The following is a 72,089-nucleotide window of genomic DNA, read 5'->3' as shown; positions in this document are numbered from 1 at the left end:
CCCAATTTCTCTTGGCTGTCTTCCTTTTTAAGCCCAACTTCACTATCAATTGCCTGAATATCTGCCTCTTTTTCTCCAGACTCTTGAGTAACTGAATCTATTGTTTGAATAACAGTATCTTTAATTTCTTCAGATTTTATAAGCCTACTTTCAAATGTCTGTTTCTCTTCCTGATCCCTTCATTCCTCAGATTTTAGATTATCTTCAATATTTGTTTCTAAAGTTATCACTGCATCATTCTCTTTTCCTTCACTGAGTGAATTAGTGTTCACAGTTTCTTGGTTTTCTGTATCAGGTAGATTTTCAGACTCAGGTCTCTTCTCTCTCCCATTCTCTTTGATTACTGTTGTTCTATTATGGAGTTCAGCCATAGCTTCTAAATGAGCATCATCAACAAGTTCATTAATTCTATCCATAGCCTGTCCAGGTTCATCAGTGGTAGGTTTTTCAATGAGAACTTTGTTGTTGAATTTATCTTCAGAAGTATTACGTTCTGTCTTTTCTGAGACAGATTCCAAAATACAAGCATTTTGTGAAAGTTTGTCTTCTTCAGAGCTGGCAATACTAAGGTCAGAGGAGGCACGCTTGTTTGAAGGTATTGGCAGGGAATTTTCTGTTTCCTCATCATCATCTTCCTCTTTACCATGTTCAACTTCTTCTGTTACTTCAGCCTTTGCCTCTGCACTCAATTCTCGGATTGGTTTATTGGAACCAGCAGTAACAAAGGGATGTTGCAGTAGCTGCGATGTATTCCAGCTAGCATCCACATTCTTTTCCAAGCATTTCTTTAGAACGTCCTTAAAATTTGAAGACCATTTTAATGGCTGTGCTAATGTAGGGGGCTCAGATTTTGCTATTTTTAGCCGCACTTGCATTGGATTTAATTCATGATGAGGTGGTTTGATCTCAGCCATTTCTATTAAAATGATACCCAGGGACCAAACATCAGCTTTGTAGTCACAGGGTCTGTCCTTAGATGTTTCACACATGACTACTTCAGGAGCCATCCAATATGGTGTGCCAATAAAGGAATCTCTTCTTTGAATTGTCCTCGTGTTTTTAGCTGATACTCCAAAATCTGCCAATTTAATATCTCCATCTAAAGTAAAAAGAATGTTGCCAGCCTTTAGATCTCTGTGGATGATTTTATTATCATGTAAGTGGTTCAATGCCTCTAGAGTCTGCTTGCAAACTACTTGTATTTGGGACTCAGTTAATGGTCTCTCAAGTTCAAGCATCACAGCATCTACTGCTCCACCTGCACCAAATTCAATAAGGATCCAAAGATTATTCTCATAATAGAAGGCATCTAGAAGCTTGACTGTATTTGGGTGATCACAAGATGCTAATATATCAATCTCAACCATGTAGTCTTCAAGTTCTTCTTCAGATTTGGTGTCAAGCACCTTTGCAGCAGCTAAAACACTGGTCTCTTTATTCTGGGCCTTGTGCACTTTCCCAAAGGCTCCCTCACCCAATTCTCCTATAAACTCCCAAAACTCCTCGGGGTGCAGGTCCCTCTTCACAGGTTCGTACTGCCTCTTCGTCTTCTCACTCCCCAACTTGAAGATCTTACGGAAATTGAAGAAGGACATTTTTCCTTCCAACCCAGAGTTCCTTGCACTTAACCGCTAAAAACAATAAAAGGCAGACTCGGCACCTGCCCACGGTGGGGGGCCGCGCAGGTGGGAGCCTTGGCCCCAGCCCACTCTCTGAGGGGCAGCACCTGCCTGGCTGACGGGTCCGAGCTGTCCAGACGCCGGTGTCTGTGGCTTAGGCCCATGTCACGGCGAGTCTCCCTGAAGCATTTCTTAATTCTCAAAGAGCTGGTAAAGAAAAAGATGGTACAAAAATAAAATCTTTATCTGACAGTGACTCTGATGCTAGCAAATCAAAGAAAAAAAAAAGATGGTGCTGACAAACCAAGAGGCTTTGCCAGAGGTCTTGATCCTGAAAGAATAATTGGTGCCACGGATAGCAGTGGAGAATTAATATTTCTTATGAAATGGAAAGATGCAGATGAGGCAGATTTGGTGCTGGCAAAAGAAGCAAAAATGAAGTGTCCTCAAATTGTAATTGCTTTTTATGAAGAGAGATGAACTTGGCATTCTTGTCCAGAAGATGAAGCTCAATAATTGTTTGCATTGTTTTTTATATATATTTATACACAATCTGGGTGTTGGTTTTTGATTTACTAGTGTGAAGAAATAACTACATCTAATAAATCAAGTTTGATACATTTGTTTTGAAAGTAGTATTGAGAGAATTGTTGGGGGGGTGCATCAATAGCACTGGTTACTTTGAACAAATAAAAGCTTTCAGTAGTTGCTTCCTTTATTAGAAAAGAACATATGATACCATGGTATAGTATTACCTCTGCACTAGAGAACAGCTTTTCTAAATGCTAGGAGAAATTTCCATAGCCATTATTCAGTCAGAACTTGTGTTTAACTCATGCCTAAGGACCATTCTGGGTTTTTTAAACTTGTTTTGTGTGTGTATACGTAAAATGCATATGTAAATGATTCTCTTTATTTTTAAACATTCACCCAAACAAAAATCATGGGTAAGCCCATGTGTCTGTGATGCTATCATTCTGAGCAACCTAAGAATTGAAAATTTTCCTGAAGCTGTAACATTTCAAACTAAATAGTTGGTTCATAATTAATTGGATAATTTAAAGGCAGCCATATTAGATTCTGTATCTACATATATATTCATATAAATGCAACATTGTGTTTGTAAAGTTCCTAAAAGGAAAAGCTTTATTGCTACCAAAAGCTTTATCCCCACCCAGATGAAGAAACTAGACAAATTCTGGTGTGTTCTAATACAGTAAACAAGACTTAGTTAAATGAACATTAAAGATTCCCCTAGTGAGAAATTCTTTTACAAAAACTTGAAATTGGCCGGGCGCGGTGGCTCACGCCTGTAATCCTAGCACTCTGGGAGGCCGAGGTGGGCGGATCGTTTGAGCTCAGGAGTTCGAGACCAGCCTGAGCAAGAGCGAGACCCCATCTCTACTAAAAATAGAAAGAAATTATATAGGCAGCTAAAAATATATATAGAAAAAATTACCCGGGCATGGTGGTGCATGCCTGTAGTCCCAGCTACTCGGGAGGCTGAGACAGGAGGATCCTTTGAGCTCAGGAGTTTGAGGTTGCTGTGAGCTAGGCTGACGCCACGGCACTCACTCTAGCCTGGGCAACAGAGTGAGACTCTGTCTCAAAAAAAAAAAAAAAAAAAAACCAAAAAAAAAAAAAAAAACAAAAACTTGAAATCCCTGTGCTGCATTGACTAAAAGTTCATGATTAATGGAATATCTGAGGCTTGGCCCATGGAAACTTACTCAGATGTTTAGAAACATTGGCAGTTTCAGAGCTGCTGCCATAAATGAGTAAACAAACTTTTTGTAATCTAAACTATTGACCTGCATGTTTTTTTCTTACCCCAACTCATTTCTTACATGTAGGCTCAATCTTTTCAGTATTTGGATTACTGGTTCTGTAGAAGCCAGGAAAAACAGCCTTGTAGTAATCAGAATGGTATCCAACTGTATGTTGTTTATTGTAAATACTGGTGAACAGTGGTCAATAAATAGTTTTATATTCCTTAAAAAACAACAACAACAAAAAAGATGTTTCTTAACTGTAAACCTCTGGACAGCTGTAATAACCTAAAACTGACACTAGCTCAGTTTCTCTCCCTGAAAGTCGGGAGAGGTATAGAGACTCAAATAAACTGTGGCTCTCTCAGAGGGCATAATTCAGTCAGGAAATAAGAGTTTAGTATGAGAGTAGACATTTCACCTGTTTTCAGAAACCTAAAACCTCAACAAGGAGATGAGACTCAACTAGAGGAAAGAATTTCTCAGAATGCTCAAAACGTGCACAGAGCGGAAGAGCAAGACCACCGCACACCCAGGGGGAGGGATGTCTGGAACCTCGTGGTCAGAGCCCACCTGAAGGAGGCAGCACCGGAAATGGCCCTTGAAGAATGGAACTGAAGTGCCTAGGGGACCCCACTTCCTTTAACTCTTTATGTTGGGAATAAGAGTGGATGCTGTTTTTAACTGAAATCTTGAGTCAAAGCCCAAAATATAAAACCACAAACCGATATTTCATTGGCGCAAATTTATGCTACTTCAAATTTATAACATTAATTACAGATTCAATCAACAAATATCACAAGGCTTATTTTATTTAATAAAAAAATTCTGAAGTACTAATAACAGCCCTACAACCAGTCTATTTCCATGTATTGGTTTTAGCTGCAGAGCTTTGAGAAAGGTCTGGCTCGCTCAGATAAGTAGCTGTGCATGCTAATGGTTTTTAAGGAATTCACTTTGCAACCTCAAGATGTTCTTTCATCAAATTAATCTAGACCAGAGGTGAGTAAAACGTTCTGTAAAGGATCAATCAGTAAATATTTTAGGTTTTGTGGGCCATATGGTCTCTGTTATAACTACTTCACTCTGCTCTTCTGTCTCAAAAGCAGCCGCAGACCATGTGCAAACAAATACACTGGGCCATGCTCCAAGAAAACTTTACATATGGACACAGACATTTTCATTTCATATAATTATCACACTTCACAAAATGTTATTCATCTTTTTATTACTTTTCAGCTATTTAAAAATGGAAAAACCAGCTAGGCACGGTGGCTCATGCCTGTAATCCTAGAACTCTGGGAGACTGAGGCGGGAGGATTGCTTGAAGTCAGGAGTTCGAGACCAGCCTGAGCAAGAGCGACACTTCATGTCTACAAAAAATAGAAAAATTAGCCGGGCATAGTGGCACGAGCCTGTCATCCCAGCTACACTATTGGCTGAGGTGGGAGGATTTCCTGGGCCCAGAAGTTTGAGGTTGCAGTGAGCTATGATCATGCCATTGCACTCTAGCTGGGGCAACAGAGCAAGATCTTGTCTCAAAACACAAAACAAAACAAAAAAAGTAAAAACCACTCACAGCTGATGGGCCATACAAGAATAGGCAGTGAATTAGATCTGGCCTTCGGTTACAGTGAAAGTAGAATATTTTTGTTTCAAAGTTGAATCACTAAGCCAAAAAAGCTCTAGGTAATAATTTCAAATCATTAATTAGTAACTATTCATTCTAGAAGAAATCAAAGAATATTTTTCCGTTCCTAGCAAAAATATTCTCCTAATATATTTTTGAAACATTTTGAATATTAAACAATGTCATTGAAATAAAAATCTTAGATACTCTAATGCCCATCTCTGAAAAATATTTAAGCAGTTTTAAAAGTCAAATTTGCTTAATTTTCCAGGTTGAGTTCAAACTTTTCGTTTTTCATTGCCAACAATTTTTTTTGCTGTTGTAATCATTGTAACATTGTAACTAAGCCTCATGGCCTGAATTGAATTTGTTTCATTCATTCATAATATCACCAAAACATGCAAACTAGAACAACCCTGTTATAACTGATGGTGTTTAGCTGGGTAGAGTTTCTACATCAGTAAAAGAAAAAAAAATACATATATTGGGTTTGTTTCAGGTGGGAACCCAAAAAGTATGTGCAGGATGGAATGCGGTTAATGGAAAACTTAGGGAGTCCGGGACATTGTAAACCAACAGACAGCGCAGCCGGCACTCGCATCCACCCTGGTAAGGACGAAGCTGCCCCTCCCTTATCTCTGTGCATGAGACTGGTGCGGGGGTCCCAGAAATTGGATGTTTAAAAAAATTATTGCAGCGGCTGCTCTGGCCCAGGTGTTCACTCACCTCTGAGAACCCCTCCAGAAAACCCAAGGCTCCCCCCTCCCTCAGTGTGGACGCTGTTTGGCCTCCACCCATCTGCACCCAGATGGTCAAAATAAACAGCATTTTGCTACACAAGAGGTTTCATGTGTCTCTCTCAGCTCTGGACCTAACAGCATATGTATGTATACGTGTGTGTTTGCGCAGTCATGCACCACACAGCAACGCTTTGGTCCACACAGGGCTACGGTGAAATGATGGCCCTGTAAGATTATAATGGAGCTGAAAATTTCTGTCACCTAGTAACATTGTAGTTGTCCCAATATTATAGTACAATTACTTTATTTTTTAATAAATTTAGTGTAGCCTTAGGATACAGTGGGTTTATAAAGTCTGTAAGGAGCGTACAGCAATGTCCTGAGCCTCGACATTCACTGACCACTCGCTCACTCGCCCAGACAAACTTCCAGTCCTGCCAGCTCCACTCATGGTAAGTGCCATATACAGGTGCACCATTTAAAAAAAAATTATACCATATATTTACTGTGCCTTTTCTATGTTTAGATACACAAGTACTTACCATTTTGTTACAGTCACCTACAGAGCTCAGTGCAGCAGAATCCTGTGCAGGTGTGTAGCCGCGGGGCGTCCCCTGTAGCCTGGGGGCAGCAGGCCACACCATCGAGGTTTGTGCAAGCGACTCTGTGATGTTTGCACAGTGATGAAATCACCTGATGCATTTTTCAGAACACGTCCCCATACATCACGCGAGACTGTATGTGTGTGTGTGCATGTGTATAAATATATATAGTGATTTTGTGTCACCATATAGTGTCATTTAAATATATCCACCAGTATTATCATCTTCCCTAGAGACAGACATCAAGCTTTATTATGAAAAGACAAGTTCTTGCACACCATTACAAATAATTGTTAATCCAAATGACAATTTCTATAGCAATATCCAATGCCGGATGGAAAGATTCTAGCACAATGCTTATGTATGCAACTTACTGTTGTAAGAAAACACCATTATCTTCAGTGCCATTGAGACCAGAAAAAGGTAGAATGTTTTCCTACATCTTAGAATTTTAGTTTTATAACTGTTAGAAGCATTCTTTTAAACTTATTCAAACAATCACAGAGTGCTCTTTCATAACATGAAAAATGTAGGTGGAAAAGCATCAGTTAAGATATTTATGAAGCTTCTTCACGCTGTCCTGCTCTTCTGAATCACTGACAGTGTAGACCTATTACTGTGCTTCCCAGAGAGCATCTCCCAGGCTGCCTGGACGTGGGTGACGCCTGTGTGTGGGTGACACAGCAGATCCTGAAAGAAGCTTCTCTCTTGTCCTTAGGCCTTTCTCCCAGGCCTTTGACACCAAGTCTCAGAGTGCAAGGGCACACGATGGCAGATGCCACCCAGACTCGACCTGGCCTGCGGCAGTCCTCAAGCGTAAGCCCGTTTCACAGGCCTTAACGTGGGAAACCACAGGGAGCCCAGGGCCCGTGCAATGCAAGAAAACCACTCGGTTCCTCCTCCCAGGCTGCTACTCGGGGGCTACAGACACCTGCAGATTCTGCTGCATTTTTGCCAATTTACTAAATAGTGTGTTTAACATCTATGTTTGCTTTTTGTCCCTTGTGAATGTGTCAGGCTTTACCTTAAGATAAATCTTGCTCACCCGCGTGAACATATCTTGCAAAATTCAGTAAAAATGAGGAAACTCAGCACAAGGGCACTCCTGCCCAGCAGAACTGCAGAATGTCCCCATCTCACTCTTTGGCCTCAGCCATCAGGTCAGGGCGGAGCTTTCTGGATCCTCCCTGGGCTCTGTCATCAGATGGCGCTCACTGTGCACTTGTCAAAGCCGCCTTATTTTACATGCTTATGCCGAGGTTCCCCAACACAGTATGTTTTCCTCTCCTATTTTATAACTTTTACTTATGTGTGCAATAGAGAATTTAATGTGTGTGCATGTTCTGATATGATTCATTTTCTATGTTTTTCAGTAACATCCCGTGTACAGTGAAATAAGATGACAGCCCTGTGCTCATGTTTTGTCTCTTCTGTTTTCAAAAGCCATCCAGATCCCACAGGAAAAGCACAGCATACTACGGGAATGAGAAGACGTTTGTCACAGTAAGTGATGAGCATAGACAACAGGCAGAGATGACGTCACTCTCTGGACTTCGAGGGGCCGTTTTCAATCCTTTGCTTTCCTGCCCTACAGTTTGTCACTGTGGGTGGTGCTGGGGGAAGAATTGATCAAAAACATTGGCATGATGTCATTGGATTGTGAGCCTAGCCAACCTCTTTGCATGTATCATAAAGTCCTTTATTTAATTTTTCATTCTTTTTTTTTTTTGTTTGTTCCAGCTGTTCTTTATTTATTTTTTAATTTTTTTATTTTTATTTCAGTTTATCATCATGGGGGGTACAAAAGTTCAGGCCACATACACTGCCCATGTCCTGCCCATCCCCCTGAGTCAGAGCCTCAAGCGTGTCCATTCCCCAGACAGTGCGCATTGCACTCATCATGTAGGTATACCCCCATCCCCTGCCCCCGCCCCCCATCCCCCCGAGTCAGAACATTCAAGCGTGACCATTCCCCAGACGGTGCATTCTTAACAAGCAACCAAGTTTCAGCTTTAATCATTGTTCTACTTTCCCTGAATAAAAAACATTTCACAAATACAAAAGTAAAACAAAAAGCACGCAGAGGCCGGGCGCGGTGGCTCACGCCTGTAATCGTAGCACTCTGGGAGGCTAGGCGGGTGGATTGTTTAAGCTCAGGAGTTTGAGACCAGCCTGAGCAAGAGCGAGACCCCGTCTCTACTAAAAAAATAGAAAGAAATTATCTGGACAACTAAAAACATACATAGAAAAAATTAGCTGGGCATGGTGGCACATGCCTGTAGTCCCAGCTACTCCAGAGGCTGAGGCAGGAGGATCGCTTGAGTCCAGGAGTTTGAGGTTGCAGTGAGCTAGGTGATGCCACAGTACTCTAGCCCGGGCAGCAGAGTGAGACTCTGTCTCAAAAAAAAAAAAAAAAGAAGCATGCAGAATTCACAAGAATCATGAAAGTCACAGTCACACCTTAACAAGACCCTGTGGCAAGCAGACTCAATGACAAAAATAACAATAGTTAACAGTAATTATAACCAGTGCTTATGAGGCCGTACCAAAGGCCAGGCACTGTTTTAAGCTCTTGGCATGAATTGCCTCGTTTAACCCTCACAACTGTTCTATGTGGTGGTGTAATTAGTATCCATTTTACAAATGAAGAAACTGAGGCACAGAGAGGTTAACTGAGGTTGCACAGACAGGGAATAACAGCGCTTGCAGCCACACTGAAGTCCAGGCTCTGCCTGCTGTTCTCTACTGCTGCTTCAGCCACCTTGCCATTGTCACCTGGACAAATTGACGTAAGGGGTCATATAGAGCTACAGATTTCCTAACCATTGGCTCCTGTAAAGGAAGTCTAAATAAGTGCATAAAAGAGCCAGAGAGGTTTTACTTTGAGGTTGGCAGAAAACCAGTCCAGTGAGTATGTCTAAAGTTTGCATAGAGCCCATCTGGGCGTGTGCTAGGGTATGAAGGAATTAATGTCGTTATCTCTGCAGTGGGTTCATTGTCGGGAGAGTGGGTTTGTTGGAGCTGATGTATATGCTAGTTACCCTGACTTGACTATTGCATATTGCATACGTGTATCAAAATATCACTATATCCCATAAATATGCAGAATTGTTGCTTGTCAACTAGAAATAAAAGAGAGAAACCTGAATCAGCTCCTTTTGCTCACTCATGGTCTCACGCAATCCCACATTTGCCGTGGGACGACACCGCAAGAAAGGCCTTGCCAGATGCCAGCCCCTTGATCTGGGACTTCCCAGCTTCTGTTTTATAAATTACCCAGACTGCAGTATTCTGTTACAGCAGCACCCAATACATGTTGAATAGGCTCCTGTGTGTGTGTGTGTGTGTGTGTGTGTGTATAAATGAAAAGGAACAAATAGGTGTAAATTTCAGATTGAGAGATCTATCTGGATCTATAAATTCATATCTTTAAAATTTCCTGAAATTAACATTTATCAAATCTGTTAGAAGAATACACTGGTCTTAGCTGTGTTATTCTCTGCACTTTTCTGTCTGATTAAAATATTTTATAATTAAAAAAGAAAATAAAGAAATGCAAGCCAAATATTTGCAGAACTCTGAAACACCACCAGAAGAGCCAAGGTCTCTTGCCAGGAGCCTGAGCTTTGAAAACCAAATAGCACCTACCAAATGGTTGGACCCCAGGGGGATGCAGAGGCAACAGGGACAGACACTGCCTTGTGGTCTCCCTGGCTTCAGCCTATGTGGCCCCTCCGCCCAGGCCTTCTTCCCCACGTCACCATCTGCAAATGCCTCCCCCTGGGGGCTCCCCGTCCTGCAGGGCCGCACCCACTGTTTCTGACACACTCTTGTGTTCCTCCTGGCCAGCACCCCCGAACCGTGCCGTGGCTGTTCCTTTGCTCAGCGTGCAGTCCTGCAACAGGCCTCTGTGAGTTCATGTCTGGCCTCATGACGTGAACTGTAGGGACCCATGACAAACAGCTCAGTGAACAAACCAGTACATGTCAACATCTCCGTCCCACTTCTTGGAGGGCTCCTTTTGACTCAGAGAAGGCATTTGTGATTTCCCTTGACCGCCCTGGCCGTGGGGAAGTGCAGCCAATCTCGTTTTCTACCTCCTGCTAAGCCAGGCCGAGTGGAAGAGCTGCCTGCAGAGTTGCAGGTTGTGGTCTGGCCCTCACGTTTGACTTGGGAGCTGCGCCCAGCCAGGCTTGGCACCAGGAGGAAGAGCAAGATGTCCCGGCCAAACCATCCAAGGGTCCATGACCTCAGCCCCAGGCAATGACAGGGTCACTGGGGTACTTAGAAAAGATGACAGATACATGAGTAGAAGCTTGTCACTTTAGGGACAAATAGGGGATGAATGCACACATCCGAGAATAGGGAAGTTACAAGAATAGCATTGTGGCCAAATCTACTCAAGATGCTGTGAGAGTAGGGGGTGGGCGGGGCTGAGGGAAGGCCGGGCCAGGTAGCTCATGGTGCCCTGTGCCAGGTGAGGGAGATCTGTTCTAGATGTCCCATAGACTATAGCACCTAATGTTCAAAAAGCACGAAGCATTTCCATGTTACCTTATTTAATCCTTGAATCATGCTTTTGGGAGGAGTCACTGTTCCCATTTTACAGTTGGGTATACTGGGGTCTAGAGAAGCCAAGGACTTGATCAAATTTACACAGAAAATAAGTGATGAATCAGACAGGAAATGAGTATTTTATCTCTAAGAGTACTATAGAGCCAGTCCTTCTCCTCTTGGTTTCAAAACAAAATTTTGGGATTGATTCCTTCAGACCAATCCTTTCTTCTCCAAAGAGAGAATTCACTTTTGGACCCTGGTTTTGCACAGTATTAATTCAACAAAGTGACAAACTGTGACCCGAGGTTTGAGGACATCCTCATATCAGAGGCTAAGAGTTGGCCCTGGGTGTGGGACAGCCGGAGACACCAGCCGGGCCCCCATCTGGACTGAAGCTGCAGTTATGGGACACGTGGGCAGGTCACGGTCGGTGGCCTCTGATGGCAGGCAAACCGCAGGTGCGAGCCGGGACTGAAGCGTGTGCCCCTCACACGCTCCCGGCCCTCTGCCCTCCGGGACTGCGCTGGCCCCCACGGACCACCCTCAGGGCAGCCTGAGCACGTCTACACACAAATGGTCACTGCATTGAAGAAAATAAGCAACTGTCTCGCTCTTCTGGGCTTCATGCATATTCCCTACATTAATCTTGCTTTTGAGGGGTTGCTTATTGTCCAGAGAGGTGCCGGGGTGTCAATAATGTACAGTCCGGGGCTAAGGGTCCCACTAATTGGCTTCAGCTCCATTTTGCAAACTCCGTGGCTTGAACAAAATGATGATGGGAGGAGTCTAAACGCACGTCGGCTTCCTTCTGGCTGTGAACCGCAAACCCATCTGTGCTGGCAACGTGGGAGCAACCCGGAGGGCCCCCCCGCACCCACTCTGGGCCCAGGACACTGCACCAGCAAGGAACCTACAGGAACGGGGCCGCGAGTAGCCAGCAGCCACTGGGCCAGCCCAGTCGGGTTTGGCGGTGGCTCTTCTGCTTCCAGGTTGGGGGACCCTCAAGGTGGTACAAGAGGCTAAAGAAGACAATATGCGAGTCCCACCCAGGCAGTCAGAGGGGCTCTGTTCCTGCAGACTCTGAAGGGGCAGGTGCAGAGAAACAGGCATGGGAACAATCTCAGAACACTTGAGATCAGGCATGACTCAAAAATTCTTTTGGTCCTGGACTCCACACGCACTTTACGAATTTTCTATGAGACCCCAGCCAAAGTGGACATCCTTCAGCTAGAAAAGTGAGCAGCAGAACTGGGCTCAACTTCCTTCTTGCCTTGCAGCCTTTGGAATATCATTGCTATGGTCTGAATGTTTGTGTCCCCTCTAATTCGTATGTTGAAATTCTCACCCCCACATGATAACATTAGGAGGTGGGGCCTTTGGGAAGTGACGAGGTCCTGAAGGCACAGCCATCATGAATGGGACCAGTGCCCTGATATCAGAGACCCTGGAGCGCTTGGTCCTCCCTTACACCGTGGAAGACACTGCAGGAGTGTGCCACCAGAAGGGGCCATCTGTGAACAGGGTGCGGGCCCTCACCAGACAGTGTGTCTCCTGGCACCTTGACCTTGCACTTCCAGCCTCCGCGCTGTAAGAAATAAATTTCCATTGTTTATAAGCTACTCAGTCTATGGTATGTTGTCATAGCAGCCCAAAAAGACTAAGACAGTCACTTAATGTCTTTCTCTATTTATAAGAAGGCAATGGCCTCATCATCTCCCACTCCCCAGCTCCCCTCCTGCCCACCGCCCTCATGGGAGACGCGGTGGAGGCGGAGGCGGAGGCCGTCACAGAACCCTGCAGGGCTGGAGCAGGTGGTGGGAGGGGACCCACCGCCCAGGTCAGGAAGATTGGGGCGTGGAGGCTCCTAAACCCCAGAGCACCTGGGTCTCTAATGCTGTCTGAGTGTCCAGGATTAATTAAGCACATTGGAGGTTCCTTTCACCCAAGTACGCCATTTCCTTAAGGTGCTCTTAATACCTCCACCCTCATTCTCAACGCCTGTACCTCCTAAAATCTGGCTTTCCAAATCTTAATCTTGTGTGAAAAATGTAAGATGTTAAGGTTTTTTAAATCGTCCTCTTTTATGCCTTATGATAGAACTACCTTCCTAACTATCCACCAAGGTGCTTCTGGGTGGATAATGCCAGCTATTAGTGTATTTGTACAAACCGTTTGCAAGTATTTCTCAACATTCAGTTTCTAGAAACCTCTCCGCACTTTTTTCTTTAGTTTCCTACCGGACCCCTTTTGTTTTCATACCCCCAGGTGAAAGTTCCAAGGACTTTTGCACACTGACTTTTAAATGCCTTTTCCCTTTTCCTGTTTATCTCAAGGAGGATTCAGATAACATGTGGCTATGTGGACACAGAGGCTAGGAGAGAAGGAAGGGGGAGGGGGGAGGGGAGGCGACAGGCAGGGACAGCGTGAGAAAGGAGGAGGCTGCCGTGGCCCCCGCAGTCCCCCCAGGTGCGATGTGCTGCGACTGCCCGTGTCTACCGGGACGAGACAGCCCTGGCCTCGCAGGAGGAGGCGGACCCGACCTCTGCATCGTGTGGGATCTCTCTGCGCCAGGCTGTCTGCTGCCTTTCGTCTTGTACATTCTGTGAAGAGAACATATTTTTAAAAATAAAATCAATCTTTTAAGGTGGTAGTGAGTGATTTGTGGGGCTCTCAGAAACTAACTTCTCCTTATGAGCATGGAATAAAGCTGAAAGAAATAAACTTTTGCTCTCCAGAAGCTGTCATCCTTTGTTCTAGCTGGCCACCTTTCTATGTTTGGGGCTCCTGACAGGGTCTCCAGGAGGTGACCCAAGACGAGAAGGGTCCGAGGAGCTAGTGGTTCCCGAGGGTTTGCTCGAGTGATGCGTGGTGATAGGTGGGGCTTTGTTGAAGACTAACCCACATTCTGGGGTGAGCTCAAAGCCCCCCTCTTCCAGAAAGTCTTCCTCCTCTGGTTCTCCTCATCAGAATTCATTCCTCCTTCTAAAGAAGCCCACAGACCTTATTTTTAAACTTTTTTTTTTTTTGAGACAGGGTCTCACTCTGTCACCCAGGCTAAGTAAGGTGCAGTGGCGACAACATAGCTCACTGCAGCCTCTAACTCCTGGGCTCGGGCGATCCTCCTGCCTCAGCCTCCCAACAGCTGGGACCGCTACCTTTCCACGTCTCTTCCTCCCCTGACTGCCTGTTCGTTCTCCCCACTGCACTCGGCACTCCCAGGGCCTGGCTCAGACCTTGCACAGGGCAGACACCTCACGCATGCTTGTGGCATCAGTGGATCTATTTCTAAAGTCTTCCATGTCACACAAATCTGAACTGAGAGTTGCCGCTGTGTGAGTTCCCTTCTAGCTCCTGAGGGGAGCTCAGCGTGGGGTCCCTGTCCACCTCCCTGCTCTCAGGCTGCAGCCTCACGTGTGTCACCAGCATTTCCCCCAGTGGGGGCTGCCATCCCCCCGGGCCACCATGGAAAGGCCCCAAGCCAGATGTGTCGCTCTGCCGTTGCTGTCTTGAAACTTCTATCAATTTTTTGAACAAGTGCCCACGTTTTCATTTCACGTTTCTGCCTGCAGGTGACATAGTCCGCCCTGATCTCTCCACTGACAAATGAGCGTGCGCTGGCTCCGCTCGTGCTGCTGGTGGAAAAGAACACGTTCCAGCACAGGACGCTTTTCAGTAAAAATGTGGCCATGTTCACTAGAATATAATTCTGCGCTGTTAAGGAACTGATTCCAAATAGAGGTAACAATAGAAGGCTGGCGATTAGCATATCAATTGTAAGAAGATAAAATGCTTATAGAGCTTTAAAATATTATCTTAAATATTTTTTTCTGTTTGTGCTGAATATGCACTGTTGATAAACGATGGCTATTTCCATCTGCATAGCCTTGCAGTTTACAAAGGTTGTTTACTTCCATAATTTTGGTGAATCCTTACAACTTGATGAAGTATGTATTTCTACTACTATCCCCTCTTTATAGACAGTGAACTAGGTTAACAGACAAGCAGCCTCTCCGGGAAAGCTTCTGGTGTAACTGGGGGCGAACCCGCGTATCCCAGCATGGGACTGGGGTTCTGCGTTCTGGACTCTTCCCTGTGTCCTGGGTACTCACCAGCACGTGGCTGGTCGAGGACCAGTAGCCTTGTGTGAATTACAAAATTTCAAATTAGGTAAAAATGAATAAGATTTGACTTGGCAAACTCACTAGGGTGTGACAAGCAGCGTCTCTCACCTAGAGTCCTCCTGTCTGCGGGGTGGGGAGGAAAAAAGAATTAGAGTTTTCGCAGTCGCTCTGAATTTTGCACCTCAGAAAAGCTGAAAGAGCAAACAAAGGCCTGAACCCGTCTGACCGATCTCAGGCGTTTCCAGTGTGCGAGGCCTGCGCGGGCGAGCTGGCCGCCTGTGCCCGCGATGACCCGCCGCGCAGTAAGGGACGGCCCGTGCCCGTCGGTGCAGCCTGGACTCTCACACCCGCGCTGCTGTCCAGGGAGAATGCGAGAGAACGCCGCGTCAGGGACCCAAAACCCCGCTTCTGCCTGTGAGAAGGCTGGGTCTGTGTGGAACGTTCCAGCAGTGGCCACTGACACCTGGGCGAGTCCTGTGGGCCATCTGAGGACAAATCGGGGTCCTGGTGGTGGAAGTGTGGGGCGTGGTCGGGGCTGGTCTGAGGCTGACGCCCAGGCATTGACACGGCAGGATCCCAGTTTAGTTTTTCACTGCACGAGCAGTTACAAAGTGCCGCCGCCTCCGGGCAGGGCTCCAAGCGCTGCACTGATGCAGCTTCCTTTGATCTCCACCGCAGCCTGTTCCGGGCCACCATCATCACTGCAGCTCACAGAGGACGGACCGTGCCACCATTATCACTGCAGCTCGCAGAGGACGGAACTGAGGCCACAGCGGTAAGCGACCTGCCCAGGTGTCTGATCAGGACCCTAACCCAGGCGGCCTGGGGCTTCCCCGTGAGCACCCACCCCGCCGGGAGGAGTGCTGGGACTGCCCACGCCTGCTCTCCCCTGCAGGGGAGACTGACAAGCCAGCCAGGCTCCCCCGGCCTTTCCTCCTGCGCACACAGAACATTCTCTTCACTTTTGCCCCCTCCTGGCTGTACACGTAAGGGAGAAGTATGGAGCTAGAGAGACCACCCATTTTAAAAATATCTTCTCCTCTGGCCTATTGGGCCATCTTTTAAATCCCACCAACAGAGATTACATCTTTAAACCAGTATCTCCAAGGCTGTGTTCTCTAGAACACTCACTCAGTGATGTGTTAAAAGGAATAAGGAAAACCTTCAGTGGTCAGGTGAGCTTGGAAAACATAAAATTTTGAAATACTGGTATCATTCCTATGTGTGCTTTTCATTCTGTAAATGCATACTTTGTATGTATGAAGTCATTAATATAATATTATTATTCAGCAATGTTTTAAATTTAAAATAACAGGCTCATACTTCATCTATCACTTTATAACTGGCTTTTCTATGTAAAATTATGTTTTGCCATTTATCCTTGTTAAGGCAGTTCGTTTGAGTTCATGTGAATGCCACATATTTCATTTATAATTTTCTAGTAATTAAAAAAGAAACAGGTAACATTAATAACATTTTATTTAACCCAATGTATCCAAAATATTATCATTTCAACATGTAATCAATATAAAAATTGGTTTTCATTGTATATATTTAAGGTGTACAACCTGATGTTTCGATATACTTATATTGATATCCATATACGTAGTGAAGTGATGACTACAGTCAAGCAAATGAGCACACCCATCTTCCCATAGACTTAGTTGTGCGTGTGTGTGTGTGTGTGTGTGTGTGCGCGTCTGGGGTAAGGATACCTCAAATCTACTCTCTTGGCAAATTCCCAGTACACAATACATCATTAACTATAGTCTGCGTGTACATTAGACCTCTTAGACTTATTCAACCTACATAACTGCAATTTTGTACCCTTTGTCCTACATCTTCCCATTCCCCCTCCCTAAATATTGTTAATGAGATGTTTTATGTTCTTCTTTTTACACTAAGTCCCCCTAACTTGGTATGGATATTATAGCACATTTCAGTTTGGATCAGCCCAAGTTCAAGTTCACATTGGACTCCGCAGCTATCAAGTATTCTAGTGCATAAATCCACCAGAATTTGTATCAAGGTAAAAAGATGATGAGGTAGAGTGAAAGAGGCTGTTTGTTTTTAGTGCAGGACTTCTCAGAGCGCTCAGTAGCAGAAGTACATTGTGGATCTCTAGGATGATGTAGCAGGCACTCAGCATTTGTCAAAAGAGAAATAAATGATTAAATGAATATTGTTTATGCAAATGGATAAGAATTGGAAAAAGTATGACAAAATAAAATAGTTGGATTAAGTAATTTGCTTTGAAAAAATTTAATGGCATGCCATATAGCTGTGAAATAAACAAAAACTATTTTCTAATTTGTCCACCTCTGAGAAGGGCAAGAAATTAAATGCTCTTAGTCATTAATATAATAACTTGGTAAAATGCACTCAGCAGGAAGTTTCCTGCACCACAGCTGGTGGACAGCCAGCTGTATGCAGCAGCAGAGTAGAGGTTGTGGGGTGCTGGTGCGGGGGCTAGGGAGAGGGTGGGGGCACCCGCGTGTGGAGAGCCTGGCCGCAGGAGGCGCGGCCGTTTCCCGCCTGTGATGGGTGGAGCTGAGCCTCCCGGGTCGCTCCTTTTTCAGCTCTCGTTTGCCACTGGGCCAGGCCCTGCCTCAGTTTACTCACAGCCAGGTCACCCACTGCTACTGTGTGGGACATTGCTGCTCCCCTCCAGGGCCAGAGGGCAAGTCCTCTGGCGTCTCCCGGGAAACACACATGCCACGTGCCACAGCTCCCCGGGGAAGGCGCCTTGTGAGTCCGCAGTTCCAGGTCGCCATTTAGGGCTCCTACCCACGATAGCAAGCTGCCTCCTTCTGAAAGATGTCACATTTGGTCATATAAGAGCACATTCTTTTGTGGACCTCAAAGTGGCTTCACATCTAGGTCTTCCTGCAGCAGATTATCTTTTAGCAGAGAGACAGGGGCCCAGAGCAGAGACAGCCAGGCCTACAGCTGGTCCCGCCTCTGGCTCCCAGCTCCACCCACCAGGTGGTGGCCATACTTTGTCTCGCCAGGCTCTGGTGGAATCTATGTGAGTAAAGCCACAGACTGAGGGCAAATCTCGAACCGAAGCCTGTACCCATCACCAGAAAGAGTCTCAGGGGCTGACAGCCTCTCCCTGCAGTGAAAGGAGATGAAGAGATGCCTTTTCTATTGTTTTCTGTGGTTTAATGTGACTTATTTACTCACTGAAAATAAATAAATGTTACTTTCAAAAACCTTTGTTGCTATGGTGGATACCGACATTTCAGCACAGAAAGCAATGGGCCCTGTCTTAGTCCATTCCGGCTGCTGAAACAAGGTATCTTAGACTGACGTCAGAAAGTTATTCCTCACAGTTCTGGAGGCTGGGAAGTCCAAGATCAAGGTGCTGAAAATTCTGTGTCTGGTGAAGGCCTTTTTCCTGGCTCACAGATGGTGCCTTTTTGCTGTGTCCTCATGGTGGAAGGGGCAAGGGAGCTCTCTGGGCTCCCTTTCCTAAGGCCACTAATCCCATTCATGAGGGCTCCAGCCTCATTGACCTAACCACCACCCAATGGCCCTAACTTTTAATACCATCACATTGGAGATTAGTTTGGGGTGAGGGGGACACAAACATTCAGACCATAGAAGTCCTCGTAACTTACTTGTTTCTCTCAACTTGCCTTCTTTGAAAGAAAGTTGCAATACACCGAGTGCCCTCCAAGAGCTTTCGTATATATTATCTCATTAAACTTTACATCCTCTCTCCCAAGTATTACTGGGTATTACTGCTTTTCCTTACAATAGTGATGAGGATGAGAAGCTGGATTATAGAAGAAACTTTGCTTGTTTGTTTAGAAAATACAAAAGAAAATAGCATCTATTTTTGAGCAAGGGGAAAATCTGAAGTTCCAGGAATCTTATCCAAGTGCTAGCGGTTGGCAAGAGGGGGAACCGGGGCTTTATCTCTCCTCTCTTCTGTCAGTCCCTGGAGCCCATGTTCTGTCCCCTGCGCTTCTCTGCCTCCTGCTCATTCTCCCTCCCAAACCCCTTCCTGCAAACTTGCAGCAACGCTCTCTATTATTGTAGCCACGCAGAGAGGCATCCCTGTTTTACAGACGAGGGAAATGAATGATTTGTCCAAGGACACAGGCCAATAGGCAGCAAGCTGGGATGCAAACCTGAGCCCTAAGTGCTTGACATCAGCCCAGTGTGACCGGGACAGGCCAAAGCCCTTGCCTGGAGCCACCACCGGCCTGCCTGGATGGCCACATGTGAAGTGCCCCATAGCAGCTCCACCACTGGGGGGTCCTTACCCCTTCCCACCCTTCCCTCCTGGGATGTCTGAGAGCCAGAGGTAGCTCCAGGGGCAAGAGCCAGCAGCAACAAGAGGAAAGGCCTCAGGGCCTGGCTGAACACTGCCCACCCAGCGCACACTGCCTGTCCGGGAGCCGGCCCCCAGGCTAAGGCTCCTGCCACTCTGACCTTGACAGGAGATCTCTGCCCCTGTTGGCCATTCCAGTTTCCTTGGCAATTTGGTTTTGCCAGGGGGCAGCACTTTGCTAAGACTCCCAGGCAATCTCAATCCTTGAGCCTTTCTCATGAAGAGCTTGCCCTACCAGCCAGGTTGCCAGGCCGGGGCAGGGGCAGCCCCACACGATGCCTCCTGAGCCCATACAGCCGGGGATCAGTGGGGTCCAGGCATGTTTTGGAGTCATTCCTCAGCTTCCTGCTCGTTACCCATGATCTCTCTCTTGCATCCTGTGTCTCTGCATGGTTCTCTTATTATTTTGCCTAAATTCCTGTGGAAGAGGATTTGTGAATGTCGCTATTGCCTAGTTCTAAGAATACATGAATTGCAGCTAGAAAGCATTAAATCCTAATTTGTGAAGTGCTTTTCATAGATTGCCATTGTGCTGGCAATTCCTTTCCATTACTCTCCTCTTTGCCCTCAAACTGTGCCGGCTCTTTCTCCCTCTGACCAGTCCTTAGTGAGCTGGGGCCGCATCAGGCTGGCGGCTCCAGCCGGAAGAGCTCCTGGCGGGCAATGCGGGGCAGGGAAGCTGGCCTTGCCTGGCTGGACCCAAAGTCGAGGCCCTCCCCCCTCCACTGGGACCACCCACTGGGGATGGGGCACAGCGGAGCATGCGTTTATCTTCTTTTCTTTTCTTTTTTTTTTTTTTTTTGAGACAGAGTCTCACTCTGTTGCCCAGGCTAGAGTGAGTGCCGTGGCGTCAGCCTAGCTCACAGCAACCTCAAACTCCTGAGCTCAAGTGATCCTCCTGTCTCAGCCTCCCGAGTAGCTGGGACTACAGGCATGCGCCACCATGCCCGGCTAATTTTTTCTATATATATTTTTAGCTGTCCATATAATTTCTTTCTATTTTTAGTAGAGGTGGGGTCTCGCTCTTGCTCAGGCTGGTCTCGAACTCCTGAGCTCAAACGATCCGCCCACCTCGGCCTCCCAGAGTGCTAGGATTACAGGCGTGAGCCACCGCGCCCGGCCTTCTTTTCTTTTTTTAACTTATTATGGAAATTTTCAAATGTATACAAAATTATAGACAATGTTTAGTAACCCAATATATTCATTACCCAGCTTTAATAATTATCAGCACGTGGCAAATCATGTTTTATCTATATGCCCAGCAGCTAACTGCTGCCTACACTGACATCAGTATGAACAAACACTAAATTCCCCATCGTTGCGTATCTAAGTATTTCAAAGAATAGCTCTAAAAGATAAGGACAGTTTTTAAAAATATATAATCACAATAACATTATAATCACATCTTAGAAAATTAATGTAAGTCCTTAATCTCATTATATGCCCAACCGGTGTTTGCATTTTCCCCATTGTCTTATAATTTTTTATATGTACTTCATTTTTTTTTGGCTCTGGATTTAAAAAAAAAAGACTTATACACTGAAATTGGTTGATATGTCTCTGAAGTCTCTTTTAATCTATACATCCTTCCCCTATTTTCTTTCTTTTTTGTTTCTTTACAAATTCTTCTTGTTGGAGAAGAAACCAGGGCATTATTCTTAGAGTTCCACCCAGTCTGGATTTGCTGGTGTGTTCTCATGGTGTCATTTAACATGTTCCTCTGACCTTTGGATTTAAAAAAAAAGTGGCAATTAGATCTAGAGGACTTAGAACACACTGAGGGTTGATGTTCTTTTCATTGCCACGTCAAGACTGACCTTGACTTTCCGACCCTGGTGTGGGAGACAACTCAGAGAACACAGCTCCAGCCAGGGCTGGATGGGACACGCTGGGCAGAGACGGAAGCTCTGACTTCTCTCTCTCTGCTGGCCCCAGCCACACCCACGGTATTGGCCCGAGGCAGGCGGGAGTGGACTGTATGATGCATTTTAGTTTGAGTAACGGCAGGTTCAGGACGACAGAGTGTCACGTGTCAAGGCAGCAGGAGGCCAGCTTTATACATATCTGTACTTTGCAGCCGAGAGAGCCAGGTGAGATGGAAATCAGACCAAGCTGATCTCTCTGAGGTCTATTTCACATGTCAATGTGACATTCATAGATATCGTTCACAGAACAGAAGTCAGAACTTGTTGTCCGCGTGTATTCATAAATACCTACTCATAGACGACTGTGTCTTCGAGGGACACGGCACAGCGTCACAGGCTGCTGTCACAGTGTGCGAGGGATGCGGGTCCAAACCCAGCATCTGTCCTGCTCCAGCCGAGTAACTCTGGACAAATGCCTTGGTCTCCTCATCAGAAAAAGGGAGCTACTGTATTGTTTTGTCCCTTTTGGGCTGGGATGAAAATTAGAGAAAACTAATATAAAGTGCCTGGCACAGTGCGTGGCACGGTGTGGACTGTCAACAAACGCGGACGTGTTACCACCGTCTGGGGCAGTAGGTGCCGTCAGAACCGCATTCTTCCACCAGAGGACAGCAGTGTGGCTTATCTTAGAGGTTTGGGAGGGGACTGCTTACGAAAGTGTTGGGGCCATCCAGACACACTGAGCTGTAAACATTCATTTGAGCTGGGGAGAGAATTGTCAAGTCAGTTCAAAGGGCCCCTCATTTCTTTCATTCAAAATCCTGCTTTAGGCCAGGTGCGGTGGCTCACACCTGTGATCCTAGCACTCCAGGAGGCCGAGGCGGGTGGATCTCTCAAGGTCAGGAGTTCGAGACCAGCCTGAGCAAGAGGGAGACCCCATCTCTATTAAAAATAGAAAGAAATTATCTGGCCAACTAAAATATATATAGAAAAAATTAGCCGGGCATGGTGGCGCATGCCTGTAGTCCCAGCTACTCTGGAGGCTGAGGCAGGAGGATCGCTTAAGCCCAGGAGTTTGAGGTTACTGTGAGCTTGGCTGATGCCACAGCACTCTAGCCCAGGCAACAGAGAGAGACTCTGTCTCAAAAAAAAAAAAAAAAGAAAAAAAAAAATCCCTCTTTAGTGGGGGAGAGTGAAGCCCAAAGAGAGAGAAGCCAGACGGTGGGGACAGGCCCAGTCAGCGGAGGAACGTTTCTGCAGCCCACTGCCACCCAGGGCTCTGGGAACAAAGCAGGCGTTGTGCCGCTGCCTGGCCGGTGGCAAGAGGAGCACCCGGGGGCCAGGGACGGGTGCACAGGGAGGAGACGGGCCCCGGCCGCAGGGGGAGGCTTGGATGGCCTGGAAACACAACTCGATCCATTCAGCCTGACAAAATCTTTCCTCCCGATAAAATTTCCTCAAGCAGAACAAAAGGGAAATTCAGAGCATCTTTGCCAAAGCAACCGAGAAAGGAAAGCTGGTGCAAAGTTAATCGTTATTTTCTTCCCGGCTCTCCAGGCTGGAGATACCACATGGGAGCAAGAACACTTGTCATCGCCCGCTTGGTCTCTAAGGACACAGCAGCCCTGTCCTTGCAAAGTGCCGGGGCCCCTCCCCGCAGGGTGCGCTGTCCTCGACAGAGCAAGGGGCATCCAGTCGTCCCTGACTCAGCAGCTCATCCAGGCAGCAGTGCTCCCTCACGGCCTCTCTCTGGGGAAAGGAGATGCTCGGATGCGAGAATTCATTGCAAACATCACTACTCAGTCCAGGGAGGGGCCAGGAGCTCCCTGGGGAGAGCACGTCATTCTGGTCACGAAAGAAAGACCCCACCACGGTGCCTCCAACATCCCTGGGGAAGGGTGACTAGATTGCTGGTCTGTCCTGCCAGGGCAAAGGTAGCCACGACGGGTAAGAGGCACTTGGCACACAGCGTAGCACCAACTTTAGCATAAAAAAGCTTAGAGTTTGGGATGTGCCATTCCCAAACTGAAGACCCTCGATCAATTCATTGGCCCTCAGGGAGCCTCAGTTTTCTCATCTGTGAGGTGGGTAGAACCACAGGATGGTGGTGGGCAAGGAGCAGAGGCAGGAGGGCCGCCCGCGCATCTGCGGGGTCTGCTGCTGCCTCCAGGGGACGACCGCAGGCCATCACAGGTACCTACCCGGTCGCCTACTTTCTCTGCAGAACACCCGGCAGCCACAGCCCCACTCACACAGCGACAGCCGGTGTGGCCGGCCACCCGCCCACAAAGGAGCTGGCACACTTCAGAGTGCCAAGACGGCCACCAGTATAGATGCAGGTCAGCCCATGCCACACAGCGTCCAGGTGGCTGGGTCCTGCTGGATGCCACCAATGTGCCCTGGGCAGGGCAGTTCCTGTGCTGTGGGCCTGAGCCGCCGCCAAGCCTCGATGCTGCACCAGGTTCTGGGAGAGCAGCCAGGCCCGGGGTGAAAGCAGAGGACCCATTCCTTAAAGAAATAGCAACTGCCCAGCCCCTCCCTAGTTTCCAGGCCGGGGGGGCTTCTTAGATGAGCACAGTAAGCAGTTTAGGATCAAGGACTTTTTCAGAGCTTTAAAAATCCCCAAAATATACAAATACAGCAGCCAGTCAGATGACATTGCTGTCATAAAAGGACAGCATCCTTGGAATAGATCTGTCTATTTTTTCTTTCTTTCTTTTTTTCTTTAGAGACAGGATCTTGCTATCACCCCGGCCGGAGTGCTGTGGCATCAGGAGGGTTCACTGCAGTGCTGTGGTGTCATCACAGCTCACGGCAGCCTCACACTCCTGGGCTCAAGTGATCCTCCTGCCACAGCCTCCCGAGTAGCTGGGACTACAGCTGTGAGCCACTGTGCCCGGCCCGTCTGTCTTTTGATTCACCTTTTTGGTCAGTTTGGGCCCCTGACAACCCTAGCGTGGTCAGGTCTTGTCACCGAACCTGCGGGATCTGGTCACTGCAGACTCAGTGGTCAGGGAGCGTGGGCTCCTCCGACTCTCTGTGGCCCGGGGCAAGTCACCCGCCTTCTCCAGGTCTCTGTCTCTTCACCCACCTCTCAAGTAAAAACAGACCCAGTTGCTGCTTCACTGCTGCCGTGCGAAGTGCATGAACTGGTGCAGGTGATGTAGCTAGAAGCGTCTGGAACACAGGGCCCCTCAGTGCGGGCTGACAACACCCGCAGCGCAAGGCGGGAGCCTCGGGCTCTGCCCAGGTGGCCGAGTCTGGACGACAGCAGTGTGACCAGGGCCTGCTCCACCGCCCTCCTGCCGACGCCCAGCCCCCGGAGGAGGAGAAGGGCCTCCTGTCCGGTCCTGCCCCTGCTGCTCCTGCCGCTCTGATGGCCCCTGGCAGCAGCAGCCCACAGGTCCCCAGGGTAGGAGATCGAGTCCTCGGCTTCTCCCGCTGCCGTTGAGTCCCCTGGCTCTTCCTGGCCACGTGCCCTGGCTCAGCCTTGAGCCCACCTTCCCACCCCTCGCCTGCCCTGAGCCCTGCGCCTGGGCTGCGGGCCTCTCTGCTCCTCCTTTTACCTCCCAGGATCTGCTGTCCCGATCCTGTCCCCAGAACCGATCCGCCCTCCTGGCACTGGCTGTGCCCTGGTGGAGGAACCGTGGCCCCAGGACACTTGGCTCCACCAAGCCCGCTGTCCAGACCCAGGGCTGCCAGAAAGGGCGGCGGCGGCACCCCCTCCAGGGAGACCCCCCCCCCCAGGCCTGGAGGAAAAGCTGCAGCTCTGAGAGGCCCGGGAGGCTGTGGAGGCGGCAGATGCAGCCCAGGAGCTCCGGGTCCCCCCGGGAGACACACGCCGCACACCGCAGGTGGTGCGAGGGAGGCCAGCGTCCTGCGTCCTTCGCCCTCCCCCATGTTGGCCGGCCCCACCCCCGGCCCCCCTGCCTGTGCAGGGCTTCGCGTCTTCGGGCCTTTCTCTCCTTCGTGCCATGTGGAGTGAAGGCCCAGGAAGGTCACAGGACACAGGCCCCAGGGGTTAGGAGCAGCCGCCAGCGAATAGCAACCCTCAAAGCCCAGACGAGTGCGATGGTTGAGAAGTAAAGTAAGAGAAACAGGAAGAGATCTGCTGAACAGGAAACAGTAATGAAGTCCACTTTGGGGACAGGACACATCTCCAGTGTCACTCCTTTGTATCCATGACATGTTGGTAATCCTGTTCTAAGTCTGTTGGCATTTTTTCTACTTATCTCAGCAGCCTAGAAATGAAACGCCCTTAATTTTTATCAAAGACGTGGAATTTGATCCTGACAGATTTAACAAGATGCACAGTTGTTTAGCATCATATATCACTCTCTATTTGTAACTTGAAAACATTTATAGGTCTCACCAGGAGGCTTTAAAATAACACCGCATAAAGATAATTAGGGCAATTTTATGCCATTAAGGTAGATAGTATTAATTTTTTAGTGTCTTTGCTTTTGAATCAACTTATTAGTATGTACTCAGATTTTAAAAAAATACCTTGTTTAGTATAACTAAACAGACCAGGGGAAAATAAAATTATTTCATAATTCTGTTCCTCTGTGGACAAGTTGATAGTAGAAAATGTTTTCAGTGTGTGTATCATGTGATTATAAGAGGTCTGAGGAAGGGGAGGGACCAAGGAGGCAGGTGTAGCTGAAAAGGAAGGGCGAGGAATTCAGCTGAAAAAAAATTGCCATTTGTTCGGTGTCTGTTACACGAGTAGAATAGAATGTTCATGATCTCTCATCTCTACCACAGCGCACCACTGTGGTCCTGTTATCCCTACTTCACAGATGGGCACACAAGGTCTTTAATCGCTTGTCTAAGATCACACAACCACTAAGATGTGGATACATAAGGCAAATCCAACAGTGTCTTAATTCTAAGTCTTGCCTTGATCCACCACGTGATCTGTAAAACTACAAAAATCACCATGGCCTCATCCTGGTTTCTTAGCATGAAAGGAATAGGAAATTATAGGAAGAAAATAAGAAGGATACAGTAGAGAATCCTGAGAATAATTTTCAAGAAATACAGGACATTCGGATACAGAAAATGCACTTACAATACTGAATCCTCGAAGCTATGGTGCTAACATCCTCACACACATCATCTCATTTAACCTTTGCAATGAAGTACACTAAACTTCTGATTTTTTTGTTGCATCTAAGGAGACAGAGGCCCACAGAAGTTTGTTATCTGTTTTAATATCTATCTGAATATGAAATTTTGCTCAGAGGGATATAGTTGCCTTTTAAGTCATAAGATTTCTTATGGGATTTTCAGATCTCTGGGTTTAGATGTTACTATGTAAATTTAGTGAATTAGATGCTTAACAGTATTTGTTAAATTAGAACATTCTAAACCCCGAATGGCCTGTGGAGTGTGTAATGTGTGGTGTATGAGTGTGTGTAAGAGTGTGGTGTGTGGTGTGTGTAATGTGTGGTGTATGAGTGTGTGTATGAATGTGACATGTGCAATGTGTGGTATATGAGTCTGAAAATGAGTGTGGTGTGTGCAGTGTGTATGTGTGGTGTATGTGTGTGAGGAGTGTGCTGTGTGGTGTGTGTAAGGTGTGGTGTATGACTGTGTGTGAGGAGTATGGTGTGCAGTGTGTGTACTGTGTGGTAGATGAGTGTGTGATGAGTGTGGTGTGTGGTGTGTGTAATGTGTCCCGTATGACTGTGTTTAAGAGGGTGGTGTCTGGTGTGTGTACTGTGTTCCGTATGAGTGTGTGCATGAGTGTGGTGTGTGGTGTATGTAATGTGTGTGGTGTATGACTGTGTGTATGAGTATGGTGTGTGATGTGTGTGATGTGTGGTGCATGAGTATGTATGATGAGTCTGATGTGTGATGTGTGTAATGTGTGGTGTATGAGTGTGTATATGAGTGTGGTGTGTGGTGTGTGTAATGTGTTATATGAGTTTATGTAAGAGTGTGGTTGTGTGTGTAATGTGTGGTGTATGTGTGTGATGAGTGTGGTGTGTGGTGTGTGTAACATGTGGTGTATGAGTGTGTGCGATGAGTGAGGTGTGTGGTATGTGTAATGTGTGTTGTATGAGTGTGTGTCAGTGTGGTGTGTGGTGTCTGTGTGTGTATATGAGTATGATGTGTGATGTGTGTGATGTGTGGAGCATGAGTAGGCGTGATGAGTCTGATGTGTGGTGTGTGTGATGTGTGCTGTGTGAGTGTGTGATGAGTGTGGTGTGTGGTGTGTGTAATGTGTGGTATATATGTGTATGGCAGTAGTGTGTGGTGTGTGTAATGTGTCCTGTATGAGTGTGTGTATTAGTGTGGTGTGTCCCGTGTGTAATGTGTTCTATATGAGTGTATGTATGAGTGTGGTTGTCTGTGTAATGTGTGGTGTATGAGTCTGTGTGATGAGTGTGGTGTGAAGTGTGTGTAATGTGTGTTGTATGAGTGTGTGTATCCATGTGGTGTGTGGTTTGTGTAATCTGTGGTTTATAAGTGTGTATGAGTGTGATGTGTGGTATATGAGTGTGAGTTTGAGTGTGGTGTGTGGTGTGTGTAATGTGTGGTGTATAAATGTGTGTGATGAGTGTGCTGTGTGGTGTGTGTGATGTGTGGTGTATGAGTATGTGTATGAGTTCAGTGTGTGGTGTGTGTAATGTGTGGTATATGAGGGTGTTTATGAGTGTGGTCTGTGTAATGTGTGGTGTATGAGTGTGTGTGATGAGTGTGGTGTGTGGTGTGTGTAATGTGTGGTATATGAGGGTGTGTATGAGTGTGATGTGTGTAATGTGTGGTATATGAGTGCATGTAGAGCGTGGTGTATGGTGTGTGTAATGTGTGCTGTATGAGTGTGTGTGATGAGTGTGGTGTGTGGTGTGTGAGTGTGTGTATGAGTGTGGTGTGTGGTGTATGAGTGTGTGTGTATGAGTGTGATGTGTGTAATGTGTGGTATATTAGTGCGTGTATAAGTGTGATGTGTGGTGTGTGTAATGTGTTGTGTATGAGGGTGTGTGATGAGTGTGGTGTGTGGTGTGTGTAATGTATGGTGTATGAGTGTGTGTAAGAAGGTTGTATGTGGTATGTGTAATGTGTAGTGTATGAGTGTGGTGTTTGGTGGCTTCGGAGCCGCCATGTGACCTCGCACACCCTGGTCCCCGCCCGTATGGCCGCCTACGGAACCGCCCTGTGACCGCGCAGAGAGCTGGCCCCGCTCGGGCGAATGGCATGGGCAGCTTCAGAGACGCCCTGTGACTGCCCACACCGCTGGCCGCGCTCTGGCGTCCTGCACGGCCGGCTGCGGAGTCGCCATGTGACGGCGCACAGCAAGGGCCCCGCTGGGGCGGCCCGCATGGCCTGCTACAGAGAGGCCGTGTGAACGCCCCGCTTGACCATTGTACCAAGTTGAAGTGTCATTTATATGGAAGGGGAGAGAGAGATTTTCAGACGAAAGAAAACTAGACTAGTTTACCACCCCAAAACCTTATGAACAGTCTGCTGAGGGCACATGTCAGCAAGGAAAATAGATGCCAAGTGAAGGATTGTGATATAAGAAATCACAGACAGCAAAGAAGTTCATGAAATAAATCAACTCTAGATTGTAAACAATGGCAGCTACAATTTTTGTGTTTACAGAGGGAGCTAAACTTTTAGATAACAACACGGGTGAGAGAAATTCAGGGAATAATTCAAAAATGCTAAGAGGCTTGCCCTATTCCCTTCATTCATTCAATTCAACAAATGTTTGTAGAGTGGTTCCTGCTCTCCAGGAACTACTGTGGGCTTTGGGAGTGATGGGCAAACAGAAAATACCCTATCCTTGTGGAATTTACATTCTAATGGGAGAGACGAAAAGTGAACAAACAATGATGTAAAATAATGCCAGGAAATATGATATGTAAGTAAAGTCAAAGCAGAATACCATCGAGAGTGGAGGTAAATTGATACAGTACCCAGACGAACTCTGGTTGTCCTCCGTATACATAGTAGGTGAGCTTTTAAGTGTTAAGAAGAAAAGAAGACAGAAGATAGTGATAAAGAATATGTTTAGGCTTTGTTACAAAAATATGAAAGTAAATATAAATTAAAATTTTAGGGCTATTCATTAAAATAAAAATGAAACAGAAGGAATTAAAAAAAAATAACCTTACCAATCCAATTAAAGGCCAGAAAGTTAAGGAAAAACAAAGCAAAACAAAGTATGGTAAAAAGAGAAGGGATTGTGGATGTGGGACGGAAGAATTTGGGGGGAAGAAAGGAATTGTTACTCACAAGCTCCGAAAATCCTGTGCAGTCATTCCCTGAGTTATGCCAGCTTGTCATTATCATCGCCACTTCCCAGACAATTAGCGAACTCAGACTTTTCGAGGTTGCATTTTTTTTTAAATTTTTGGTTCCCATAAAACACATCTTAGTTATATAATCAAAAGCAATAGAAAGAGGTTTAATGTTTTGAAATGGTGTGAGAAAGGGGACATTTACCCCTTCTCCTCTCAGAAATCATTCCCAAGCAGCAAGGAACAAAAATACATCATCTTTGATTCATCTTTGATGAAAATGAGAGGTATTGAAAACCCAAACCACAAAATATATAGAAGATCTTCCAAATGTGTGGGTTGGGGGAAGCAGAGAAAGGAAACTCAGACTGTTATGGAGACACATCTCAGAAAAAGCCAGCAGAATCTCCTGCTCCAAGGTGAAGCCATACCCTTAAGTGACATCTCAAACTCCTATGTTTGCAATAATGGACCATGGTACACCGATGATTGGTATTCGAAACTTCCCTGAATGTGGCTTATTATTTTTTAAGGCAAAAAGGATTGCCTACATGAGAAATCAAACAGACAAGTCATATCTGCAGGAAGATGTCTATCCATAAGACTAGGGTAAGGGAAGAGATGCTGAATCAGAGTAGTCAAGGCCAGATGTGCTCACCACCCTGCTTCATAATGAAACATTTAATAGCTCCAAACACAGCCCTACTCTCTCCCCGACACACACAACTTCATATAGCTGGTGAATATTACACTGCTACCAAACCAACAAAGATTATTCAAGAAAGAATACTATCGGCCAAATTATTGATGAATAGCAATGTGAAAATACTAAACATGTTGTTAGCAAACATCAGAAAGATCATGAAGCAGAGGGCATTATCCTGGAAGACTAGGATGATCATTTGTGTTTGGCCTTGAATATGGTAACATACGTGCATTTGAAAATATACATGTGTAGGGAAAAATTATATGACTTCCTGTGAATGCTAAAAAATAATTTAATTATCTTTTGAAGAAAAGATCTGCATAATATGGATATGTCCTTAAATGATCAAATACCTCAAGATAAAGTTGACCTGGGGCATAATGGGGAAGCATTAGAAGTGATCCCATTAAAAATCAGGACCAAGACCAGGATGTCTACTTTCACCATTGGTATTTATCACTGTTCTGATGATGAGAAAAAAGAAAAGGTATACAATTGAGAGGGAAGGGGTAAAGTAATTTTTATTTGCTATCTACTAGACTATCTACTCAGAAAATTGAAAATAATCAACCAAACAACTGTTGGAGACAATAATAGAAGTTGTAATTTGACTAGGCCAAAAATGAATATACAGAAATCAAGAACTTTCATGTATACAAACAATACCCCATGGAAAGATTGGAAAAAGCACCCCCACTGAACATAGCAACCAAAAAAGATAAATAACACAGAATAAATTTCATAAGAAATATAAAGATCTATATGAAAATAATTGACATAGAAAAATAGACAGGCACTGACAATGTCAGTACTCCCTAAACAAATGTATACATTTAATGCAATGCAAATAAAAATGCCAACAGAACGTCTTTTCTTTTCTTTTTTCTTTTTTTTTTTTTTTTTTGAGGAGAGTGAGAACTAAAGAAGCTGACTTCAAAGTTCCTACGTAAAAATAAATAAGAACAGTCAGAAAGGGGGAAAAAGACTAGTTGAAAAAGGAACTGGCCCAGCCATGTATTAAACATATTAGAAAGTGACAACAAGTAGCAAAATATTGGAAATGTCTAAATAATGAGATAATATTTGGACTTTACAAGAGAAAGAGTAAGGGGCATTTTACTGATATAGAGAACAAAATCCACGAAAAAGCTTGTATCTTTTTCATTTCTGTATGGAAAATAAAATCAAGAAGCAAAACAGTAGGTATAGTGAGCTCCCATGTATATAAACATAGGGGCAATGTGATTGTTCAATTTCCAGAAATTAACAAATACAGACTATCTCTGGAGGCATTCACCAGTAACTAGTATCGGTTGCTTCTGCAGAAGAGAAACTGGTAAAATTTGGGATGGGGAGAGAGAATTTTTCACTATTACTTCCTTTGATTCTTTTGGATTTTGTACAATGTGAAACATAAGTCAATAAAGAAATATGTTATAATTGACTTTTGGGAATTTATCTCATTCTACATATCAAATATGACATCTGTCTGGTCAATTCTGTTGAACCAAGAAGATGATATGCTTAAGCACGTTACTATAGCAACCCTATCAGATGTCCTCCCCAAGGAAGATCAGGACATTCTCACTCTAGATCACTATGGAGAGCTATTTAGGAAGGGTGGCAAGCCAACCTTGTTTCTCTAAGAATGAAAAAAAAATCAGGGTGGTCTGTAGGCCACTGGTCATATTTGCTCCTATGGTGGTCTGATTATTTTAGTAACATTTGGCTTTTTATTTGACAATAGGCCCATTTTGGTAATACTTATGCAAGATCTCCTTCCACCTCAATTTTGGAGTTGCTCCACACCACCCTCATGGACTACATAAATCTTTCTGATTTACAGCTATACTCCTATCATACATTCTAAGGTTTTCCAGAGATTAACATCACTTTCTAATCCATGCAATGGACCATAGGACCAATTTATACTTTACAGGTTAATAAACAGCAAGAATTATTATCTGTTTGTTTTAGGCTTGTGGAGTCAGAACCCATCAATATACTTACACCATGCCCCAGCAAGCGATATGGTAACGGGCTCAATCTCAATTGGGCCCCACAGCACTTATTTAATGTCCATATATTTTGGTTTTTAAATGATGTCTGTAATTTGTCAGCATATTCGTAAACTAGCAAGCTCATATTTTTCAAGCAAAGAGTGAGAATCAAAAATTTGAATATTTAGCTTACAGAATTCCAGGATAGAGCTAGAAATAGACTCCATCCACAGAGTGCCTTCCAGCACATGGAAAATCAGACATGTGGTACCTATGGTAACACAAATCATATATTCTTTGGTTCCTCAAATAAAACAAAAATTAAAAAAAAATATATATATATACATACACACACACACACACACACACACACGTATCGCAGCAAAAACAAAAACAGAAAGCAAGAAACTCCAGATATATTGGGATAACTCTCAAACCATTTTTGCTAAAGTTTCAAACATAAAATGAAAAGTCTCCAGGCTTGATTAGACACCCCATTCATAATTGGTATCCAGATCCTCATTTACATTCGGTTCCCCATGTCTTGCACTAACACACGTCTTTTTCATCACCACATTCTGCAAATATTTCACATATTCGTCTCCTCCTTTCAGATCCAACGCTATTACCTAGTCTGGCCCTAATGTTCAGCTTACATTCTTGCAAGAGAGCCCCTGGGCTGGCCTATCTGGATCTGATTCTGCTCCCTCCAATCACCTTCCATATTGGGGCTAGGGTAACCCTTGATTGGATCTGTCAATGGTTTTCTCTTTCCTACATAATCAAGTGAAACTTCCTCAGCTTCTCTTTCAAGGCCCTCCATATTCTTTACTCTGTCTCCTCCTTCCTCCCATTTCCACCCCCACCCCCGACCCCTAACACACACAGAAAGGTGGCTATCATGGTTCTCTGCCCAGATGCCTTCTTTAGGCCTGATGCACCCATTGCATTGCACCTTGAGCCCCGCCAAACATAAGGGCTGGATCCCTCACTGGGAGTTGTCCTTAGTGATGGGAAATCCATGCCCCCTCCTGAGATGGCCTGTGGGCGGTGACTGACTGATGTGGGTGACAAAGGCTGTCCCCGTTGCTTCCATTTGGGACAACTCTAAAATGCCATCCCAGCTCCAGAACTCCCCGTAAGATCAGACAAGACCTCAATTGTGACCAGATTGCTTTTCCTGCTGCACAATTCTGTTTTCCTCATACACTTAGAGGTCTCTGTTCTGCAATAGTCCCCCATAAACCTGCTGACAACCCTTTCTCAGAGTTTGGGAAACCAGTCTAAGACAGGCAGGTCCAGGAGCGGCCTGAGGAAGGACACTCCAACCGGATGTGGAGATGGCTCCCTTGCTGGCCAGCCCTTGGCAGGCTGTCGCAGTATGTGTTAAAACTTCACCCAGGGGTAAATTAGGATGGGATGATGGTGGGGAGGACTCACTGACTGATGCAATATCTTTGGTGTTTTAAAATTATGAGGGACAGGGTGACCATAAGGACTTTGGGATTGGATACCTATTTCCAAGTGGCACTGGTTTGTTGAAGAGATAATAAAATACTCAGGGTGATTAATCAATCACCAATTCAGGTGGAGCATAAAAGCCACAGATAGGGTCTCTTTGGCAGCATTTAATTAGGCCCTAGTCTCCTGCAGTCAGAGAAGGACTCAGTTATAAAAGGGGTGCTGTTTCAGAGAAATTTGGATTCTCATCTCCAGCAAGTCTCCTGTGCCAAGGTTAGAACCCTAATAGGGAAGAAGTAGAAGCCCTGAAATTGGGAGGGAAGTACCCAAGTAGTTGCACTTGAGACTCTCAAACTCCCACATTTCCTTGAACCCACTTAGACCTGTTGTTAAGCTCCCGCCCCTACTGGGGATGTGTGGGGTGGGCTAAGGAAGGAGAGGGAGTGTACAGTGAAGTTGCAGCAGGAGCCAGGAGAAGCAGCATGGGAATGTGTCCTGGGTCTGCAGGATCAAGGAAGGGGAGCAGCACATTAGTTGGATAAGGGATACTTATCACCCTGGGAGAGCTCTCCCATGATTAACACTGTGGCAAATCCCCCAGGGATGGTGGTAATAAGCTCCTAGGACGATTCTTGGAGGGCCACAAATGCTATGATCTACACTCAATGAAACAGAAATGCAAAAACTTTCATGATGCATGGCAGATAAAAGGATCCAAAGGCTCAGAGAACTGGGCATGCTAAAGTGCATTTGCTATGTAAAGCTAAACAAAACAAAAACAAAAACAAAAACCCCACTAGCCTACTATGTTCTAGTAAAGTCTCTGTCTCCCAAAGCAATGATGCCTGTGCTCATGAGAAGGGCAGCAGCATTAGTGAGCAGCTTAGTAGTGCTGTCATCTGTTGGCCAGGGACAACTGTAGGAAGAGATGCTGTTACAAAACTAGGCTCCCTGATGGACATGAGAGTAGCAAGATCTCAAAATAGTATAAGCCAGGTAGCAATGCTTAGCTCTCAGAAGTAATATGGGCACAGGTGTTGCAAAGCGTGATAGGACTGTAATGGCTTCCAGTGAAAGGACTGTTGGAGATGTGAACAGAACATGGTGTTCCTAGAGACAAGATAGACACGGGGTCAACAAGGGTATTGCTTAATTTACACAGTCAAAAGAAATCAATAATGAATAATCACAAGCAGAGGGCAGTAGGTCAATAAAAAGCACAATCTCTTGCCTAGTTTCCAGATCAGACTTGGATTCCCCTGGCTGAAGAAGTGGGTGATTCCTACAACATTGCAATAACAGGGCAAATCTATTAATTTATTATTTTCCCACTCCTTAATCAGGGAATTTAGGACCACTTATTCAGGTCAATATGCTTTGGAGAAAAGAATACTCAAGACTTTTGAGAATTACTGAACACCAGGTCTGAATAACACTAATAACCTGGTGCCCCAGTGAACTGCCATGGCTCCCTGCTGATGTGGAGACCCACAGGGCTGCTGGAGTCCTAGCTAAGGTCTGGCTCTCAGTGGGCCCACCAGTCCATGGACCATCCTGGTGATTCTTACCCTGATTTCCGATTTCCAAATACACGATTGGAAGGGACACTCTTGGCAGTTTGAAGAACTCTGATATTGACTCTTGGGGTTGTTAAGTAAGAACTATTGCAGTAGTGAGGAACATGTGGAAGCTTCCAAAGCTGCTCCTCACCACAGCAAAATGAGTAAATCAGAAAAACAATGCTGAATTACAGAAAGAATGGAGGAAATTAACAAAACTGTCAAAGACTTTAATATTGTAGTAGCCCCTGTCATATTTTGCTGGCTCTGACAAAAGTCAAATGGAACATGGCAGGAGATACTGTAACTACAGTATTCAATGTGTTCTTTTTGTTAGAGCAGATGAAAACAACCTCCAGAACTTGATCTGGAAAATGTGAGGGTTTTGCCATACCTATAGGAAGGAGAACTAGATGCACTCTGCATTCCCATGGGATGTTTACGGTCTTGCCCCAGCCTAGGTAAGTTCTTACACCTGAGGCACCTGGGTTTTATGGACATTCTGTAAAACACTACCCTGATTCACCATATGATTATCAGATGAGACCAGATGAGAGATATGGGGTATGTTGGAGGTCTTAGCAATTGCACACTCTATACACCTTAGCAAGTGACTGATAAAATTTATAAAGATTCAAGGGTATTCTGATTCTGGGCAAGATGGAGTAGACACATTTTCTCTATTTCTCCCTCTAAAATCTCTAGACATTGTATATGTACATATATAAAGCAAACATATGAAGATTCTAAAAGGTGGAGAAAAGGATGCAGACCAGGTAGGAAATTCAGGATTTAAGGAACGATACGGCAGTAAGTTCCTGGTTTTGTTTGTTTTGCCTCATATTCTAGACTGAATACTGGAGAATCCAGAAACACAAATGAATATAAAGGACAACAATAAAAACTGCATGGTTTCCCGTATTTGGCTTTTGGTCAAGGGGATGGACTGCCTGCTGTGCATGAAGAGTAGTGGTGGTGGAATTGGGCGGAGAGGGAAGCAAGGTTGGGGATTAAGTAGGATTCAGAAGATAACATGACCATCAATAAGTTTTAATTGCATTATTTATGATTTGGTCTTACTGCTATCTCCTATGCAGACATTAATAATCAGTGGTGCTAGATTAATCATTAGGTAAGCTTTCTAGGAACACATACATTCTATGTTTAAGCAACAGCAAAAATTCACTTTCCTCAACTTTATAAATTAAAAGTTAGTCAGCCAACTTCAATAATAAGCGAATTGGAATCCCAAAGTGGACTATTCTGTCCCATTTACTAATTTAGATGAATTATTTATTAGTAAGTTCAATTTAATTCCTTTGAAGTCCACACATTGAATCAACCATGTGCAATTTTCTTAAGGTTTTTATTTTTTATTGATAATTGAGTTTCTTGAATGGCAGATAAGTCAATTAGTAGAAAAATGGAGACATTGCGAAACTAACAAGTACATAAATTAAGAAATGTTGAAACTCATGAGAAGTCAATGTGGAAAGGAATAAAACTAAGGACACGTTCTGGCTTGTTGAAGAGACAGGTGTGGTGTGCACTGGCTGCTAAAGGGAAGAGGAGCGTAACGGTGCAGATGTCTATTTGCAGGAATTTCTCAAGGCTTCCTTGTTCAGTGTTTCTTATTCAGAGAGCATGCGAGAATATTCTGTCTTCGGGCAGCGGGAGATCTGGAAGAGCCTTGGAAGCTCCCAAAGACCAGGCTTGAGAGCCCCACCGACCACCTCTGCTCCTTGGATGCCTGATTCTGAATCTCGTTGAAGATGCCAGTACCCAAAGGAGACGGTGTGACAACTAGCTAGGGCTTGAACTCACCATGTCAGACAAAAGCACTCTGAGTGCACGGGGCTCCTTCACGGTTCATTGCAACAAATTCAGAATTCCACTTTTATGGCACGTAACACCAGGATCACATATAACCCTAGAGTATCTTTATTTGTTCTATAATTTAATAGTATACCTATGAAATAATTACATTATACTTATAGCTTTTCTTCATTTATAAACAGAACAAAAAAAAAACAATTGAATACAATTTGAGCCATTAGAAGGTAAACTTTGTCCATACAACAGCCTCCAGAAGGAGCTTCACACTGCAGCATACCATATTGCTTTCATTGCTACACCCATGGCTGGGTTTAACAGAGAGTGTGCTCATGTTTGCATTCCGCAAATTCTCAGCTTCGTCTTCCCCCTATCTGGGTGGGTTCTGTGTTAATAACATGATAGGGGCTAGATTTGCAGTTGGGGCGGAGACTCCCCTCCACTCCCCTCCTACTGCACCCCCTTAGCCTCCATTCTGATCACGTGATCACATTCCCTCCCTCACAGCACTCCTGCTGCGCATTCTGCCACTGAGTCTGACTTGAGGTTTTCCACTAAATGCAAAAATCAATTCTGCCCTTGGACACCTTCTCTATTTTTTCTCTCCATCCCCAGGTTCCAGCCCTTCAAGATTTCTTTTTATTTCTGCCTCCTGGTTTCAGGCTGTGTTTACCCATTTACGAAGCCAAGCGCTTTCCAACAGCACAGGCTGCTCAGGTCTCATGGTGTTACAGAAGGGACAGGAAAGAGCCTTGCAGTGCAGAGACCTGAAATAGATCCACCAACACACCCAAGCCCAGTCGTGCTCTCTAGGTGAATGTCTCTAGATCTACTGCCACTGCCTAGTGTCAGGAAGCTTCAGTCCCCAGAGACGCTTGGAGAGGGTCTCTCTCACATACTAGGGAACCGCCCCCTTGGCAGGATCCCCCTTGGCCAGGGAGACACCAGTGAAAAGTTTGCAAAGCAAGCTGACTCCCGCCAGGGGCATCTCGGTCACATTAGTCAGATTCCATACACACTACTCACAGGGAAGCCTTCCTAGGACATTTTAGCAAAGGGACCCAAGGAAAGTATCATTTTGCTGGAAAATAAACTATCTCTACTTCTTTATTTCAAGAGTCCACAACACGGAAACTTCAACAATTCCTTATTAAAGTGAAAGGTGACCTTGGTACAGTCTATATTTTGAAAAGGAAGCAAGTTGTTTTCTGCAGGACAGTTCAACTAGATTACTATTCTATATATTATAGTCCTCCCTTCTTCCTATACCACAAAGTGGCCTGACTCCTTATATTGTTAAATATCTCTTTCTTTTAACAGGAAATATATATATGTGTGTGTGTATATATATATATATATATATTTTTTTTTTTTTTTTTTTTTTTTTGCTTAGTGTCATGGCAGTGAAAATAGCACGCCTTCTCACCCCGCATGGCAGGCTTTTGAGTTTTGGGTTAATAACTTCCCAAACGACTCCCCTCCCGACACTCATCCATCCCAGCCTGATTTCTACATTGTGCTGCAATGCTTTAGTAGCTTCTGTGACGTAATAATCAAAGTCAAATTCGATTCCTCCCATCTCCCTGCCCAATCTAAAATAGGTGCATGACAGTGAGTTGCTGACCAGGCATTATTTCTGACTTAAAAACACCTTCTGGGCAGATCATCACCTGCTGTGCTTACTCAGAATTGTGCTGCAAAGCCAGAGGCAAAACATGTGAAACAATATATGGATAGGTCTATAATACTTTTTTTTAAAACAGCTCTTTACAATATAGGTCAATTATAAAACCAGCGTTAATACAGAGACCATTGTGTGTGATAATATTCTAACTGCAGCGGCAATGGCATGCACACCAGAGTTCGTCTTCAGTCCACAAGGGGGTTGGGGGGACAGTGACGAAGAAGGGGTGATGGTGGCTCAGGGTTGGGGAGGGTGTGGCCTGCTGTGAGCAAGGTCCCCAGGGAAGGCCACTCCAGGATCCAAGTGGCTCAAGTTGTCTTCTTGGTATCAGGTTTGCGAGGAGAGCCCCTGTCCATGGACATCTTCATGTGACTTGTCAACAGCCGCGTGACCGTAGAGGCCGAGGGCAGCCTCCGGATCACAGAGGGAGCGCGCCCAGCCAGAGGTCCAGGGACCCGTGGGAGAGGTTTGGGGACAGCTCAGCAGAGTGACGCATCCTTCGCCCTCCACTGCGCGCGGGAGGGGGGCGAGCCGGAGTGTAGGGGGAGGCCAGGGAAATACTCGCTTTTCCACACGGTGGAAACATCACTGCCGGATTGGCAGCGCATCACCTGAAAGGTCCTCTCCCACGACTGGGTGGCGGGTGGAGGTGGTTTTCCAGCCTTTTCCTTCGGGCCTGATCCACAACCCGGTTCGGGAGGCTCTGGCGGGGCCCCGGGTCGGTCAGGGACACATCAGCAAAGCTCCACTTGCGGTGGGTCCACGTTCTGGACAAGGACACCGTCAGCCCCAAGAGACCTGCTTGCCGCTGTGGGGGTGGGGGACACCAGGCAGCTCGTGAGTGGCCTCGTAGGACAGGGACAGGGACGGCGTCGGCGGCGGCGGTGGCGGCGGTGGCGGCGCGACCCAGCGGCGGGGGCGCGTGCAGAGCGGCGCTGCGCCCTCCGGGGCGCTCACTGCTTGTCCGAGTCGCTCAGGTTCACGGACATGCACCTGCACTGCTTCACCTTCTGGATTTTTTTGAGTCGGAAGGGCGGGTCCAGGCCGGGGCACTCGAGCTCCAGGAGGGCGGAGGTGACGCTCTGGGGCTTGCAGAAGGCGCAGGACCGGAAGGACTCCTCCTCCTCCTTCACGCGCCAGGGGATGTAGAAGGAGTCGCACTGGCCTAGCAGGAGCGGTTGAGGACGGTGCGGCTGCGGCCGCCGTCCTCGCTCACCGCCTGCCGCGGCGGCGGCGTCTTGCACCAGTCACTCTTGAGGTACGTGCGCTCCGTGACATCCAGGGCCTCCTGGCTGCAGGCCAGCACCTCCTGGATCTGGTGCTGCCATCTCTCTGAGTTGTTGCTGCTGCGGTCCTTGTAAGGCGAGGGGATGGCGCCCGCTGGCCGGTTCTTCCGGGCTTCTGCCACCGTCACCAGCACGGCCACCAGGAACAAGGACAGGGAAAGCCTCCGGAACATCCTGCAACGAGAAGAAGAATTAGAGGGGTTGGTTGGGATGGCCGCTCCAGTGCGCGATCCACGGTTTTCCTTTGAATGCTGTAGAGTTGTTTTATTTCGAGAAGTGCCAGGTGGGGCGTGGCTGACTACTGGTTGCCCAGCGGCAGGTGGAGGCGAGAAGTGACTGAACAGTACACTTGTGTACTGCTGTTGATGGCACCCCAGATAATGTCCCAAGACAAGGAGAGGACAAAATGGCCAGCAAGTAATTTATAACACAGTTAGGAAACACACACATGTTGAACAATCACAGAACTGCAAAGCAAATGCTGTCAAGAGATAGCTCGAGCCAGTTTGCAGAAGTACCGATAATAGTTAATACCCAACATTTACTGTGTTTTAGTATGTTCTAGGTGACAGGTATTTCATTTGATCCTACAAACAGCCTGAAGTGGGAGGTGGTGTTATGATCCTTACTCTGTAATGAAGGAAACCGAGGCCCACAGAGGTTGAGGTATTTGCCCAAGGTCACACAACCCCTGAGCAACGGCCCAGGATTTAAAGCCAGGCATCTACCTCCGGAGCCATCAAAATTAACCAGTAGACATGGATATGATTAGAAAAATTAATAAGTAAAAAATAGAAGGAAGATGGGTGTGGTTCACAAATTTCTTAAAGATGAGTATTCAAGTTAGAAATGGACAGACTAGTAAAATTGTTGCATCTCTGCTTAGCATTACTTATAAATAATATATAACATTTAGCATGGGACATCTGCACACAGATATTAAAATCATTCAAATGAGTCATAAATTAGATTCTCATGGTGAAAACCAATTCCTGGTTGTGAACAGAGAAATTTTCCAGATTGCATTAAAACTGTCTGATGCCAATGCAAAGCTTGCCTACAGGAATGTATTCTATTTTCAGTCTTTGTGTCAGGACACTATCATACAAGTTCAACGGGGATGGGAATCGCAGAGAAATGAGTCTTACTCTATCTGAAATGTGTCTTGTAGGAGGCAAACCAAAGTCTGACTAAAGGGAAAGATGGACTTCAAAGTTTAATTCACACTTTCAATGTTTGTAGTTTCTTGAATATCCTCAAGGAACACTAATAATTACCCATCTCGTTTCACAGCTGTAGCTCCCAACATAGCTGTTGTCATCAGCATCATCTTCATATTTATTCACTCCCTCTCTGCGTATTTTACCACTTACAGAACTGAGTAAACTCCCATTCCTTTTACATGCACCCCCTAAAGTGGACATGCAACAATAATCTCCCCATATATTATTATATAGTTATAATAGTGAATATTAGTTATAATATTATATTTATCAGCCCAGAGTATAGAGAATGACTAAAATTTAATATTAAGCATGTTGAATTCCTCAAATTGTTAATAAATGTCATAAATTTATCCATGCTAATGTTAGTAGCATATATTTATTAGTTCTCAAAGCACATCAGACACTCTGATAGTTTCCCTTCATGTATGAACCTATTTAATTATCAGACTTCTATGAAGTAGGTGCTATGATTTTCTACATTTTATGGATGAGGACTGGTTATGCGATCTTGGCAATGAGAGATTGCCGAGATCATATAACCAGTAGTATGTAAAGTACTTAAATCCAGGCATCCTGGCTCTGAAATCTGAGCTGCGGGTGAGCACCGCTGCCTCTTGGCTCAAAACAGGAGCAATGGCCTAGGTTCACACAGTCGTGATCCTGCCACCAACAACATCTGAATCGCCTGCGGTGCTTTAGAATGCAGATTCCAGGGTCCACCCAAAAGCATTCTGAATCAGTAGGTTGGGGAGAGATCTGAGATCTATATTTTTAAGAATTGCCTCAGGTAACTTTGATGAACACAAGTGACCCCAAATGATAGTGAGGGTGCAAAGGAAAAGCATCAGTTCTGCCCGGAGAGGGAACAGGAAGAGCATAGAAAGTGACAACTAAACGGGTCCCTTAAAATCCTAATGGGATTCTTTAGGGTGATGACACTGGCAAAAGCATGAGAGTTAGGTCACAGAGATGACAATGGGCAATTGAGAGCAGAGAGGGGGGACAAAAAGAAAGTTTTTTTTTTTTTTTTGCTCTTTTTTTTTTGAAAACAGTTTTTTCCAACACAATTATTGCACTTTTAAGGCCTAGTTTTTAAAGGGCTCTTCTCATTCCTCCTTAGTTCCACACACGAAGTGTCATATGAAAATGGCCACGCTTCCAGCTGGCTCGTGGCAAGCGTTGAGTATTGGACACGCTCAGCTTACACAGCTTATTATATTTGCGGAATGACTTGTGATCTCAATAGCCTCTTAAAAAGAAAGTATTTTGGTTCTATTTTAATAATTTCCGAAATTATTAACATTCTGAGTAAACACAACCAAGAGTTTGCGAGTCCCAGCCAGGAAAGATTGACAGAGTCAGCCGGGTCCTCAAATCCTGGTTCCAGGAACAGCTTCACATGCATGGTGGACAGGCTCAGAAATGCATGCCGCCACTCAACAGGTCCTCCTCCTCGTCAGAGAGAACGTGTTCAGACTCATCTGGGACCAAAGCTCTTAGGGTCAATAGTAGTAGATGAGGCGGTTTAACATCATGTGTCCTTTGAACGCTTTCAAACTTTTCAAAGCATCACCTTTAAAAGTTGTGTCTCCCAGGAACCTAAGAAGAAAAGCAAACCTCCAATTTTTAGGAAAGGAAAGAGAGGCTGCTGAAATCTAGATGATTGGGACCACATCAGGCTCTTCTATCTTTTCCTGTATCTCATTTCTTTCCTCCTTCACACCTAGCAATGGTAACGTGGCATCTCAGTGTCCAAACAGGTAAATAGGCCAGAGGTGTTTTGCCCTGGTGTCTATGAGGCTGTAGCCTCTTTTCTTCAGGGCATTAAAGCAATGAAGCCAACAGCTCGTCCTCTGCTGGCCCTTGGCGTAGGGTTCCTGGGGAAGAGAACAAACGTGCATGCCTCTGTCTCCAGTTCAACAACCGTCCCTGTGTGCATATGTCACCGGACCTGAATTTAGCACTTTAGCATCCTGCTCTGTCCTGAATCACTTTGCTACTCAGAAAAATGGTTGGCGTACAATTAACCTCTCAAGAATGTTGTGACTACTGCCAGGAACGACAGCACGGGGATACTTCATTTTACTCTCACATCCTGTAGCTGTTGGCTTCTAGCAGAAGAAACTCATAAATAAATGCTGTTGGTTTTATGAACCATCCTTCTGGCCTGGCGATGTTGTCACTTGGCAAGGGGTGCCAGGACTGTAAATGCTGATGGCCTAAGCAGACTGGGTTGGCCAAAGCTGGTGGTGCAGAGAGAGAGGCGGTGGAAGTGTTTTTCTCTTAAGTGAAGGCCCTCGGGCCTGGCCATGGTAGATACCAGAACAGTGGCTGCAGAGGCCAAAGCAATCGCGTATCTAGGCAGCTAAAGCATCCCAGGGCCCTTCTATCAGCCCTTCTTAGAAGTGTCAAGACCCGAAGAGGGTTCTGCCAATGGGAGCTTGAGCAATAAAGCTTCCTGATTTCTAGGAAAGGCTACAGCAGTGCTGAGTCATCCTTCCTGACAGGTGAATGCAAGTGACCGAAGGCCCAGGTTACAGCTAAGCTGATGAGCTCCCTCCCAGGGTGACCTTATTGAGTTGTAGAAGTCAGGTCAAAGCAGTACGGGGCCGTGCAGGAATGGGGATTGGGATGGGGCTGAGACATTTTCTGTGACCTAAGAATTCCAGGGCATCCTTGGAAGGTTGAAGGGAGGCTCCCAGGGCTGAATAGTGACAGGCACACCTGGCATAAACTTGCTGTCACCACCAAAGTGAAAAAAAAACTCAAAACCAAACAGAAACCTCCAAAGCAAAATCCCCAACAATGTTAAACTTCAGAGATTATTTTTATGAGTTCTAATACCACCACGGCCTCCACTACTAAAGGTACTGCCTTGATGACTTGCGTTCTTAGGCTGGGATGGTGATGGTCTAGCTGCCCAACTAACTCTCTAGAAAAAGATCCGGATGTTCCCTGGCCCCAGCATCACCCTCAGAGCCTACGATGGCTTGTCTGCTGAAACCACTCACCTCTAGAACCTGTAAACTGAGGCAAACTATGGCCCACGGGCCAAACCCAACCTGAGGTCTGTTTTTGTAAATAAAGCTGTATTGGAACATAGCCACACCCCTTCATTTATGTTTTGTCCGAGGCTGCCTTGTCCCAAAAGCAGAGTGGGCGAGTAGTGGAGACGGTGGCCTCACACCTGCAGTCTGAAATACGGACTTCCTGTCCTTTCACAGAGAAACAGTGCCAAGTCCTGCTCCAGACTCTTTCTATGTGATTTAGTTGTCGCCTTCCCTTTACTGCTGGGCTCTTTTGCCAGAACAGGAGCTTCAATTTTAACATTTATAACTATGAAATATTTCATACGTAGAGCAAGACAGAGAATATAACAAGCCCTATGTACTCAACAGCAAGATGAAAACAGTGTTGATAGTTCTCATTTTTATTTTGCAATCTTTCTATTTTGCAAAAAAATAATATAGATACTATTAAAGTATCATTCTCTCCTCATCGCTTCTCATACCCTCCGGGACATGACCAGCATCCTAAAGTCGGTCTATATCATCCCTGTTGATGTTTTCAGTGTGTATGTTTTGTGTATGAGGGTCTGTTTGTATGTGTGTAATTCATCTTTACCTGAACAGTACCACACTCTTCTTTTGCAACTTTTTCGTCCAAAAAGAATGTGTTTGAGATCATCTGCATGTGGATGTTTGTAGGAGTCTCTACTCTCCACTGCTGATATGAAAGCACAGTCTATCCATGCATCTTCCTGAGGAACAGGTGGGTTCCTTCTACTTTTTCACTATTGCTAATAGTCCTGCACTGAATATTTCTGTATGTGTTTATTTATGTCCATCTGTTAAGGGTTTTTCTAGAGGAAACACCAAGAAGTGGAAATACAGGTCATAGGATCTGTATCACTTGAGCTTGACTAAGTTTTGCCAAGTTGCTTTCCGAGTGCTTGTACCAGCCTCCTCTGCCCTGGGTACCGTGCGAGTCCCTGCTACAGCACATACCCCTAACACTCGGTGTTACCAGATCTGTTACTCTTTGCCTACCTGAAACATTTGAAATGGCATCTTATGATTATTTTAATTCGCATCTCTCTGATTACATGGGGTTGTATAGTAAGCTCAAATGCAGCGGTCTTATGACTGAAAAAGAATGATTGCAACTTATTCCGAATGAGAGAAATTAAAATATTAGGAAAGGAAAAATAAGAAGTTCTAACTGTAAATTTTCTGAACTGTCATGAAAAGAATAGGAACCGGCTCGCACTTTCAAAGCAGAGAGATCAGGGGATCCCACATGACTCAGAAGTTTGAAATCCAAATGGATTCATTGACTTTTCCAAGTGGCATTTTCTGAATGGAACATTGACTACCATTTTTTTCCAAGAGAAGCTTAATTTCATCTGGAAAATTATATTATTATTTTTTTTAAAGAAGGTTTTCCACCAAAGAAGAAATGATATTATCATTACTTACTTTGACTTTTGGATAGCCAGTGTATCATTAGGGAATTTATAATCAAAGTTCTAAATCTTTGAAGGAATGGCTGGGATAAGTTCAGGATAGGATATATAACACTGTGGCAAGATTCTGGCAAAGCCTTAAATTAAATAAGGAAATAGAGGGGAAAGGGGAAAGGTCTTTGAAAGCTGTGAGTTTACCCACATGTGCGTTGTTTCTCTCTGGGCCACGTCCACTGGGGAATTGGAGGGAGAACACGGTTTCTGGGCACTGAGCCGCCCATGCTGTGACCCTATGTGACTCATTCCCAGGCTTCTCCGGGTTCCCCCATGTAAAATGGTGTTGATGGCACTTGCCACCTGCTGTCTTGTGTTGCTGTCATGAGGAATGTGGCACTGAAATCAAGTCATAATCCAAGAACTCTCTGAGCAAAAAGGACCACAAGTTTTATTTAAAGGAAGGAAGAAACTATGAGCCACATATTAAAGGTTTTATAGCCACTGACATTGTTCTCTGCAGCCATTAAGCAGCACCTAATTTTTTTTCAAATAAAGATTTTAGACTGTTGCCCGAGTGACCAATGATACTGCAGGGATTCTGCACTCTGCAGTCCCCTTCCTCCACCTTTCTAGAACAGCACTGTGTGTTGAAGGAAAGCTGTGATAGCAGGCTTCCCCTTCCCTGGGGGCAGAGAATAGATTTTCTGTCTATGTATATATAATAGACAAAATAAATTAGTGAGCCCTGTCTAAATGCTTTGAGCAAAATCAAAAACATTCTGCCCACGTACTCCATCAATTTTTCCCATTCACTCTTACTTCCAGCTACTTCGTTATTCTCGTTGTGTGACAGTTCATAGACATGGTGGCAAAGCCCGTAATAAAGTCTGACAAAACTATGCACTGTCATCCCTTTGTTCTTCCTCTAGAATTCAAGAGAAAATATCTTTTTCCTCTCTCAATCTCAGTCTTTCAATCTCTTTTCTTGATTTTTCTTTCTCTGCTCTCCTCTTAAAGACGGGTCTTCCTCAAGGATTGCTCATAACCCTGTCTTCTCATTGCTGGTATTTCTACCAAGAATTCTATTCATGCCTATGACTTCAACTACCAGCACTCTGCTCATGACTCCCAGACCCTATACTCAACTGCCTAGCAAACATTCCCCAAATGTCCTGCAGGCACCCCAAATTCTGTATGATCCAAATCTTACCATAATTTCCCGCATATCTGCACCTCTTCTGACGGATCCTGTCTCAATGAACAGTACAACATTTATCCTTTCACCTAAGCCAGAGAGCTGAGAGTTCACGCAGACTCTGTTAATTTACTACCTGAGAGGCAATATCCCATTTTTCCTTTCTAACAGAACCACAATTTTGTCCAGGTATTGAATTTCAAGTTCACACACTTTTCTACACACCATGCAGTTGAAAGTTGGTTGGTCCAACCCAATTGATCATCCTACTCTTCTTGTAAGTGATTGATTCAGGCATGGGCAATAATGCAACTGTGATGTAAGGTCCCATCTCCTGGGAAAGGGTTTTATTCCCTGATAAGAAGAGACACACCAGGAGAAATGGCTGTTCTGGTTTTGATTGTGTTTATGCAAGGATCGGATGACTGAGGCTATGGCAGCCTCCATAAGGGTGGGCGCATGGGATGAAAGTCAAATCTTTGCAGGGTAGACCCCAAATGGAAAGCAACTGGGTTCTTGACTATGTTTTTAAGCCATTGAACTAAGCATTCCTGGAACTGCTTACCCTTGGACTTCATGTTTGTGAGTTAAACTCATTAGTATTTAAAGCACTTTTGCTGAGTTACTGGAGAGTATCCTAGCTTATCTTCTCACATATTAAATCCATCAACAAGACCTTATCGTCTTCCCTGCCTCATTTTTTTTTTTTAGACAGAGTCTCTCTCTGTCACCTGGGCTAGAGTGGTGGTATCATCATAGCTCACAGCAACCTCAAAATACTGGGCTCAAGTGAACCTCCTGCCTCAGCCTCCTGAGTAGCCAGGACTACAGGCACACACCACCATACCTGGCTAATTTTCTTTCTATTTTTTTTTTTTTTTTTTTAGTATATACAGGGTCTCACTCTTGCTTAGGCTGGTCTCGAACTCCTGACCTCAAGTGATCCTCTTGCTTCAGCCTCCCAGAGTGTTAGGATTACAGGCATGAGCCACCGCGCCCGACCCCTGCCTGAAATGTTTCTCTGACCACTGTTAGTCATTTAGGTTTCATTCCAATGCTGTTTCCTTTGTGAAACCTGCACATTTCCTCTGCCCCTCACTTTTGCCATCGACACACCTGACTGCCTTGCTGTAGCCAGTAGACACCGTGTAGCCATTGGGAGCCATGTAGCTCCATGTAGCTCCACATAGGGAGCCGTGTTTGCTCCCTACTGTGGTGTCAGAAATTGGAAGATACCGGTATTCAGTCTTTGTTTAATGTGATTTATGGTGGGTCTAGAGAATAGTTTTGAATGTTTATTTTTTTATTTTTATTTTATTTTTTTTTGAGACAGAGTCTTGCTCTGTTGTCCGGGCTAGAGTGCTGTGGTGTCAGCCTAGCTCATAGCAACCTCAAACTCCTGGGCTCAAGCCATCCTACTGCCTCAGCCTTCTGAGTAGCTGGGACTTCAGACATGCGCCACCATGCCCGGCTAATTTTTTCTATATATTTTTTAGTTGTCTGGTTAATTTCTTTCTATTTTTAGTAGAGATGGGGTCTCGCTCTTGCTCAGGCTGGTCTCAAACTCCTGACCTCGAGCGATTCTCCCACCTCGGCCTCCCAGAGTGCTAGGATTACAGACATGAGCCACTGTGCCCAGCCTAGTTTTGAACGTTTATTAAGGTATGAATGAATGAAAGACTGGATGATTTAATGTTTTACCTACACTGGTAGAGATGTGATTTATTTTTATTTTTAAAAACTATCAATAAGAGCTTAAAACTGGGTTAACTTTTCAGTAGGTGTGATACTTTCAGTAGGTGTGAGCCTTTCATCATAATGATTGAATACACATCTAGGCTCAAAATCCAAAGTAAACATAAGGAATGAAAATGGAATATTTGAAAAAATCAAACGAACCATTGCCTATGATTCAGCAACAATAATTTTTGCAGGTCCTTATCTCCCTTCTTTTTCCTCGGGTCATCTACTCCTTATTTCTTCAACCACCAACCCAATACTCTTTCCTATCTCTCCCCTTAACTAGGCCAGCAATTCTCTGTGGTAAATGGTCTTCAAACTAGCATCCGTCTAACCCTGGGGGTTACAGAAAGGCTTTCCAAGGGATGTGTGTTCAAGCACAGTATTAGAGGAATCAGTGTATAAACCTCAACCTCTGTGTGTTCCTTCTCTTCCAAGAGATCTGCTTGGGAAGGTGCCTACCATGGGACAAACAGGTTCTCCTTTCCTGTGTCGTTTGTGTTCTCTTCTTTCGCTTTACAAAAGAGAGAGGCAGCTCCCATCCCACCCACTCTTACGGGAGTGTACAGCCTGAGATACGACAAAGCCTTTAGGGTGCAAAGCAAAGGGACAATTCTAAGCATCGTTACCCTCACTAACAAGTAAATGACTAATAAATAAATCTTTTTGCAAGTCAAGTCGTTTGTAATAATTTGCTTTAAATCAAAATTGAAAAAGAATCTAATTACATTCACAGGTGATACTCATCAGTGATCACTATGTGATTTTTCACATGTAAGTTTGAAGGATTTTAAGAAATCAAGACATTGCTCTTAGGAAAACACATTTCTATGCCCATAATCCCAGTGCTTTGGAAAGCCAAGGTGGGAGGATGGCTTGAGGCCAGGAGTTCAAGACGAGCCTGGCAACATAGTAAGACCCCTGTCTCTACAGAATACAAAAAAAAAAAAAAAGTCAGGTGTGATGACACACACCTGTAGTCCTAAGTATTTAGGAGGCTGAGGCAGGTTTGATTCAGCCCAGGTGTTTGAGGTTACAGTGAGCTATTATCACACCTGTGCACTCCAGTGTGGGAGACAGAGTGAGACTCTATCTCTAAAAAAAACAAAAAAAGAAAGAAAGAAAAAAGAAAACACATTTCAATTATAATTTACTTATGTGAATACATCTCCTTAGTATATTATCTATTAATGTATATAAATATAATATATTAATAAAATACATTTTGTATATCATATAATCTTATACACACAGAGAGTAAAGAATTTCTGCTGAACCCTGCCTCTTTCTAGGAATAAGTAGTATTCCTCTATGAAAGCATAGACAACAATAAAATATCTCCATGCATGGGGCATCTTTTTAGGAGAGGAAAATAATTGAAATTTACCTTTTTTGTGTTTAATAATTATTTATCAACTTTTGACATAAACTTAGGCTATTTTGTTCAAATACTGTTGTTCACTCTAATGAGTAATCAATCCACAGGAAACACATAAAGCTGGCCACAGAACTCAAATTAAAATTTACATGCACACTTTTGTCATACTAAAGAATCAGGAGAAACAAAAGACTTTCCAGTATAAAACCTACTAGGAAAACCTTCTGTGGTTGGAACTAGAGTGAAATATGAATTTAAGGAGAAAAAGATACAATGTAAAATTTCCTTTAAAGGAGTATTTCTACATTTTTTTAAATGTACAGCAGTGGGCATAAAATAGCTATGGTATTTAGATTCCTCTGGAGACAAAAAATGTTGTAACCATCTTATTTTAAAACATCCAGTTTGCACTATTTTTTAAATAATATATCTACTGCAAATTTTAGATGTCAATTAAAAAGTTTGTGAGAGGTCATAGACTTAGAACTAAAAATGTTTGCAGAACAGTCCACTGAAGTATATTAGAGTACATTATTATATTATATTATTATTTGCAAGTATGAGAATTGCATTAATGATGCTGGGCAAGAAGAATAAGTCATTCTTGAATTCTCTGATACATAAAAATTTTATGTCCACATGTAAATGTTATGAAGAAAGACCTCAGGCTTCATTCCTCTCCTATTCACTCACTCACTTCTTGAATTCTGCAACGTCTCTTTCCTGAGTTTTTCAAAACACTCTGTTGGCCAATGGGTCCATAGAGCCTGGCAAGTCCCATATTAAGTAATTTAGTTGAAACAAGAAGTCTGCTTCGGTCGGTGTTAAGTCCTGCGCACCCTACTTTTTTCAAGTTAGCTCCTATTGACAACTGATGTAGAATTCAGACAAATTAGAGGGCAAATTCAAGGCTCTCGACCAAGGAAAACAAACATAATCAGAGAAAACCAGGAGACTTAAAATATGCCAGTGGATATGGAGTTATGGAAAAAGTGTTGAAAACATATTAAAAATGAAAACCAATACCAAAGGCATTCTCCATTTATGAGCCTGTAACAGGCAGCAGTTTTATTAAAGTTGTGTGCATGAATCGACCCGTTCATTCATTCATTCTACATGTTCCATGCATTTTCCTGGGGTTTGAGATACAAAGAGGAGTAAGACATTGATTTCATTCACAAATAAACAGAAAGGGACAATAACCCCGAATATAGGAAAATAGTTAATTGCCTCTTTGAGTAAACCATGAAAGAAATGGTGTGGGCCTGAGCTAAGGGGTGATGGGAATAGAAATGGATGCAACATTTTAGATATTTGGGCTTTAACGTGTTGAAATAATTGAATGGACACAGGATGTGGAATGGGGAGAAATCTAGGTACCTGTTTAAGGCAACTGGGTGACGGGTCTGGAGCTGGTTTTCACCAGCTTAGGGAGGATCAGAGGAAGAGCTGGTTGTTGGGGACAGGCAGTTTCTATGGCACAAGGAAAGAAAGACGTCTCGGAGACAGCTGTGTGGGGTAATAAGATCACTCAGGGGTTGGGTAAGAAAAGTGTGTGAGTGAAACTCTGAGGACCACCAGCTTCTCAAGGGAGAAAGGAAAGGAAACTTACAAAGGCAGACAAGGAAAAGCAGGAACAGCAAAGGCTGGAAGAAGACAGGTGCGGTAAAGACAGAAAAGTCTTTACTGGGTGGATAGGAGTCACCTTGGGGGAAGAATCTCCCCTGGGTGGGGGTGAGTGGGAACAAGAAGACAGTGAGGGAGAAGTGAAGATAATGTGTACTAAATCCTGTTTGTTATGCTTTAAACCATTGCTGATACACTGTAATTCATCTAGCCTTCCACATATTGAAGGATCTGCTCTGAGTGAAGTAAATGGAATCATGTGGAGAGGATAAAAAGTGTTTTCTAAACTTCAGCATCAGGAGCCCAAAATACCTGAAAAGCTAAATGTAATGAGGCACGTACCAAGCTGGTGCCTGGGTTTGAGGTTCCCTCTACTTTTTCTGAGATTTCCCTTGTTTGTCAAATAATTAACCTTTTCCCAAAATACCTAACTTACTACTCCTCTGCGATGGGAAACTCCATCAGGGTAGAGACCAAGTCTGTTTTGTTCACCACCATTTCCCTGGAACTCAGCACAGACCCCAGCACATAGTAGATGACCAATAAATAGGTATTGAATAAATGAAAGAATATCTAATGTTTCAGAGAAATGACAGAAGTTGTATTTGAGAAGGGAAAAGCCTGGGAGGTGAGAGGAATCATTCCTTTGCCTTTTATTTGGGAAATAAAGCAAATTTAAGTGTACCATTCATCCAGCAAATATTTACTGAGTGCACATGTGCTCATAATGTTTGATGTCCATTCTGCCTTTTATAACTCTGTTTAGATCTTTCCTTGGATCAGCCTAATTATAAATAATGTAAATAAAAAGGACTTCTACTGAACTTTTGAAGTATTGGTAGAGCATGTTTCTTGTTAACATCCAACAGAACCAGTTTTACCTTAAGCCAAGCTTATCAAATATTTTCTAATATATTGTTTCCAAGCACAAGGATTGGCACATTTTCCCATAGAGCAAGTTCTAGTAATAATATCTATTATTTGTATGCAACATAAATTCAATAAAGGGCTCTCTTTTTCTTTTATTAATATAAGCAGACCTCAATCTTCATTATAGACAAGACACACCTGGAAACTTGTTAAAAATGCAGAACCCAGGTCCACACACCGTGGAAATTCAGATACTCAAGATCTGAGCTGGAACATGAGAAATGACATGTTTAGCAAGCACCCCATACTCTGAGAAACAAAGCCTAAATTATTTGTCTAGAATATAATTATCTAGGCTCTGGTTCATTGCCCAGGGCACACTTTGTTAATTGCATCCTCATTAATAAGGACCAGAGACCAATGCAGCGATACATAGCAATCAGCGTTAACGTTAATTGAAATTTAGATCTGACGTCTCTCCTTTCTTTGAGCAGTTTTCCCATGTTTAGAGTAGAGGACTTCTTTAATGATTTGTGACAGGAAGATGTGAGGGAGATGATTTGCAAGTAATTGTGACATGTGTTTCCACTTAGGATGCCTTTCTTCCCCAGCCTGCGCGCTGTGGCTTCTGAGCTCTATGGATGGCATTGTTGGGAGAGGGACTCAGCTCGCTGCAACTCAGCCATAGTGAAGGTTGACATTCACGTCTGTGCAGTGAGAAGTCTGCCCAGGAACCAGCTTGTTTGATTCTCATGACCTCCCTGCCTCCTCTCCTTCCAATTTTCCACGAAGTTTGGATCTCTTTCAGGCAATTCGCATTGAGCAGGAGGTTAAAAAGTTGAAGAGAATCCACAGGCAGTATCTGTTATGGCGGAAGGGGGCATAGAAAGAATTCTGTGTATTCGACGTAAAGAAAATTATATGTATTTGGTGGAAGTCCCGGGGATGGGAAGGATGGAGTGTCAAGCGACCACAATTCCTCAGAGTTGCAGCCAAATATTTGAAGGGCTGTCATATGGAAGCCACAGTTAAGCCCCGCTAGGCTACTCCAGAGCCAAGCTAGGGCCAATGAACAGACAGGCAGGGAGAAGTATTCTTTTTTTTTTTTTTTTCATCTTATTGTTATGGGGGATACAGAATTGCAGGTTACATACGTTGCCCATGTACCGCCTTTCCCCCCAAGTCAGAGCTCCAGGCGTGTCTGTTCCCCAGGTAGTGCGCGTTGCACCATCTTACCCAATATGTGAATTTTTAAAAATAACAACTATAGCCCTTTAAAAGGCGAATGGTTAATTTTCCTGACTTTTATACAGATTCTAGTTATCAGCCCTTTATTGGATGTGTAGCATGGAAATATTGTCTCCCATTATGTAGGTTGTCTATTTGCTTTAATGATTGTTTCTTTCCTTGGCTGTGCAGAAGCTTTTTAATTTGATCAGGTCCCACTTAGCTATTTTTGTTGTTGCTGTGATTGCCTTTGGGGTCTTGTTCATAAATTCTTTGCATAGGCCGATTTCTTCTAAAATTCTTTATGGTTTCATGTCTTAGGTTTAAGCCTGCTACCCATCGTGGGTTGATTTTTGTGAGAGGCAAGATCCTGTTTCAGTCTTCTACATGTGGCTATCTAGTTTTCCCAGCACCATTTATTGACTAGGGATTCTTTTCCCCAGTGTATGTTTTTGTCTGCTTTGTCAAAGGTCAGATGGCTATATGAGGATGCTTTTATATCTTGGGATTAAAAAGTGGGCAAAGGACATGAACAGAAACTATTCAAAAAAAAGACAGAATAATGGCCAACAAACATATGAAAAATTGCTTAACATCTCTAATCATCAGGGAAATGCAAATCAAAACCACAATGAGATATATCACTTAACTCCAGTGAGAATGGCTTTTATCAAAAAGTCCCAAAACAACACATGTTGGCCTGGATGCAGGGAGATAGGAACACTCATATACTGCTGGTGGGACTGCAAACTAGGACAACCTCTGTGGAAAGTAATATGGAGACACCTCAAAAAACAAAAGTAGAACTATTAATACTATTTAATCCAGCAATCCCACTACTGGGTATTTACCCAAAGGAAGAAAAGACATTCTCTAATAAAGACATCTACACCTAAATGTTTATAGCTGCACAATTCATAATTGCAAAGATGTGGAGACAACCCAAGTGCCCACCAATACATGAGTGGATTAATAAAATGTGATATATGTATACCATGGAGTACTCCTCAGCCATAAAAAATGATGAACTATCTACTGCATTATCCTGGATGGAGCTGGAGCAGATTCTTCTAAGTGAAGTATCACAAAAATGGAAAAACAAGCACCACATGTACTCACCATCAAATTGGCACCAATTGGTCAACATTTATGTGCACATATGGAAGTAACATTCATCAGGTGTCAGGCAGGTGCGAGGGGTGAGGAGGGGATGGGTAAATTACACTTAATGGGTGCAGTGCACGCTTTCTGGGGGATGGGCACACTTGTAGCTCTGACTTGGGCAATGCAAAGGCAATATACATAACCAAAGTGTGTGTACCCCCATAATATTCTGAAACTTAAAAGAAATTTTAAAAATTTAAACATAAAATCAAATAAATTTAAAACACACACACACACACACACACACACACACATACACAAGGTGAACAGTATCCAGAATACATAACTCCACAGAGACATTGCAGATTGGTAGGCTGGGGGTGGAGGAAGGAAGGGGTAACGACTCATTTTAATGAGTACACGGTTGCTTTGGGGGGCAATGAAAATGTTTTGGAACTAGATAGAACTGGTGGTTGCAAAACTTTGTGAAGGTACTGAAGGCCACTGAATTGTGCCCTTGAAATGGTTAATTTTATGTTATGTGAATTTCACCTCAATTAAAAGAAACGAATTAGCAGAGGAATTATTTGAAATGGAGGTTTAAAAAAAATACTACTTGCTTTAAAACTATTTGATGAATGACTTCAGTTCGTGGTTAAGTCTAAATCAATAAAAATCAAACATTATTCTCAGAAACAAAAAAGTGCATGGATTGATTCACAGCCTATTAGGCTCATTATCTCTGAGAAAATATGTCACTGAAGGTTTTGTGATTATTCTTCAAGGAGACAAAGAAGAGACATCTGCACTGGGTGGAAAGTGGCACTATAGTATGGTCCAAGTTAATTTGTTTTTCTTTTAAAAAAACTCAATCTGTTTTCCTTAAAATAATTTCAATTTGGTTACAAAACTTCTGTTGCTATTTGTAGAACATTTGGAGAGAAATCAGAAAACATTAATGAGAAATACAAACAACTTTCCATGACTATAAAATGTAACACATATGTGTGTTCAGAGTACTTATCTATTCTTCTCCTTAGGTTGCTTCTAATTTTCAATTTTATAAGGAATACTGCTATGAAACTTGTGTACATGTTCCCTTTAGGTTATTGCAATAAGATAGGTAACTAGAAGTAGAACTAGTTTGTCACCAAGAGACTTTTGAACTCTAATATTTGGTGAGTTTGAGTATAGTCGGCCCTTTATATCCATGGGTTCTACGTCAGTGGATTCAACCAACGGCTTATCGAAAATATTTAGGGAAAAACGCTAAACAATAAAAAATAATACAACAATAAAAATAATGCAAAAAATACAATATAACAACTATTTACGTGGAATTTACATTGTATTAGGTATTATAAGTGATATAGAGATGACAGAGTATACAGAAGGATGTACACAGGTTTTATGCAAATGTATGCCATTTTATATTAGAGACTTGAGCATCTGTGGATTTTGGTATCTGCAGGGGGTCCTGGAACCAATTGCTCTTGGATACTTAGGGGCGACTGTATCTGTTTGGGAAATCAAGTGTCTGTGGTCCAGGGAAAGACGGATGAGGAAGCTGCTACAGCCCCCAATAAGGATGAGTGTGGAAACTGACACGTCAAAACTCCTGACCCGGCGGAGGAGCCAGCAGACCAGACAGAAATTGAGCAGTGGCAGAGAAAAGAGCATTGATCAGCTTTCCATCTTCTCAGGACACCTCTCAAACCATTTCATGGTGATCTTTGCTCAGGCAGATGGTTTTTAAGCATAATAGATTTTTGCTGAAGACCCAGTTACTGTTTCAATGCAGGGGAACAGTGAGACGCAAAGGAAGATTATGTGAGGTTGGTTCTTCTCAACATAAATACAGAGAAGAATTTGCTGGTGCAGAATGAAGAACATATGTGAATAGAGCATTAGTATGAAAACATCTAATGATGTGTGAAATACATACCGATTAATTAGGGAAAAGTCGTAGCATCAAATAGGATAATATCCTTCAATATTAATATAAAATTATAAAATGTAAAGAAATGATTTGTTTGGATAACTTAGGAACAAGGTAGTAGAATCATTCTGGAGGTAATAACTACACCTATTTTCCTACTACTAAGGCCCTTTTCCTCCTTTCACAACTGCTATTAATCTTGATCAGAGTTTCTTAAAGGGAGGGTCCCTGACTAATAGTATCAACATCACCTGGGAAGAAATGCAAATGTTTGCACCCTCCCTCCTACTCCACTACCCAGACCTACTGAATTAAAAACTCTGAGGTGGAGATAGGGTGTTTTGGAGCCCAGCAATTTGTTTTTTAACAAGCCCTCCCAATAATTCTGGGTTTTTCTGTACATGAGCTTTCTGTTACATGACATGTAGGCAGAGGACTTTAATAATTCAATACAATTTGCTCTCTGTTAAATGAAATACATTTTTACTTCCCTGAGACATTGATTTTAAAGAAAAATGATAAAAGCAATATAACATCTGAGATCCTACTTGTTTTAAGCACTATATATAAAAAAAGTCTTAAAAATCATTCCATATAAAATTTTCATGTAACACACATTCATAGTTCAGTTTGTTGGTAGGAATTTGTTACAAATTTCCCTTAAAATTTGAAAAGTTGGCCGGGCGCGGTGGCTCACGCCTGTAATCCTAGCACTCTGGGAGGCCGAGGTGGGTGGATTGTTTGAGCTCAGGAGTTCGAGACCAGCCTGAGCAAGAGCGAGACCCCATCTCTACTAAAAATAGAAAGAAATTATATGGACAGCTAAAAATATATATAGAAAAAATTAGCCGGGCATGGTGGTGCATGCCTGTAGTCCCAACTACTCGGGAGGCTGAGACAGGAGGATCGCTTGAGCTCAGGAGTTTGAGGTTGCTGTGAGCTAGGCTAACGCCACGGCACTCACTCTAGCCTGGGCAACAGAGTGAGACTCTGTCTCAAAAAAAAAAAAAAAAAAAAAAATTTGAAAAGTTAATGCCCTCATATTAGTAGACATTTAATATTCTCTATAATCCCAACCACTGTTCCTGAGCTCTCCATTTTAAAGTACTCCACTTCAGCACTTCCAACTAGACATAAAGTAATTGTTTCTCAACAAACACTTATTGTGACCCTACCATGTGCCAGGTATGTTGCAGGCACTAGGAATACAGCAGAGATGGCCCCACCTTTCCTAGAAGTTACATTCTAATAATGGTATACAGATAATAAAATCGTAAATGACATAAAAGTAAGATATTTTCAGGTAGCAGGAAGTACCATGAAGAACATGAAACAAGATAATGGGAGAGAGAATGATTTGGGCTAGGATGTCATTAGATTGAGAGGTTGGGGGCACCTCTCTGAGGAGGAGGCTACAACCTGAGACCCCAATAGCAAGAAGGGATGATTTCTTGGAAGAGGGAACAGGTAGCATAGGGATGAACTGGGATGGGGACAAACTTGTCCCGCCCTTAGAAGACAAAGGCCAGTGTGGCTAGAGCCTAGTGGACTAGCAGGACAATATCAAGAGATGACAATGAGGCAGATGGAGACCAGTTCATGAATGGCCCAATGAGCTATGACAAAGTGTTTGGATTCTAGTGTATGTTTAGTGAGAAGCCATTACAGGGTTTAAAGTAGCAAATTGACATGATCTAATTTTATGTCTCGAAAACTTAGAAGTTACTTCTTTACGGAGAAAGGAAGGTATATTGGTAAGAATGGAAGTGGAAGACCATTTAGGGAGGCTATTGCAATAATCCATAAGTGAGGAGTCATGGTGGATTGGGCCAGGGTGAGAACAGTGGAGAAGAAGAGAGGAAAATGGCTTTAGGACATGTTTCAGGGATGAAAGAACAGGATGTATATATATATTCCATTAGATGTGAGAGTGAAGCAAAGTTTTTGAAGTAAGAAAGACTAGAGGAACAGGGGGTTTGGGGTAGAAATCAAGGATTTAATTTTGGCCACATTAAGTTTGAGATGTCTATCAGATATCCAAGTGGAAAACTCAGGTAAGTTGTTGAATATAAGTCTAAAGTTGAGGTGAGAGCGAGATGTAAACATTGGGTGAGCAACAATGTTTCAAGTTAGGGATGCAGATGCACATATTCAGACAGAACTGGAGAAGAACCAGAGCTAAGAACACAGCTCTGGGGCCCTCCAACCTTAAAAACTCACACAGAGAAGGAGGAACCAGAAGAGAAGAATGAGAAGAAACAGCCAGAAGAAGAAACAAGGCGGGTTTCAGAGCCGCCCTGTGACCATGGACACCACCGGCCCCGCTCGGGCGGCCCGCATGGCCGGCTTCGGAACTGCCGTGTGATCGCACAGACCGCGGGCCCCGCTAGTGCAGCTCGCATGTCCGCTTCAGAGCCGCCGTGTGACCGCGCACACCGCGTGCTCCTCTGGGGCAGCCCGCATGGACGGTTCGGAGCCGCCTTGTGACCTTGCACACCGCGGGCCACGCCCGAGTGCCACGCAGGGCCGGCTTCTGAGCCGCCCAGTGACCACACAGACGGCGGGCCCTGCTCGGGCGGCCCGCAGGGCGTGCTTCGGCGCCGCCGTGTGACCGCGCAAGAGGCGGAACACGCTCACTCGAGAGGCCTGAATGGCCGGCACCGTAGCCGCCCTGTGACCGCGCAGACAGCGGGCCCCGCTTGGGCTGCCGCATGCACGGCTTTGGAGCAGCGTGACTGCGCACATCGCGTCATCGGCTACTTCTTTGTGTTGTCCTTTTACGAACTTTAGTTAACTGCCCGTCTGCACGGAGCGGCTGCTCTCCTGTACCCCGTGTACTGGCAACACATACACATCCCCGCGCTCCCTCCGCACCTGCTGGACTGCTGCTGGTAAGCGGGCTTTTGCCAGACTCCTGGAAATCTAGGTTCCATGATTAGAAAAAAAATACGTTTATTTGTAGATTAGGTAAGCTGGGGTCTATATGAAAGAAATTATGGAAAGTTAATGATTAGAAATAAGTACCATGGAGTGATTTTATGCACGACAGAATAATTCTTCTCAAAGGCAGCAGAAATTTATACTTGGCAAAGTTCTTTGGATTTTGTGAATTTCTTCTGCAGTCATTTAGATATAAATGCATAAATAGAAACAAATACAATCATGTTGTGGTTAGGAAAACAGTGCAGAAGTTATGGCGTTAATTAGAGAACCCAATATCTCAGGTGCCAGAATTTGTCTGCCAAGTCTGCCAGAGACCACATTGCCACTGGCAGGGCTCACTGTCCCTTACCTCTCTCTCCTCAGTAGCTCACCACGTGCCAGATCCCGGCAAACGGGTTGCCTTGAATACAAGAATTCTCAAGTTTCAGGTTTAATTCAAAGTCTCAGCCTTAAGCCACTATGAAAAGTAACGTTGAAAAGTGCTGGGAGTAATTCAAAAGAGCTTCCTGGTACTAGAGACAACTCTCAGTGGTTCAGCCCAATCTGAATTCAGCCAGGCCTCTAGAACCTCCTTGTCCTCGTCTCCCCAAAGAGTCTGCTACTTACAAGTGAGGCTAGACCAGGATTACATTCCCCGAACGGCAGCTTTAGGACCTTCTTCAGGACTGGGGGGTAGAGTGTTACCTCCATTGCATAATCGTTTTCTGCAGGCTTAGCTTAATTCTTTAGAAATGTGGTGGAATTTTTCCTCTAAACCATGCATGTCCACACATCCATAGAAGGAAATAATTTTGACTGTAATGTATTTGTTTATATCACAGCTAATGTTATTAAAAAACAAAACTCTTTCAGAATATATTTATTTCACTTTCACTTTCACTTTCTATGACAGGCAGAAAGTATTTAGGATTAAAATGATTTAAGTTCATACGTTCCGGTTTTCTTTTAAGTTTTTATGACTAACCCTCCTCAGAACAGGAGATTGCAATGACAGCACATGTGCTTGGCCACACATTGATTGTACTAAGACAGTGTGTATTTCCACAGCGTGGTACTGGTACTAGTATTCATAATGCTGTAGTGGATGCCTGGTGTCCTACCACTGCTGTGTTCTGCTGTTTGGTAACTAGAGAGGAGAAACAGTTTTGCAGGAGACTGTAGGAATGCAGTTTAATTATATTGTGAAGCATCACACACAAGTCTAAGAGTAAAGCTAAATCTATAAATAGGCTCTGTTATTATTCATTTTAGAGTTTTTCTTTGACCAACATACCTCTAGTATCTTAGCATCCTTGAAGGCAGGGACTGCAGTCTGTTCATGTTAGCATATGTGGTAGATCTTTGCATATAGATTTCAGTACTTAAAACTGATTTATTTCAAAAATATTGAATAATTTCAAGAATTTTGAATAATTTCAAAATAAGCATTTGAAAATATATTAAGATACGATTTTTAAAAATATGTCAAGTTAATGGTTCAAGAACTGACACTCCTTATGAGGTTTAGAATTATGTTTTATCATATATAATGTTAATGACATCTTAATTTTTCTATTAAAATGTTCTGACCTCTTAACAGGTAACACACCTTTAAGTTCAATTCTGTATAATGAATTACGCATAGAAGGCTTTCTGAAATGTTATTTAGAATCTATTCTATGACACAGGCAGTTCTGTACTAATTCTTTCCAGAACTGTCTTTCCGATACTTTGTATCCCTGCCATCAGACCTTTCTTTCTCTGCTGCTTCCACTATAATGAAGGAAGCTTGTTTCATATTTCAATCCCTGGAATTTTCTTTCTAGTTTTAACATCTAAAATAGCCTTTAGGGTGAGTTCTGACCACCTCCATGCCCGGCACCTCCCTGGTCCAGAGAGTAGAGCAGTGATACTCAGACAAGGAGTGTCTGGAACTCCCTGAACCTTAAGGTCACAATGACAGGCTCAGCTTCTATCATAGGAAGTATAATATCATATTAAACTTAATATGATTTTTCTTAGAATAGCTAAGACTCTGGCTCTCTTTCATTGTCAAAAAATTTGATGGATTAAACTGTTTCCTAGAAAAAATGATTTTCTTCCTTCTGCATGCTTGAGGTTAGAATCATACTGATCTATATGCAAAAGGGAGAAAAATGTTACAGATTATCCCTTCAATCTCATGGGCTTTGAATAAATAACTTTTATATACCATTTCAAAAATGGCACCAGGAAGATTTGATAGGAGTAGATAAATCTTTGCTAGCTCTTTGACGTGATTGAGACTTTCTAAATCCTGAGATAATCCTACCTGCACAAAGTCTTTCTGTGTTTGAACCTGTAGCTCTGGCGTGGGATGGACTGTGGAGAGCCGTAATGCCATCTGGTGACCGTGGGCGAATAGCGCACCTTGATCTATTGATAAAGCCCTGTTTCTCTGTTGGTTCATTCGTTCATTTATCTACTCGTGAAACATTCAGTGAACACCTATTTACCAAGCTGTGGGCATGTCATGTAATGAATAAGACTTACAGATTTGCCCTTGTGAGATTGACAGGAAGAAATCTACACAGACATACACATGTGCATCTGTGTGCATATGCACACACACACAGAGCAAAGCACAGTACTGAAATACTCTAAGTGCTCCAGCAGAAGCATGCAAAAGAACCATGCATGGGCATGCAAAGGAAGAAGCAGCCCACACGCCCTGGCAGGTTAGGGAAAGCTCCTGGGAGAAGTGACGCCATCCCCATTTTCCCCTTCACCAACCAACAGAAGAGTACTAGGATGCGGCAAGTCTGATGTTGCCAGACACTCTCAGCCTACCTGAGGCCATAAGCACGTGGGAGATAGTGTACTCGAGGACCAGTAAAGTTATGATCATTTGTTACTTTTTCAGGGAATGGTTGAGGAACTCTATTTATTTAGGCTGTCCATCTGACTTCTATGGAAGAGCAGATGGAGCTTCTAAGAAAATAGTTTTTAAAAAAATATATAAAAATTATGTCCTTTAGACTACCCTACTAGACTGCTGTTGTAGTCTATGTCATGGGTGGTCTCTTTGTAAGAAAACCTAAAAAAAAAGAAAAGCCTATTTTTGAGTAAAGATGAATCTGCTAACAGAGAGAAGCAGCAGAAATAATGGAGCCTTCTGTATCCTGTCTTTGCAGAATAACTTCATTGACAGAAAGTTCTAGGACAGTTTTGCACATGGATGTTAAAACATCTGTGTTGCCAAGAGTCTCTTTCTGACTTATTAATGTGCTAATCTAATTAGGAAATTTCAGCGAGGGTTGCAAAATTACTTTTTGTTAGGTTTAGCTGATTTCATATTAGGATTACAATCCATTTTTTGTGAGAAAGAAACAACTATTCAATGAATTCTGTATTCTGTAAAACATCATAATTATTTTAGGAAATTAGGCTTCAAATTAATAATGTTAACAGTTCTCATGTCTGTTATGTTTTGGATTTTGTTAGAAATTAGTGAGAAGAAAATATGTGGATGATACTCAGTGATCATATTTTAAAAAGTTTCAAGTTACTGTATTATTAACTTCTGCATAGGAGCTTTTTATTGAACTTTTTGTTCTAGCTTAATAATTTTTATACATTTATTGTTTATACTTCTAAAGATTAGTAGTAATTTTAAAAATGTTTTCCTAGATGTATTTCCTAATATTTTAATAGGCTATTTAGCACTTTTGTCTCTGATTTTATGAAATTCTTACCCACTCAATATCCCTTCAACATTTGTAAAAGGGACATGGGGATTATTGTTTCTAGAAGGCTTAAATGTTTTGATTAACACTCTTTTATTTTGATTAACACTCTTTTGAAACCTGAGGTACCAGGGACTCTTCGTATATTATAATTCTTGTGGGTAGGGTAGCCAACCTGGGGCAGATTGGAAGTTTGCATAGTGACTTTAATAATTTAATACTACTATGGATGTGTCGAGGGCTTGGCGTATTCAAGATCTTGGGAGTTGCCTGGCTTGTTTAGTCAAAGTTGCCCAAACCAGGTCACGGAAGGCCAGAATAGTCAGTGACGTGCATTTTGGATCTTCTGTGGAGTCCCAGAAGGAATTCCAGGGATGAGAACTTGGACTGGGGAAGTGACCGGCCCTCCCTTATTTAAGTAAAAGTGAAACTGTCCACATTCATTCTCCCCGTTTCCTTTTGAAGGCAGAAAATCTGTTAGATCTTAAGGATATCAAGGCCTGTAAATAGTTCTCAACTTTGAGTCAAGTGAAGTATCCAGAATGTCAGATCAATTCCAGATGGTCTGTTGCATAAAAATTAAAAAAAAAAAAAAATAGGAAGGAACAAATCTACCACAGGCAAAGACAACTGGGAATTAGAATCTAGTATAAGAAGAAATAATGAACTAGAATGTGCAGGCTAATGAGGAGTAAAATAAGAATTTAGCACTTCTTTTGTGAAGTCTGGGTATATAGATTAGTGTTTAGCCATCCTTAAATTTGGAACTGTTTGAGGTTACTTGGAAATCTCAGGGTCTGTGAAGGTGCCTGTTAGTTCTATCTATTACTTGTTCTCAGTAGCAAAGTAAACACACAGTAGTTTGGACAGCTTTGTTCAAATAATGACAATGATGTTTAGAAAATTATGCAAGTCCTTTGAGAAAGACGATTATCTGTTTGCATTAATAGAGCACAAAGATGCCTATAAAAGAATTGCCCAAAATGTTTTGTGTTAAAATAGCTATTTATTCACGTCTTTTATCACCTTGGTCGACATCTGTCCATTCTCATGTTTTCATGTTGGATGATATTTCAGTTTTGAAATGTCAAATTGAATAACTTCCTTCCTGTATTTCATTCGAAGTATTTCTGAAATAACTAGTAATTCTGATTTTATGTATTTAAAATTATTTAGTATCTTCTCTGCTAGAGTATAAGATCCACAAGGGAATATATTCTGTTTGTATATTTGTTATTATTCCCAAACCTCTACCTCATGGCCTGGCCCTTGGTATGCTCCAAATATCATGTGTTGAATTACTTCATTCAAGATCCTTCTCACATTTAACTATTTTAAAATTTATTAAAATTATTTTATTAATAAAAGTAAAATTTGGATAAACCTGAATTTATAAAATTTAAGTAAAAGACAAGGTACTTGAAGGGAAAGATAGCACAGTAGGTGAGGAACTTGTTTATTTTTGCACCTTGAGTTCCAGAACTGTGCTGGACACGCAATAAGTCTCATAGTATATTTGCTGACTGACTCAATAAATATTTGGGGCATAGTAGGTATGAAACAATGAAGACATTTTAAAAAAATAGCATAGAAATAAGAATTTAATTGAATAGGAAAAGATATACAAAAGGAATGTAAATAAATCTGATGATTATTTAGTATATATTTGCCATGAGGTATATGGGAAAGATTCAACTCAAGGCTATGGCCCAGACCCTGATACTCTTCTTAAATAAAAAAGTTTTTTAGGCATTGCAACTCTTGATTTGATTATAAATGATTTTGTGATTTTTATATAAACCAATCTTAATTTAAATATATTAATGGCCTCTAAGATTAAATTTGAGTTTTATGTATTAAATAATTTTGAATATCTATGATGTGTTATGCTGGAACTGAATATTTAAACATTCTGAATTACTTCTATTGTTATTTCAGTTTTAATGAACTGTATGAATCTATGCATATATATTTTTTTAATTTAGTGCCCCAATGCCGTACCTGATTGGAATACACTCCAGCCTCATAGAGGTGAGTATCTTTCAGACATGGGATAGTGGTAAAATTAATAAAAATGGGAGTTAAAACAATTTTGTTTTGAAGGAATATCAGTTGAATAGTACAAAGCAATGACTAGTTTTATATTTGGAGTATACTTAAGTGTTCATTTTAAAAAAGGTAACATTGAAATGATTTCATTTAAATTACTACAGTAAGTGACCATTTTCAATAGCATGAAACCAAGGAAATAGGTTATATTTGGTAGATGTTATATGGTAAGTTTTAAAAACTAAAAGCTTTAGTATTTGATGAACCACTTTTTTTTTATGGTAACTCGATCATTTATATCTCTTGTTCAGACCTATATTTTGGAAGTCAAAATTTACATACTTATGAGTCATAAGTTGAAACATTTTTATTTTACAAACTTTGTTATGTTTCAGTTTACCAGTATGCTTTTACAAAATGTGGTTTTAATGTACTAATTTTGAACTTTTAAATTAGAATATAGGTTTTTAAATAAGTGTTAATTTTCAGTCCTGTTGGGGGAGGTAAAATTTAGCAACATTTTTTCTCCATTACCATGTCATTCCAAAATGATTTTTGTCACTTCAGTTATCCCTATAGTGAAACACCTTGAATTTTAAACACCTTGAACTTAAAATCAGTGAGATTTCAGAGAGGATTCTTATAAAGTTAGCTTGTAAAATAATAAACAAAAGGCTTGGATTAAAACAGAAGACTTGGGTCAACTGAGTGGCATCGTTATGCTGGATGATTTCAGTTTTCTTCAAATAAATTTCTCGTTTTGCTGGTTGTGCAGATTTCACTTTAACCCAATTTCTGATGAGCAACCTTAATGAATTAGGCTTGGTTTTCTTATTGGTTGTTGTCTATACCATGAGTCCTTACTTTGATCAAAGAAGAGTCTGTTGATATATTTTAAAACTCCTGAGGATCATCTTGGGAGAGAGTCATGCCTCTGTAGGAAGTCTGGGTTATGGAATTCTACCTGTGCTCTAGCTTTGGGCAATTTTTCTTTTTGCAAAATGCAAGGGCAACATTTTTTGTTTCAATATTAATAAAAATACATTTTATTGGATTTCTTTAGTAGGTTTTTAATATTGAAGTCTGGGTTGGATAACTTTGACTCTGTATTTTATTCATTGTTAGAAAATTTGTTCTTATGTAAAGGCACTTAGAGTGAAAGGACAAATTATATGAAATAAAACATGAATGAATAGGTATTTAATCTGTTATTAGATCACAGAACATATGACTGGCATTTTATTCATCAATAATGTGACTTCAAAATCTAACCATAGTTGGATTCTTAAAGGGTCATCAAATTTGATTTTTATGTTAGTATATATTTCTCTCCTTATTTAATGTATCTAATAGGATATGTAATTTTTACAATATATTTATAGAGATGAAAAATATTTGAAATTGTTATCTGTTGATGTTGTAAATTTTTTGTGTAATGATTCTACATCAACTTTTAAAACAATGATTCAATTTTTCCAAAATAATATAGAAAGGGGTATATATTTTAAAATATTCAATTAAATTTATCACATATTTATTGGACACTTATAGAGAAATCCAGCACTAGTTTTAAGGAGCAAATTTAAGAATTATTTACTTCTTGGCCGGGCGCGGTGGCTCACGCCTGTAATCCTAGCACTCTGGGAGGCCGAGGCGGGTGGATCGCTCAAGGTCAGGAGTTCGAGACCAGCCTGAGCAAGAGCGAGACCTCGTCTCTACTAAAAATAGAAGGAAATTATCTGGCCAACTAAAATATATATAGAAAAAAAAAAATTAGCCGGGCATGGTGGCGCATGCCTGTAGTCCCAGCTACTCGGGAGGCTGAGACAGGAGGATTGCTTGAGCCCAGGAGTTTGAGGTTGCTGTGAGCTAGGCTGACGCCACGGCACTCACTGTAGCCCGGGCAACAGAGCGAGACTCTGTCTCAAAAAAAAAAAAAAAAGAATTATTTACTTCTTGAAAGTGTGCCTTGGAGAAATAGTCTGTTAACTAAAGGAAAACATTTAGAACCATGATTAGATTGGCTGACATCTTTGTACTTTTTATACTCCGGAATTGTTTAAGTGTCTTACTAGTCAGCTTTATTTTGTTTATTTGATTTAATAGTGAATGAAAAGGTATACTGGGAACCTCCGGAATTCTTTAAACAGTTGGGTACCATTTATTCACTTTCTCTTTAATCTTTTACAAGGTGATGTATATCCTGCAATTTCAGTCTTATTGTGTCATTATCAGACAGTTTTTTCCCATTAAAATTTCTATCTTTTGGCCTTTTTTATTTTATCAAAAATTGTCTTATAATTAAAATACCAATATATAGCTATTTACATATTTAATATCTAAGACTACGCTGAGTAATTTTTTTCATTCTGTTTGGCAATTACAACCAATTTTTTCCTATCATAATAGTCAAAATATCCTCTTATCCCATCTCTATTAGTCAAAACGGTTTCAACACACTTTATTAGGCTTATAACAACTTCTAAATATAGTTGTTCAAGGACATGAAATTAATGTTCTTTTATATCTTTGTTTCATTTATTTTTATGAAATTATGAGTAAAAGATGGCCAGAAATCTCTTTGTAAAGTAAAAATTTTCTTTTAAAATCAAGGATAAAAACATTTTGTTCTCATTTGAAAACTAGACTTCAGGGATGAACTCAAGGCAGATTAAGGCCTGTAAGTCATTAGGAATAAATTAGTAGAGGCTACAATGGTGAGGGTTATCATATTTGTTTTACTATACAAAGGACTCTAAACAAAATGTGGAACCAGTTTCATAAGATCATGTGGTTGCGGGCACTGGGTCATTTCTTTACATTAATGTGCCTCACGTACATTTGTAGCCACATTGTATGGAGGGTTAAGTATCGCTGGTGTACTTGGACACCTTACTGCTGTTTCTAATAAGCCTTTCAGTCTATGTCCCATATTATTTTATGTTTGAATAAAAAGGTAAATTCATTTTTTATATTTTCTCTTAATGTTATATCTTACAACATTATGAGATAATAGGAGACAGAGAAAGAGGCACAAGTTTATATACCATGTATGACTTCCCATGCCCATTCAGAAAAAAACAGCAAAAGCCTGATTTGGAGAGAAAAAACTAGATAAAATATTGATACTAATCCAAATATTTAAAGAAAATATATACTTTTTTTCTTTTTTGCTTATGTGGAGTTCTCACTTGAGGGGCTCTTAGTTTATTGATTTGGAATGAATATGATTTTCTGTTCTTATTGAATGGTCCCTTGAACTGAATTTAATGTTCAGCTATTATTAGACTTTTTAAACTAAAAGCAATTTTGAAAGAAGTATACACGTTATGTTAATACCAATTCCCTTTATTCAGAATTCAGTGTTAATGTCATCACAGAACATTTTGAGGACACATAGCTGTCATCCTAGGCTATTTATAGACTTAAACATCACTTTAAAAATACTATACTAAAATTATTAACCTATTGCTAGTTGACCTATACAGTTATGAAATTCTGAATTCATGAATATATTTTATTAGTGAACGCCTTATTTATCACTGAGGATTAATACTATTTGCTATAATTTATGTAAGACTAATAGAATTATATGATTTGTTTAAGTATACATATTATTTTAAATAGGAAAAATGAACAATAAATATTTCCTGCATTTAAGGATGAAAAATTTGATAGAAGGGGGGAGGAGTAGAGGGGTAGAAAACTTACCTACCGGGTACAGTGAACACTGTGTGGGTGATGGGCACACACTGAAAGCCCCGACTTAAGCCTTGTAAAAGGTATCCATGTAACAAAAACATTTGTACCCTCTTAATATTTTGAAATAAAAAAATTTGATAGAATTCTAATTTGTTATAATTTATGGAAATATTGAGATAATTTGACTATTTTGACTAAGCTTTTAAGCAGATAAGACAAGTCAAAATAGTCAATCTGATGGGCAATTAAATGTGATTCTTTATATTGAAATTCATGTGAAAAGTATTACTAATAATGAATTCCACATTACTGTCCTCTCTTTTATTTTCTTATTCAACTTTCAGTCCTCATCATCAGCATATACCTATTGGTATAGAAATATAGAGAAAATATTTATTAATTTAAAAGGTAGTTTAGTACTGTGGTTGTAGTTATTGGTTTATGTTATCCCTGCAATATATTTTATGCTAAAAATAGATACAGAGCTGGCTACAAATTCCTGTATCATGGGACTGAAATTCAATTGATAAATTTTAAAGGATGTAATTTTTTACAATTTGATGTAATTGTGCCTGTTTTGTAAGTCTTTGTTGTGATATCTTTGGCAGTTATGTTTAATGTTAGGTGAGCAAATGTTCTATTTTAAGCATTTTTACCAAATCCTTTTGAATAGGTTGTATTCAAACTTCCTTTCTCAGAAGGCAAAATTATTTATATTCTTTTATAATGTTAGATTTTCCTTTTTTCTTTTCCCAAGCCTAATACATTAAGATGATTTTTAAATGTGTTTCCAAGTGCATCATAATTTTATAGGAAAAGAGTACTAAGATTTTTATTTGTAATTGTGTTTTTTAAACAGAGTGAAAAACAAATCACTGGACGATGTGGTGATGTTGAATGTTGACACCAACACTTTGGAATCACCATTTAACGACTTGTACAACCTCCCGAGTGACGTGGTGAGTCTGAAGGATGGTCTGTGATGAACATACGTGTTTTCTCCTAGACTCTTGAATTACGAAGAGTTATTTTTCCCACTTTTCCTATCTGAAATAAAAGGATTGGGAATGTGCATGGCGTATGAGAGGAATTGATGTAGATTCTGTATTTAATATTTTTACCTTTTGGCAGTTGAGGATATACTGGATGGAACATCATACTCCCTATTGTAGAAGTAGGCTCATAATTAAAAAGCAGGATGCATTCACTAAATGCAAGTCTCTTCATCTCATCTTAATCATTATAGTACAAAGTAGGCATTTCTGTCTGCCTGGTGGCATGTCTTGCAGAAGAATGAGAGGGTTTCTGAAGGCAAGAAGAAGAAGGGGGCCAATACTGGCTCCTACTTCCCTGCCACCTGCCAGCGCTTTTCCTTTTAATTAATGATTTGATGTTACTGGTCAATATAATAAGAAATGCTTGTACAGTTGGGTCAGAAAATTCTGGCTTTGATCTTCCTCAACTTTCTGAAACATTTATTTGTTTTCTCCAAATTATTTCAGTTTTATTTTAATATTTTCTATCCTGCTGAGGGCTGCAAGAATGAAAACCTACACTGTTTGTCATTTGCTTTGGCAGAGCAAAGACTGCTTGCTTAGAATTCTATTTGTAAATTAAACTGCAAACCCAGTTTGTCATAAAAGACATCTGATCCTTTTGAAATGATGAAAACTGTCTTTTGTCTGTAAATTAAGTGCCAGTTCTCTTCTGGTCTTTGATCTTAACAGAGGGGTGTGTGTGTGTGTGTGTGTGTCTGTAGCTTGTAATGGGACATATTCTGTATTTCATGTTAAATAGTGTCCAAAAGCGCATTTTTTGGCCTGCGTATTCCTTAGTACAGGGCAAAAATGCAAACTACTACTGTTTCTATGTATATTTTAATGGCTTTTTAAAAACATCTTTATAACATAGGTCTAAGTTAAAATAACTTCCCTTTTTAAAAATCAAAGCATTCATTCTTTTCAAGGATATTAAAATTTGGGAATAAAAAAACCTTCAGAATATATTTTTCTGTAATATTGCAAGTGGTTTGAAATCCATTATTAAGGAGTTTGAGAAAGTGAACTTAAAAATCCCAAACTCAAAAAATACAGTAATACTAGCCTTGATTGTTCTTATGGCTAGTGATTGCAAAAATATGATTTGAAAGTCAAAATCAAATTATTAATGCCCATAAACAACCTAAAATACTTGCTGACCTTGAGGCACATTAAAATTGAACTACTTTTTCTTTCTATAGTAAAATTGATCCCACATATGGACAAATCTAAATTTTCACCAAAGGCCAGTGAAAAATTCTCTTTTTAACTCATAACTACATTGCCTCATTATAAAATTTTGCAGAAACTGCTAGAAATGATGATAGTTATTAATTTAAAAATCCATCAAAGTATTCTTCACTGGCTAGAGAAATAATTATGAAAATAGAATCTCAGCTTTTAAGAATGTTTTTCTTATGTCCATGTATTTCCCATTGTTAATCCCTAAGGAGAAAAATTGTTAAAAGAAAAAAGAAAGAAGAAGAAAAAAAAGTAAATTCAGCTTTTCTGTATAGGATATTAAAATTTTTATTAGTCAGCGTCAGTGGTAGATGATTCCTGGAGGAAAAACAGTCTTTGAAATTTCATTTTTTGATGGGTGATTCTTGATTCTTTTTTAATTGAGAAGAACTACTTCCTAGTAGAATTAGTTTGATAATTAAAACATTTATTTAAATATATATGGAGAAGTTAAACATATACTGTAGAAGTCTAAATATATAAAATGACAAAAGTGAACATCTTGTAGTTTACATAAGCAACAGTATAACTAAATATAACTGAAATATTAAAAATGTAGATTAAAAAGGAACACTGAAAAGTGATATAGATTGATTAAATATATGCTTGAAATTAA

The 72,089-nt window shown here is 42.4% G+C and overlaps 1 protein-coding gene and 1 pseudogene across 1 annotated transcript in view; both read right to left on the bottom strand.

Annotated features, from left to right (window-relative positions):
• The window catches only part of LOC138376547 (STE20-like serine/threonine-protein kinase), a 3,310-nt gene extending 1,715 nt beyond the window's left edge, over positions 1-1,595 (bottom strand). Inside the window, 1 exon segment of the mRNA XM_069460933.1 lies at positions 1-1,595. This exon segment is cut by the window's left edge and continues 818 nt beyond it. Within this exon segment, the coding sequence (XP_069317034.1) occupies positions 1-1,595 (1,595 nt within the window).
• Positions 1,596-39,636: 38,041 nt separating this feature from the next.
• Positions 39,637-40,202, bottom strand: LOC138376587 (gremlin-2-like; annotated as a pseudogene).
• Between the last annotated feature and the right edge of the window lie 31,887 nt (positions 40,203-72,089).

This window comes from Eulemur rufifrons, chromosome 28 (assembly GCF_041146395.1).
Source record: "Eulemur rufifrons isolate Redbay chromosome 28, OSU_ERuf_1, whole genome shotgun sequence".
Lineage (NCBI taxonomy): Eukaryota > Metazoa > Chordata > Mammalia > Primates > Lemuridae > Eulemur > Eulemur rufifrons.
This window is presented reverse-complemented; position numbering and strand designations above follow the sequence as displayed.